This window comes from Eulemur rufifrons, chromosome 20 (genome assembly GCF_041146395.1).
Source record: "Eulemur rufifrons isolate Redbay chromosome 20, OSU_ERuf_1, whole genome shotgun sequence".
Classification (NCBI taxonomy): Eukaryota; Metazoa; Chordata; class Mammalia; order Primates; family Lemuridae; genus Eulemur; species Eulemur rufifrons.
In genome coordinates, this window is record NC_091002.1 from 6,987,315 (window position 1) to 7,048,262 (window position 60,948).

The 60,948-nt window shown below is 55.6% G+C and overlaps 1 protein-coding gene and 1 pseudogene across 3 annotated transcripts; one reads left to right on the plus strand and one right to left on the minus strand.

Annotated features, from left to right (window-relative positions):
• The first annotated feature begins 18,310 nt into the window (after positions 1 to 18,310).
• On the plus strand, positions 18,311 to 56,255 carry SH3BP2 (SH3 domain binding protein 2). Of its 3 annotated transcripts, none has more exons than XM_069496471.1 (13): positions 18,311 to 18,399; positions 44,921 to 45,060; positions 46,249 to 46,351; positions 47,979 to 48,096; positions 48,410 to 48,480; positions 49,609 to 49,697; positions 50,035 to 50,103; positions 51,704 to 52,358; positions 53,968 to 54,076; positions 54,293 to 54,348; positions 54,601 to 54,682; positions 55,341 to 55,400; positions 55,927 to 56,255. In XM_069496471.1, the coding sequence occupies exons 1-13, from the start codon at positions 18,347 to 18,349 to the stop codon at positions 56,062 to 56,064; spliced, it is 1,743 nt and encodes a 580-aa protein (XP_069352572.1). In that variant the 5' UTR covers positions 18,311 to 18,346; the 3' UTR covers positions 56,065 to 56,255. The 3 variants fall into 3 exon arrangements, with proteins under 3 accessions (XP_069352572.1, XP_069352571.1, XP_069352570.1); XM_069496470.1 differs by lacking the exon at positions 18,311 to 18,399 and adding an exon at positions 37,178 to 37,260; XM_069496469.1 differs by lacking the exon at positions 18,311 to 18,399 and adding an exon at positions 43,140 to 43,291.
• LOC138400932 (small ribosomal subunit protein uS8-like) lies at positions 33,778 to 34,211 on the minus strand (annotated as a pseudogene).
• Positions 56,256 to 60,948: the final 4,693 nt, after the last annotated feature.

Below are 60,948 nucleotides of genomic sequence, written 5' to 3' on the forward strand. Positions count from 1 at the left end.
AAAAAAATGTATGTCCCTATGCCCTTTCTTAGGAAGCTACTTGAGGGTATGCTCCATCAAAAAGAGGGAGTAAACCAAGAAAGAGGCAGTGATGGATCCAGGAAGCAGGGGACTCTATAGGAGAGAGGCATGAAGGGGTGCTGGTGAAGGGAGGTCTGGGGCTGGAGGCTGGGCCCCACGCTTGCAAAGCAGAGTCTCTTTCGAGTTGACACAATACTTGATACACTGCGATGCCTTAGAGGAGATTTGGACATTTGGCAGAATTTGGAGTTGAATTAGTAATAGAAAATTAAGCAAAATTTAAAAAACAGCATTTATGAACTCCAAAGGAAACAAAAAGTTGAGCAGGAAAAGAAAAGTTATCATGATATATTACGTGGCTCAGGTGTGAATAGGGTTTATGCAGTATCATCGTGGTGTAAACTGCAACTACTGATCTAAACCAAGTGATGATATAATGATATTGGAGGTCAGGAAGGAGTTGTGTGTTGTTTTAGGGATATGGAGGCAAAACCCGAAGAATGAGCTAAAAGTTGAAGGTGGTTGCCTCAGAGATGGAAACAAGGCATGGAGACGGCTGTGTTTAGAAAGAAGCCTTGTGACTCTTTAAATCAGGTGCATGTGTAACTGACAACAATAAAACCTAAATTGAAAATACACACTCAAACGAGTTATGTGCCCAGTTTTACCTTGTTGGTAAATTGGCAGGATGTGAACTTGTGCCTTGGGATCAGCTCTTTTTTTTTTTTTTTTTTTTTTTAATAGACAGGGTCTTACTCTGTTGCCCAGGCTGGAGTGCACAGTGGCCTGATCATAGCTCACTGCAGCCTCAAACTCCTGGGCTGAAGTGGTCTTCCTGCCTCAGCTTCCCCAGTAGGTGAGACTACAGGTGTGCACCACCACGCCTGGCAAATTTTTGTATTTTTTGTAGAGATAGATTCTCGCTATGTTGCTCAGGCTGGTCTCAAACTCTTGCCCTCAAGTGATCCTCCTGCCTCAGCCTCCCAAAGTGCTGGGATAACAGGCATGAACCATCACACACAGCCAGGATCAGCTCATTTTTGTGCAGCCCTAGAGTGTGTTCCTGTTGTCACAGTGTCCACCTAGAACCTTCCTAAGTGTGGTATTGATAAGGAAGCTAATATTTTACCAATTTAGGTCTGTGCACACTGGTAAGGGAGCACCTCTCAGCAGCCTCCTGCCCTGAGCTCTGCTAACACAAGAGTGGAGCAGCGTTTCTGCCAGGGGGGTGCCAGTCACACTGCAATGGTGGTCATACAACACCATGTCAACACGCACAGTCCTATCCTGCTAACACTTGGCCAGGGAGCATATTCGTGCAATTGGGTGATTCTCATTGACTGACCTTATAATAAGTAAATACATGAATGTGTAGTAATAAAATGTTGCTTTTACCTGCTAGCATATATTAGTGTATCACTAAGTTTTATCTTCAATAAACAAAATGCTATCTCATTGTCCTCATTCGTATTTATTTAATTACTAGTGAAGTAGAGCATTGTCTAATCTATTTTGTGCTGCTTATAACAGACTACCTGGGACTGGGTAATTGATACACAACAGAGATTTATTTCTTACAATTCTGGAGTTTGGGAAGTCCAAGGCCGAGGGGCCCCCATCAGGCAAGGGCCTCCTTGTGGCATCATCCCATGGTAGAAGGTGGAAGGACAAGACAGCACATGTGGGAGACAGAAGGGAAAGGGGCCGAACTCATCCTTTTATCAGGAACCCGCTCCCACAATAATTAACCCACTCCAGCAATCACGGCATTCACCCATTTGTGAGGGCAGAGCCCTCATGACCTACTCACCTCTTAAAGGTCCCACCTCTCAACACTGTTGCATTGGGGATTAAATATCCGACACCTGAACTTTGGGGGACACATTCAAACCATAGCTAACATGTTAAAAGTTGTCTTATTGGTCATTTATATATTTCTTTTTTTCAAACCACTATTTGTGCCCATTTTCAACTGAAGGTAGAAACTTCTAAATAATTTATAAAAATGCTTTTTATATTTAGCCCTTGTTAATGGATGCATTTTGCACATAGTCCTTCCTAGTTTGTGTTTTTTTCTGTCTCTCTCTCTCTCTCTCTCTCTTTCTTTCCTTCCTTCCTTCCTTCCTTCTTTCTTTCTTTCTTTTCTTTCGTTCTTTCTTTCTTGACAAGGTCTTATTCTGTCCCCTAGGCTAGAGTGCAGTGACATCATCATAGCTCACTGCCACCTTAAACTCCTGGGCTAAAGCGATCCTCCTGCCTCCCCGTGTAGCTGGGAGGTGCGCACCACCACACTTGGCTAATTTTTCTATTTTGCATAGAGACAAGGTTTCACTCTTGCTCAAGCTGGTATCAAACCTCTGGCTTCAAGCAATCTTTCTTCCTCAGCCTCCCAAAGTGCTAGGATTACAGGTGTGAGCCACCACGCCTAGTCTTCATTTTTGCTTATGTTTTTTTTTTTATATTCACTTTTTTTTTCTGGTCACTTTTGTGTTGCCATATCTACTGGCTCTTTCCTTTATACTGAAAAACTGGTTGTTTTTAACCTTTTTTTTTTTTTTTTTTTTTTTTGAGACAGAGTCTCACTCTGTTGCCCGGGCTAGAGTGAGTGCCGTGATGTCAGCCTAGCTCACAGCAACCTCAAACTCCTGGGCTCAAGCGATCCTCCTGCCTCAGCCTCCCGAGTAGCTGGGACTACAGGCATGCACCACCATGCCCGGCTAATTTTTTCTATATATATTTTTAGCTGTCCATATAATTTCTTTCTATGTTTAGTAGAGATGGGGTCTCGCTCTTGCTCAGGCTGGTCTCGAACTCCTGAGCTCAAACGATCCGCCCACCTCGGCCTCCCAGAGTGCTAGGATTACAGGCGTGAGCCACCTCGCCCGGCCTGTTTTTAACCTTTGATATTGTGCCTAGGAAGCCTACCTCATCCCCACAGTGTGTAACCATCTACATGTTCTTTAAATATGTTTTGGGGTTCTTTTCTTACATGTTAAGTTTTTGATCTGTCTGAAATTTATTTTCGCATAAGATGTGTTAGGGTCTCTCTTCCTTTAATGGTTAGCTAGGCTTCCCAACATTATTTAAGAATGAGTTGAAATAAGCACACAAGACTTGGCCCTCAAATTTTTGCAAAATGAAACAAAACAATTAAAAAAGGTAACAGTGTCTTTGTGCAGCTCAGTGGGAGCTAAACGCAGTTCTGTTGCCAGACTTGCTGAGTGTAGATCCCATCTCCCCCAACATGAGCCTCACCTTTTGAAGCTCTGGTTTTCTCATTTGAAAATGGGGCTCACTTCCCTCTCGTGGTGGTGGTGTTGAATTAAATTTGGCTTAAAGCTGCATCTGTACGCAGCGAACTAAAACCTAAGAACCTAAGTTAATATATAAACAAACTGCAACCTAACTTGAGTGTGTGTGTGTGTGTGTGTGTGTGTGTATTTTTTTGAAACAGGGTCTTGCTCTGTCTCCCAGGCTGAATTACAGTGGTGCCATCACAGTTCACTGTAGCCTCAAACTCCTGGCCTCAGGTGATCCTCCTGTCTCAGTCTCCAGAGTAGCTACAGTCCCGTACCGCCATGCCTGGGTAATTTAAAAAATTTTTCTCACGTCACAATAGTGAGACAGGTCTCACTATTTTGCTCAGGTTGGTCTAAAACTACCTGGCCTCAAGTGATTCTCCTGCCTTGGCCTCCAGAGTAGCTGGGATTACAAGTGTGAGCCACCAAACCTGGCTGACTCCAGGTAATTTTATGTATAAGAGCAATGGACCCAGAACTTATGCATTTTCAGAAAAATGGATTAACCTACTAGAGACAACTTAGAGTTATAGTGGCCACAGCGGGGAAGTTTTAACTTATATAAAATTGTTCACTTGTGAAGTGCATTAGAATAAAAAGGATCCTAGCTACCCGGGAGGCTGAAGTGGGAGGATCCCTTGAGCCCAGGAGTTCCAGGCTGCAGTCAGCTATGATCATGCCACTGCACTCCAGCCTCGGTGACAGAGTGAGACCCTGTCTCTAAAGGAAAAAAAAAAAAAAAAAAGGATCCATAATACCACAAAAGCAATGAGATGCATACTTTAATTGGTATACAGAGGTATTTAAAAGATTAAATTAATCAAAGATTGCCTGTTTAAAAGGTACCTTACAGAAAGCAAACGAAAAAAATCTTAAAAGTCTTTTTCACAAATATTAGTCAAAAGCTTTAGCCATATGAGCAGGAAACCTTGTTTCATTGGCCAGAAAAACAGTTTGGATCTAGATTTTTTTTAATAAATTAGTGAGTTTGTGTTATCATAGCTTGGCATGTGGCTAAAATTTTAGAATCAAAGCTGTAAGATTTGTTTGTCTATATGTTTCTGTCTGTCTGTATGATATATATGTGTGGTATTTTTCTATCTCCTTATGATAGTGCCACACTAAATTGTAAATGAGTTCTATTTAATTTGTTTTAGGCTGGCGCAGTGGCTCACACCTGTAATTCCAGCACTTTGGGAGGCCGAGGTGGGAAGGTCACTTGAGGCCAGGAGTTCTAGAGCAGCCTGGGCAACATAGTGAGACCTCTGAGTCCACAAAGGAAAAAAATAAATAAAATTTAAAAATAAAATAATTTGCTTTAAGAAAAAGAAGTGCTTATATAAACGAAATATTCTCTCAGAAAAATAAGAACTAACCTAATTGTTTTTCAAGTTCACATGACTTGGATAATCTTTGGTAAGTGAGAATATTGTTGGTTTGTTTAAAACAGGCATGTTTTAATTTAAAATATAATACAGATGCAGAACTTTTCCTATTTGGTTTATTGGTAAAATAATCTTATGTTATCTCTACATCAAAAAAGTTTTCAGCAAGAAAAATAAATTAAGATGATGGCTAGCTGTTTAATATCTTGTCTTTATAAGCAGCCAAGCATAACTGTTAAAAAGAAATGGTTAAATAGATATATGTAAGATAAAATTCCCATGCATAAGATGTCCTTCCTATGCCAGATGGTTTTAACTTGCTTACAATCAAGAATGGAAAGTAAAGGCCGGGCGTGGTGGCTCACGCCTGTAATCCTAGCACTCTGGGAGGCCGAGGTGGGCGGATCGTTTGAGCTCAGAAGTTCGAGACCAGCCTGAGCAAGAGCGAGACCCCATCTCTACTAAAAATAGAAAGAAATTATATGGACAGCTAAAAATATATATAGAAAAAAAAACTAGCTGGGCATGGTGGTGCATGCCTGTAATCCCAGCTACTCGGGAGGCTGAGACAGGAGGATCGCTTGAGCTCAGGAGTTTGAGGTTGCTGTGAGCTAGGCTGACGCCACGGCACTCACTCTAGCCTGGGCAACAGAGTGAGACTCTGTCTCAAAAAAAAAAAAAAAAAAAAAAAGAATGGAAAGTTGAGGCTGAAGGAAATCTGTACAAATGACAATTAATTCTCAGACCTAGCTAAAAAGGAATAAAAATCCAAGAAGATAGAGATAAAATTTTGCCTCCTCTACAATTTATTACAAAGAAACTACAGATATTTGGGACTGTTAGTAAACATGTCTGTGCCATATCGACAAAATATATTATGAGAAAGCACATGTTTCTAGAAATTATGGTTCATAGATTTGGCGATCTCCTGCTTGCTGATGTGACACACAAGTGCTTGGTTCCTAGTGTTCATTAGAAATTAAAATCCTTGAGGGTTAGGAATGTAAATTAATATATGTAACTAAAATTACTAGAAATAATAAGGGAAACAACTCTATATGCAAGGATACAAGGAAGGTAAGATGTACTTTTGGTAAGGTATAGGATGTTTTGTTTTGATAAGGGAAAGAATAATTTTTGTCCTAAAGTAGAATGACAGTTTGTTGCAAAATGAGAAAGATGAAAAGTATAGGACAAATAACTGAATGGATATAAGAAGGTTTTAGGTTTGTGGAAGATGAATCTTGTGAAAGGAATTTTATATGTGATCAAACTGGCTCAGAATAGAAGGGAATTATTTATGTTTTTCTAAAATTGAGCATTAGTATCAAAAGCACACTAATGCAAACTGGGCACAGCTGGTCACACCTGTAATCCTAGCACTTTGGGGTGCAGAGGCAGGAAGATTACTTGTGATCAGGAGCTCGAGACCAGCTTGAGCAAGAGCCAGACCCCATCTCCACAAAAAAAAAAAAAATAGAAAAATAGAAAAATTAGCCAGGTGTGGTGGCACATGCCTGTAGTCCCAGCTACTTGGGAGGCTGAGACAGGAGGATCTCTTGAGCTCAGGAGTTTGAGGCTGCTGTGAGCTATGATGACACCACTGCATCCTAGCCTGGACAACAGAAGATCGAGACCCTGTCTTTAAAAAAAAAATAAAAGTAAAAAAATAAAAAAAAAAACACAGTAATGCAAAGCTAGAATTTGGTCTTGTCTTTTAAAATAAAGTTTTCTTTTTTCTTGGTGTATTGAATCTCTGCTCTTAATAGGAAATTGTGAAACGTTTTTCTTTAACTTTTAGATATTGGTCTAGGAAACAAAGATTCTGGGTTTTACCGAGATAATTTCCTGTGCTTCGTGTTGTCTTTATTAGTTTTTTTAAATCACTTATGAAAACTGAACAATCCTCTCTATTAAAAGAGTTAAGGTTTTTCTACAACTATGTAACTTTCTCTATTTGCCTTTGAAGACTTTTCATCGTGACTTTGGTTAAATGAATGACTATTGTTCACAGTGACCTGTGATCCTATTTTGATCAAGTGTTTTAAACTTTTGATATTTTTTTGACTAACTTCCCAAAATCAAATTCTAAGTTTAGTCTTTTTCTTGACCTCAAATTAACTTTGGGAATTTTCAGATGGGCCCTTGGAACATCTCAGAAGGATACCTCTCCTTATAAAAAGAGATACTAAACTAATTGGACTTATTTGATATATTAAATTATATGAGAAACATTGTCAAATAATAAGTAATGCTAAACTTCCTTTGAGTTATATTTGTATGGTGCATTATTAATATATATTTCAGAAATTATATGAAATCCGTAGAAATCTAATAGTCCTGATATAATGTTATTATTTGTAATTCTAGTTTTTATCTTTAAATGTATGCAACAGAAATAACCAAATTTCCTTTTCAATCATTATTGTAAAGAGCTCTCATCAGATCTCTATCCATGGCCATTTTAAGTCTTGTCACTCACCGATGGTTAATTTTTTACTCTGGTACTTTCTTGAGCAACTATAAGCCTGAAGTGTTTTGTCTCCAAGGAGATTCATGTAAAGAACTCTGATGGGTGCATGTTTCTGATAACTTTAAAATTATGCCATTGGATGGGTAAGAGTTCCCAGATCTCTGATGAAGAAACTCACTGGTTCATAAAATTGCTAACCCAACATCAAGCAGAACAAGAATTAATTAAATATCAAGGAAATGATTTGGTAGATATTCATGTTAAGTCAGCCAGTACTGAAATTATTAAGACATGCAATTTTAATGAACTCCATAAGATTGATCCAAGTCAAATTATCTATGATGACCTATTTAAGAGACAGTGTTGGTGGGCCGGGCACAGTGGCTCACGCCTGTAATCCTAGCACAGGGAGGCTGAGGCGGGAGGATTGCTTGAGGCCAGTAGCTAAAGACCAGCCTGAGCAACAGCGAGACCCCGTCTCTACAAAAAATAGAAAAATTAGCCAGGTGTGGTGGTGCACATCTGTAGTCCCAGCTACTGGGGAGGCTGAGGCAGAAGGATCATTTGAGCCCAGAAGTTTGAGGTTGTTGTGAACTATGATGATGCTACTGCATTCTAGCCCAGGTGACTGAGCAAGACCCTGTCTCAAAAACAAAAAAAAAACAGTGTTATGTACCTGATTTGGAAAAACAAAATTGATATCTGAAAGGATGTAAATTCAATGTCAAGCATGGACTCCTAGAGACCCTGGACAGCTGCCTGGTTCTTCCTAAGTCCTTTAAGCTCCCATTGTTAAAAGCTCTGCACTCCACAACTCATCATGGAAGAGACAAAATGATCCAAATTATAAAAAATATTGGTAGGTGCCTGTTCTAAAATTACAAAAATGTTTTGTAACCAACGTTGGTTGGTTAAACCCATGGTTCTGGTATGATAATAAAAACCTCAGGTGATACATTTCTGATCCCTGCTGGGTCATTTGGATGCTTACAGGTGGGTTTCATTCAGCCGTCACTTTCCACACGTTTTCTGGTTGTACTTCTAGAAGCTTTCCGGTGCAGCACGGCCGCTGGCATAACAGTAGCTAAAATGTTGTTAGAAAATGTGTTTCCCGTATGGAGCATTACCAGGAAAACCTCCAGTGATAGAGGTCCTCATTTCACTGGGCAAATTACAAAGCAGTTAAATAAGGTGTTACAAACACAATGGCTTTATCATTGTCCCTGTTACCCTCAGTCTTCTGGGAAGGTCAAAAGGATAAACAGCATTTTAAAACTGAAATTGGCAAGGTTAACTGAATTAATTAGAGTATCTTGACCAAAGGTATTATCAACTGGTGGCAATCAGATCCACCATTATTGGGAAACATAGACTGACCCTATGAAATAGTTCCTGGAAGACCTGTGCCCCTAATAATAGAATCTCATGTATCTCTTGCTCTCCTGAACTCCAAGAGGACTAAATACTACAACACTCTAATGCCTTACGACAAAGTGTACTTTCACCAGACAAAGGAAGACTGCTATGACCCACCAGTGGAGGATAACCAAACCTTTCATGGTCTAGGACCTGGAGATTGGGTCTTCTGGAAACTCTATCAGAGAAAGACTGCCCTTGAACCCCATTGGAAGGAATCATACCAAGTTCTTCTCACCACCTACACTGTAGTAAAACAACAAGGCCTCGAAATTTGGGTCCACAACTCATAACTCAAAAGGGCCCCTCAGACTCCTAGAACTGTACGCTTGTTGGAGACCTTACGGCAAAGCTGACTGGGGAAGTTTTTCTTCAGTTGCAGATGGCATCCTAGGTCACAAGTCAAGACTTCTCTGTCATCAGGAAAACCTTATATTTTTTTCCTTTTTTCTTTATTTCCTGTTGTCCCAATCTCTTTTCTTTCCTTACAGGAAAATCCATGGGACCATAATCCATGGGTGGCTTTAGCAAAAGCATATGCGCTAGCAAGAAACCAGAGCAATTGAGTTTGTGGGCTAATGCACCCATATCAGAAAACGATTTCACTAATACCAATGCCTCTCCCGTTCCCAACAAAAGTCTCCTTGAGGCGCCAAAGGAAGAGTGGACGACTATCCTTGATATTCTAGATGTCACTGCTATTGCTTTCCTACACTCACTGGAAATAGCACCCTGATCTTCTCAATTAGTAACCTAATCATTATCAAATATAGAAAAACTTATCCAAGTGCTGCCTGCAAACGGTATGTTGTGCTTCCAGGCATCAGGTACTCAAGACCTGGGGACTGCCTATGTGGGTACAAGTAATTGTGTAATGTCACTGAATTAAATCCTGTAAGGTCTCTTTCCGCTAAATGTGGGTATGCATGCTTTCAGCACGCTGTAAAAGGAACCATGAAGAAGTAAGTTTCCCATTGGACCTATTTCAGGAACCATGAAGACATATGGTGGAAAAATTTAACTGGCCTCTGCTCAAACACCACTAGGTGTTCCTCTCTTGCAGCCCCCAGGGCCTATCTCGGGTCTGCAGGGATCTGCTTGCCCTGGTGGCCTCCTCACTGGTTCAAGTCTTGCTTACTGGCACGGCTCACTTCTGCCTCCCAAATAACTTTCTCTGAGGGTTCCCGTGATACCTCACATAATCAGAGGCCAGAGTGGTCAATAACTGAAGTTAGTACGAACCTTGATGAAGGTAATTTAGTTTCCACTGAGTAAAGTTTCCAGTGGGGTTCCTGGGGCTCACTCTTGGCGGTAGTGGGATGCTGGTTGTATAGAATGTGAAGCTAATCCATAAATTGAGGAGAGTCTTGGATTTTTTAGCCAATCAGATCTCCCAGGGCTTCAGACAGGTAGAGGCCACTCTTCCAAAAGGTGGATGAGAACGCGTTCAACAAAAACACTGGATCTGGCAGCTTTAGATCTCTGCCCGTGTTGGAGACTTGTATACGGTGCTGAACAAAACCAAATGCTGCATTTAGCTTTCCCCAGATTTACTACACAGAAAGTGTCCTTTAAAAGGTGGCTGATATTGCTGCTTCTCCAGACACTGCCATTGAATACAACAGGGAATTGCTCAGAGTGAAGGAACGCAGGGTGTGTTTGTGGGAGCAGCTAACGGCTGGCTTGTGGGCATCCTGGATGGTGGAGGGCAAGTCTGGCCACACCACGCTTTTCTAATCTTGAAGCTTCTGTTAGTGGGTCTCTGGATTACTGTGACTTGTGTTTTCAGGCTGACTGCTTCCTTAAACCAAGCCATTTTACAGCGAACTGGGGCTCTTCACTGCTATCATGCCTCTAGCAAAGACCATGACGAACAGGACTCAAATATTGTTGAACTACAGTATTTTATTGCCTGAACTTTAACTTGTTTGATTTTAATCAGTTTGGCTTGTGCAGACTCCTGTTAAGGAGTATACTTTTTTTTGGTATTCTCCTGCTGGCCATCATGATACTCTCCCTGATGTGCCGTGTCCCCTGAAGGCAGGCTTGTATGCAGCTGTGCTTTCTATGTGAAATGGCCTCTTTATGGTTACGACAATGAAACATGAAGAAAACAGAATCATCCAACTAATTTGAAATTGTGAATTATGAATTCCATACAGAGACCAAAAAAGCCCATTATGATGGTGACAAAAAATTGTGTAAATGCTCAAGGTTTTAGTCAATCTCTCAAAATTGAGAGACCAAAAGGGAGAAATGTTAAATGAAGTTAAATTTGGCCTAATGCCACCTCCATATGTAGTGAACTCTAATGTAACTTAATATGTGAACAAACTGCAACCTAACTTGACAGTGTATTCTTAAAACAAGTAATGAGTCCTGGCCAATCATAGCAGCCACGCTTCCAGCCAATTGCAGGCTGCAAAGTGCTCAGACATGTCCATATAAGGCAAATGCCTAGCTGTAGCCAATTAGCCCATTTCTGTATGTCACTTCCTTTTTCTGTCTATAAATACTGCTTGCCCAAGTTGCTGGGTGGAGCTATCTGAACCTTTACTGATTCAGGGCGCTACCTGATTCAGGAATTGTTTCTTTGTTCAAATAAATTCTGCTAAATTTATGTATTTATTTACTTATTTATTTTTAAAGATGGGGCCTGCCACCCAGGTTGGAGTGCAGTGGTGCGATCATAGCTCACTGCAGCCTCGAACTCCTGGGCTCAAGCGATTCTCATGCCTCAGCCTCCCAAGTGGTTGGAACTACAGGCGTGCATGACCACACGCAGCTAACTTTTTCTTATTTTTTGTAGAGACGGGGTCTTGCTAAGTTGCCCAGGTTGGTCTTGATCTCCTGGCCTCCTATATTGCTGGGATTACAGGCATGAGCCACTGCTAGCCTAAACTCCGCTAAATTTAATTTATCTAAAGTTTTTCTTTTAACAGTGGTTTAGGGATGAGATGGGGTAAGGGTTGTAAAAAGCACCTGGCAGCGTAGCTGGTGCAGCAGGTGCTCAGGGGAGGCTGTGTGCATGTGTGTGCGCACGTGCCACTGGGCCCCTCACCATCGCAGGCCAGGCCTGGTTTAGCTCTGCCTCCAGCAAGCCCCTCCTGCTGCCCTTTCTCACAGGCCAGTCCCAGCTTCCTTGTGGCTGGGAAAGCCTCCACCCTTAGGGTCCTCCTACCATTCATGCCACCTCTGGGCTGGGGAGCAGGCTCATCTTTTCCAGCCCCACCCACTGTTGGAGGTCGGGAGGAGAGGAGGTGCTGAACGGGGGCTGTTCTGAGTTACTATGGGGTGTGCCAGGCTCAGGCACAGGAGGGCTCCAGCTCAGCCTGGGTGCAGATGGGCACGGTGGGGCATCCTGGTATTGCGGTTCAATCACAAAAGTCCATCTGATTGGCCAGAGGGTGGCACATATGGAAGGGGTGTGCTCAGGTAGCAGGTGGGGGCCTTTGGGCTCCAGCCTGGTTTGGGGAACCCATGAATGTGGGAATTGAGGTTAAGTTCCAGTCCCGAGGATGGAAAAGTGGAAGGGGGAATGGAGTGGTCCTCTGGTGTTCTGGGCTGGGCAGGTGGCTGGAGGTCTGACAGGACCCACCCAGATTCCACGCGCCACCAGGTGGGGAGGGGAGGTCTGGGAGCCTGGTGGGGTGATGCCCTCATTCACTCCTGCCAAGGCAGCCCAGAGAGAGGCCTGGGGGGGTTGAGGTGGGAGCAGCCCTCAAGTCTCTCCTGGGGTTCCCATCCTGGGAGCCCTCTCAGACTCACCTGCTCCCCCATTCCTCCTACCTCTGGTCATAGAGGAGCCACCTTGCACCCTCATGTCTCACGGGTCCTGTCTCAGTGTCCAGTGCTGGCTGGGGAAGGACTGGCTGCCCCTCCTGACCCTGGGCTGGGGTGATAGGTGGGGCCCCCTAGGGTGACGTGGGAACCTCACCACTGTTGAAGGCCACAGCTTCCCCTTCCCAAGCCCCATGCGGGTTTCCCCTTCCAGACCCCCGCACTTTCCTGGAGGTCACGTGGCTGGGAGGGGGTAGAGGCTGCCAGGAGAGGGGGTGTTTTGGAGGGTGGAGTCTGGCAAAGTCTCCTTGTGTACAAACACCCACCTCCCACACCACCAGGGCCGGAAGTGGGACCCAGAATAGAACGGGTGGCTTTCAAGTTCCAAATTGGGCTCCGGGGGCTGAGAGCAGACTCGTTTGGATGTAAAAATAGAAAAACAAGTATGTGCGTGGGCTGTGGGTCCTCCACCCACGGGGCTGGTGTAACAAAGTAGACCTTCTAGTGGGGCCTGCCTGACACTGTTTATTTATGTAGAAAATTGACCTAAACAAACCTCTCAGAGGGCAAAGCCAGCAGCTGACCTGAGCTGGGGGTGTGACCAGGGGAAGTGGCCTGGGGGTGCTGGCTGGCCCTCCAGCTGGCATGTGCTCTGGCTGTTTCTCCTCCTCTGTCCTCCAGGGCTATGGCCCCTACCAGGAGTGCCCTCCCAGGTTGCTGGGGCCCACCCTGGTCCTACTGTCCCCAAAGAGCCTTCTCCCACTTCATCTACTTATACTGCTCTCAGGGTGGCAGAGAGCCAGCCTGCCCTAGGCACAAGAGGCAGTGGGCAAGCTGGACACAGGCCCTTGCCCTCCGGGCCTCACAACGGGAAGTCCTGCCAGAAGTTCATAGGCTAGGGGCCATCGCTCATGACAGGGCCCTGCCCTCAAGGAGCCCCAGCCTGAGCGGGGGTGGCAAGGAAGCCCGGTGAGTTCTGTGCAGTGGGTGAGGCCTGAGACAAGGGTGGGCGTCTGGGCATGATTGTGGGGCCCACAGAGGCCTCCTGGGGGAGTGATACTGAGCTGGCTCTCCCGGGGGTATGCAGGAGAGCTGGGCAGGCAGAGGGGTGCCAGCCCACAGGAACTCTGGCCTGGAGTCTGGTGGAGTCCTGAGTTGGGCCCCTCACAACCCCCACCCCAGGCTGGCATACGGGCATCCTGCGATCCACCTACCACTGCTCACCCTCTGCCCCCAGCTCCCGCTCTGCTGCTCTCCCCCTCATTCCAGCAAAGGAGAAAACACCCACCTCCCACCCAGGGCAAGGCCTGTGTGAGAGCCACTGAGGCCAGGCCTGGGATGCAGGGATGGCCTGGAGCCTGGAGGCAGCTCCTGCCCAGCCTGCTCTCCTTGCCAGAGGGTGTGCTGTTAGCCCAGTCTCTCCAGCCTGGGGCCTGCATGAGACACCTGGAGCTGGAGCCGGCCCCTGAGCCACATCCTCCCCCATAGTCCCCCTCAGCCTCACTCCCCTTCCCCCTACTGCTGCACTGTGCGGCCAGGGGACTGCCCAGGACAGCTTCTAACGGCCTCTCCCTGGGGACAGGAGGTGGGGAGGTAGGGTGGAAACCTGTCCTCTACTGTTCCCAAGAAAGCAGGCTAGCAGCCTTGGCCTTGGCCCTAGCAGGAACAAGCCTGCCAGGGTGAGGCAGCCTGGTGAGGAGACGCTTGCTGCGACCATGGGATTGCTCCTGGGGATGGGGCAGGGGAGAGGGCAGAGCCGATGCTTCCACAGGGACTCAGTTGGGCAGCTCTGGGTCCCTGCCCTTTCCTTGGGACTGTACATGGAGGCCTTTGTCTATTCACTCATCAACCACTTACTGAGCACCTGCTCTGTTCCAGGAGGTGCCGAGGCCCTGGGGATGCAGCGGAGACCCAGGCAGCATGGCTCTAGCCCTGCGAGATGACGTTCTGAAGGGGCCTGACCACACAAACACAAATAGGGGCTCAGAGGAGGACAGCCGGGAGGGAATGTGAGGAGAGTGGGCATCTTTGAGGAGAGAGGTGAGGGAAGAAGTTTCTTTTTTTTCCTTTTAGAGACGGGGTCTCACTGTGTTGCCCAGGCTGTAATGCAGTGGCACAATCATAGCTCACTGCAGTCTCAAACTCCTGGGCTCAAGTGATCCTCCTGCCTCAGCCTCTGGAGTAGCTGGGACTACAGCTACTTCCCTGCCCAGCCCGGGGAAAGAAGTTTCTAATCAAGCGACAGTGAAGCAGGGCCCAGACCGAGGGGAGTGGGGGCCGTGCAGCCAGGGTGGGGACTCCAGTAGGAGGAAGCACAGTGGAAAGGCCCTGGGGTGGGAATGTGCCTGGGGTGTTAAAAGGGTGACAGGGAGGCCAGTGTGGCTGGCACAGACTGGGAACCAGGAGAGAGCAGCTCAGAGAGAGAACTGCAGGGTGGTGCAGGCTGTGCCCACATAAGGCCGGTAGGCATTTGCTCTGGGGGAGGCAGGAGCTACAGGTGGTTCCCCGTGGAGAAGTGACATGACCTGACTGCCATTGTGAGTAGATCCCTCTGGTGTGACAATGGACACCATCAGGTGAGGGCAGGCGAGGGAGACCAGGGGAGAGAAGATGAGGTGAGGGGCTGAGAAGGCGGGATTCCAGAGGCACTTTACAGAAAGAGCTGTGGGACTTCCAGAGGGACAGGGTATGGGTGAGAGTACAGGCATCCGATGGCCCAGGGCTGCTGGCTGGAGCTCTAGGAGGTGGGAACTGCCTGGCCTCAGCAGGGAAGGCTGGGGAATGAGGCGCTGGGATGTCAAGAGATGCCCAGGGAGAGATGGGGAGGGGCCTCTGGTGGTCAGCGCACAAAGCCCGAGGCTGGGAGGCCAATGACCCCAGGCTTGGCAGCAGCCCTCGCCCTCCCCAGCCTGATTGCCAGCCTCGCCCTCAGCAGGGTCCTCCCTGCCCCACTGCAGTTGCCCCTGCACAGACTGGGTCCTGGTGCAGCTGCCCAAACGGCAGCACAGCTGGCGGCGTGCTAGGGACTGGCCCCTGCCCTTTGGCCATCATCCCGCCGGTGTGGTTTGGGCATCACTGTGGGCCCTTACTGTGGACCTGCTCTGCAGAGGCCCACCCTGTCTCCCGGGCCAGTCGGGGGTCCTTGCCTCACCTCCACTCACCTGCAGTCCTGGGCCTGCCCTGCACACCCTCCCCCGTGGGGGAGATCCTCTTCCTCACCCACACCACCCTGGGGTGCCCCACACCCTGGGGTGCCTTAGCCTCGAGCTGCTCCTTGCTCAGCTGGGCTGTCAGGAGCTGCTCTGAGGCTCCAACCCCCACAGAGCTCGGGGTCAGACTGCTGAGGGAGAAGGGTAGTAATATGGGTTGGTGGATTCTCCCCAAGGTGGGGCCTGTGCCCTGTTCCCCCTGTTGGCTGAGGCGCCTTGCACATGCGGAGGATTTGCGTTTCTGAGGTTTCTGCGTGATCATTCTCTGGGCACCAGGTCCGCCCACACTATCTGGAGGGACCCTGCTCTGCTCTTACCTCTGAGCTTCTGAAGCCAGACCTGCCCCCCACACCCTGCAGTCGTGCTCCGGCGGGTGGCACCAATGTCTGGCTTTGCTCCCCTCCCCTCTAGGTCTCTGTCCCTCTCCCCAGCCACCCCTCTGGGAACCAGGACACTTACTGTGACCCGATGGTGTCTGCTCATGTGTGCATCTACCCCTCCCGTTAGCCACAAGATGGGGAGTCCCTGCATCATCTTGGGGTTCCCAGGGCCTGGTGAGGGGCTGGGCATTTATTTAGCTGAACTGGACATCAGGGACTTCAGGGTGTCCAGCCCGAGGCTGTGAGTGTTTGGTCAGGAGGCCCCACCAAGCCCAGCACCTAGCCTCCAAGTGGAACCCCGTGTGGAAGTAGGGAGGAAACCCTGTGGGTGGGCCAAGAGTGGCAACATTGGGCAGAAGGGGGGCTGAGCCTGGCTACTTCCACAGCAGCTTCCACCGGCTGGGAGGGGAAGGACTTCCCAGCAAGGCAGCTCAGGACCCAGCCCCCAGCACACAGGAGGAGCCCTGCAGGTCCTACCTCTTCTTCCCCTCTTTGAAGGTGAAATGGCCCAGGGTAGGAGGTAGGCAGAAGTGTCACAGGTGACCCCTAGGTGGGGTGAGCAGAGCTGAGACCTGGGCAGCCAGGCCCAGGAGACCTACGGATGGGGACGTGAGCAGGCACCCCAGAGGGTGAGCACACCAATCAGCCGGCACCTGCCTCCTCCATCTCTGAGGTCCAAGTTCAGCCCTGAGAGCTGGACTGTGGGTGGGTGGGGCCACAACCCCAGGGCCAGGGTGACAGGTGGTCCTGGACCAGGGGCTCTGTGCATTTTTATCCTTCCCCAAGCTTCTCCTGCCATCTCCCTAGCATATGGGGAAACTGAGGCCCTGTTGGCTGAAGACTCTCCCATTTCCTCACCTACCTCTGTCATCACCCCAGGTCTGTCCCTTCCTCTTCAGTGGTCTGCCTTGGTCCTAGTCTCTTCCTGGTAGGCACAGGCCTCTCCCTTATGCCTGGGCTCAGGGCCTGGCCATCTAGTTTTCTGGCCCCTCCCCCACCTCCTATTAGCCTCTTTGACCCCTATTAGCAGGGAGGTATGCTATTGCAGCCAGGGATCCCCTTTCTGGGGTCTGGGACTCACTCCTGGGCAGCTCTGGGGTGGTGGACAGTGACATGGTCCATGTTTGGTCCAACTGCAACTCTGGGCACCCCCTTGGCCTAGCTGTCTCTAAAGGCCCTCAGGAGTCTCGCCTGTATGACTCAAACCCAGTCCTTCGCCTGTTGCCAGGGTCAGCCCTGGACCTTCTGCCCCAGCCTCTGCCTAGTTTGGAGCAGCCAGTCCAGCCTCTGTCATTGCTGCCCTGCTGGACCCAGCACAGCACAGACGGGCAGACCTTGGCCTCCCATCTGGACAGGGCCCAGCCACCCCCGGCCACCCCCGGTTCCCTTGGGTCCTTAGCAAGATTCCATCCTTCCTCTGCTCACAGTTTCCTGGGACCTGGGGTCCAGTGCCCACTCCCCAGGGGGATGAGTTCCCCTCCCATGCCTGAGCAGTTGACCCCCTTCGCTGGAAGCTCCACTCACTCCCAAGCTCTGCAGGCTTGGGTCTGTCTCCCTAGAACATCCTCAGCTCACATCGCCTACCTGGCCCTGAGGGCCCTCCTGGGGGAAGCCTTTTCCTCCTAGGAAGCCCCTTCTCCTACCTGCCCCTTAAACAGAGTAGTCTGGGTCTAAGCTGGATCTGTGGCCCCACCTCCAAGCAGGCAGCTGTAGGAAGAGGCTGGTGGTCCTGGACAGGGAGCAGCAGAGGAGGCAAGGTAAAAACTACCCTGTTTTCTGGGCCTTACAGCTTTGGAGCTCGACCCCCTGGGCCATGGGGGTCCAGACCTGGTCCAAGGCCTGGAAGTGGCTGAGAAGTGCCCTGGACGTTGTGTGGAAACAGGACGAGGTTCCAGCGGCTCCAGCAAGCCCTCCTCTGCCAGCAGGGATGACCCCACGCCTCTGCCTTGCCCTTCGCCTGAGTCAGACCCACTGGGCAGGGTGGGGTCGGCGAGGGACGCACCTGCTTAGCCAGGATCGGGATCACAAGGTTGGGGGGCTGGCGCCCCCTTTCCACCGGAACCTCGGGGCGAGGGTCGTGGGGCGGGACACAGACACGCTGCTCAGTTCTCTCACCGGAATTTTCTGAGCACCTACTGTGCGCGGGCACGGACGCTGTGTTCAAGCCCGCAGCCAATGCCCACCTGTGCCCCTAGGCGCCGGGGTGATACACGAGCACCCCCATCCCGAGGTCCTTTGGTTCCGAAGGGGCGAACAGGGAAGGCGGGGCTGGGCGTTCGGGGCGGGGCAAGGAGGCGGGACCGGGCGTTCGGGGCGGGGCCAGGAGGCGGGGCCGGGCGGGGCGGACAGGGCGGGACCGCACGGGGCTGGGCGCTTGCCGCCGATGCGAGCCGCGCCTGGACCCGGGCGGCGGGGGAGTGGAGCGGAGCTCGGCGGGTAAGTCCTGGGGGGGTGTGGACGGGCGGCGGGTGGGCGCGCGGGTCCCCGGGCCTTGGTGTCGCAGCCGCGCGCGGGGCCTGGCGGCGCCAGCCTGGGCTCGTCCGGCTCTGCCCGAGGAAGCCCGGGTTGGGAGCGGGGGTGGGGGGTGGGGTGACGTTGGGTCCCGGAGGCCTAGGGCTGGGGGTGGTGTGACGCGCCTGTCCCGCGTTCCTCCCGCCCCTGTGGCAACGCCCCTGGACCCCAGTACACGACCCACGCAGCCGGACCTCCACAGGCTTGGGCAAGCATTTGCTCCCACCTCATCCCTGGAATCCAAACTTTCCTTGCCTGTTGGCCTGATTCACACTGAAGTGTGAGTGACTGATAGCCGTGGCTCGGGAGCCCGCGACTCATATGGGAAGCGGTGAGTCTCAGAGCAGATGGCAGAGGGGATGGTTGGGGGCAGCCCTTTAACACGTGGGCCTGGCTCCTGGCAGCCCAGCCCATTCCTGCAGCTCTTGCCGCGGCTCCTTCGGGGGATGTTGAGAGGGCCTGAGCCCTGTCGTGGTGTGCGTGTCCCTCTCTGTGCCTCAGTTTGCTCATCGTCGACACTGGTGACAGCAGTGCCTTCTGGTCAGGTGGCCATGCTAAGTGCCTTCCAGAGGTGGCTTTGGCCTGGGGGGAGTGCTCCGTGTGGACCCCTGGTGTTGCCGCATGGACAACATGCCTGTGGTCTTGTAGGCACTGTACAGAGCAGACCTCAGCATGAAGGGGCTCAGGAAATGTCACCTACTGTGACACTGATGATGAAGTATGTAGAATTTTTTTTCACAACAGTCTGAAAGCAGGGCCAAGGGTCCTCGTCCTGGACTGGGAGCAGGACTCTGGGTTCAGGTCAGCCCAGCACCAACTCTGGGACCTGGGTGAGCCCATGTGAGCCTCTGCCCTCATGGCTCTGGCCCTGCAGGACCAGGGGAGGGGCTGGGCCCCACCCCCTCCTACCTCTCCCTAGTATGTCCTGTACCCAGACACCCTCGGAGGGGGCCCCCTGGGAGCCCAGCCTCGGATCCCCACAGCCAGTGTTCCGCCCCTAGCAGGACAGGGAGAGACGGGTGCCAGGGGTGAGGGCTCCAAGGAGTGAGGACTCCCCTTCCCTGCCCTCCACCTGGCTCCCCGTTACCTGGCTCTGTGCCCCGTGTTGGGGCACAACCTGGCAGAGGGGGCAGGCAGAAGGACAGGTAGGCAGCCCAGTCCCGGAACTGACAGGGCCATCTGGCAAAAGGGGTGCCGACAGGGGGCTTGGCCTTTTTGGGGAGGCCACCAGGTCTGCAGGGTTGTGGAGGAGCCCACCAAGGAGGCTGGCCTGGGAGAGACAGAGGGAAGGAGGCTGGGCTCCAGGTCCGCCCTGGCCCTTCCTGTTCACATGGACAGAGGAAGCGGGGTGCTGAGTCAGGCCCCCAGCCCCGGCCACATGGAGGAACGCACACTTGCAGGCCTACAGATGGGAAGCCTGAAGGGGGCCGGAGAGGCGCAATGGCCAGCCTTGGTTGAGAGGAGGAAGGGCTCGAAGTCAGGCTAGGGTATGGGGTTTGAATTCAGATGCCACCACTTAACAGCTGTGTCATTGTGGTTGGGAGGCTTCATGTTGCTGAGCCTCCATTTCCTCATCTGTAAAGTGAGGGGCGTGAGCCCCTTTCTAGCTCATGGGTGGCTGGAGTGCCCAAGGGGCTGGTGGGGACACATGGTTGGTATTCAGTGACTGTAAGTTGCTGGGAATCCTTTCCCTGGCCCTCAGGGATGCTGTGTGTCCTGGAGGGACAGCAGGGACAAACTGTCCCACCTCTGCTTGAGTTGGGGTGGGGGCAGGGCCAGGCCTGGAGAGGCCTGGGGCAAATGGCAGCCTTCCAGGTTGCTGCTCACCTTTGATCCAGAGGTGACTGACCCATAGTCCTTGGTCTCCTGGGCTGAGAAGTGGACAGTGTTGGGGAGCCACCTGGGTCCTCAGGGCTCCATGTGGGGCACCAAGGGTTGTGACTGTGGTGGCCCTGCCCTCCTTTCACTGGCTGGCTGTCAGATGGCCTTGGCAAGCCTGGGGCACATGCATATGTGTTTCTTTAATAACCCCAGGTGGCTTGGCCAGCACTGGGCAGCCTGGGAAGGTGAGGACAAAGGCAGGCTGGCCAAGGGAGGTGGGCTGCACGTGGGCCAGTGGATGCAGGGCTTGCACTTAGGGGGAGTGCCCTCTGAGCCATGGCTTGTGACTGCGAAGGTAGGGACAGACTGAGCCAAATGCTGGCAGTAGGACCAGTTTGACCAGAGTGGCCTGTGTGGTGTGCTCCAGGTGTGGTGAGAGCATGGGCAGGATGTGGTGTGGAGAGGCCTGGGAGGCAGGAGGAGGGGGATTCAGACCCTGGAATCCCTCCAGGGTAGGTGGCCCCTCCCCAGGAGGCCTTTGGATCCCTCCAGTGACCGTGTCCCTCCCAGCTGGGGACAGTCCCACGTATGGGCTGCCTAAGTCCCAGAGGTGGTGGTGGGAGAATTTCCACCTCACTGCCTGGCCCCCTCCCTGAGCACTGGAGCCACCCTCACTATGCCTTGGCCTGTGTGGGGAAGGGCCAGACAGGATGGTGCCAAGAGTAACACACTGCCTCCCAGCCATGGGCCAGGAGATCCGGGCCAGGTGAATCCACTTCCTGACCCTCAGTTCCCTATCCTGTAAAACAGGGGTGATAGAAGCCCCTGGCTGTGGGCCACACTGCTGGATTTGGGCTCGGTGCCCCGCGCCTGACTACACCTGAACTCCAGGGTGCGGGGAGCAAAGAGGTCCTTTTCTCTTTGTTCTGATCAGGTCTCTACGTTGACTACGCCAGTTTGCAGGGAGTTAGCTACGCTCCCTGCAAAGAGGTTTTTTCTTCCGATCAGGTCTCTCAGGCAGGGGTCATCGCAAAGGATGAAAAATATAGTAGGAAACAGAAATAAAAATATAAAGTAATGGCAATAATAATACACAGAGCCAAAGATATAGTTTATAAAGTGAGTTTATGAAAATAGATAAAGGAGGGTATCCGGATGGAAATATTTTACCCGCATAAAATATCTCCCCATCTCCCCGACTGAAACTCCACACAGGTATTATATAGGGTACATACAGGCTCCCCGTTGCCAAGGGCAACGAGATTTGCATACTAACAGGCAGTTTGCTTTAGGGTCAAAGTCTCCTAAAAGGCTACTACAGATCCTTTAACTAACTCTATCTAGGGGAACAATGGGTTATAAAATCGTCTTGGGGTAAACTTCTAAGTTTTATGATAAGGCTATTACCTTAGCAACAAACAGAGACATCTTGGCTCTGATGATTGTGTTCTTGGAGACAGAGATGATCCCAGAAGTCAACATGGGCTGTGCCTTGTGTTAATTACTTTAACCGCATGGTTCCTGTCTGGGCCCGGCTTGGGCAATAGCATATCTATCTGATTAGCTCTCATCTCCGGGGGTCCACCTGTCAGCAGCACCAGCAACCTTTGGTCCTAAGGGAGGCCTGCCTTGTCTTTCAAAACAGGTGAGAACCAAAGGCCCAGTTTACAGCTGTTTCCTTGAGATGCAGCTTCTACTGACCAGCAAGACGCCCTCCTGAGACGAGGCAGCTTTTGAACTAACACATTTATCTTTTCCTTAAGGCAAAGCCTTATTTGACTTCTGAAATCAAATCTTGTCTCCAGAAATACAGGGGGCATTTCTATAACTCAGTATTCTTAGGCTCAACACCAGGGGTGATATGAGTGAAGTGTAAGCCCAGGCTCAAGGGCAGGTTGAACTGTGGGTCAGATGGGAATTCAGGGTGAGGGGCCTCATGGTGCTCAAGGTGGCATTGGCTCCCAGGCGGGGACAAAAGTGCCTGGTTGCCCTGCCCCACCTCCTTCCTTCTTCCCAGGCACTGTAACTTCCGAGGCTGCCAGAGTGGGTAGCCCTGCTCCAAGTCACAGGCCACGCTGCAACTGCTGGCCCCCGGATCCTGAGGTGACCGACCTTTAGCCCACAGGGGTTGGCCACAGCGAGTTCCAGTCATATCTGACCCATCTTTGCCAACTGGCCTCCGGGAAGAGTGTGCTCTGGGGCAGTGGCCTGGGGGAGGCCAGAGGAGTCCTGAGGGGTTTGGCAGGGCATCCACATGTTATCCACACCCCCTCCCCTGCAGCCACTCTGATTCCGAGAAGTGGCCTCTGCTTCCCTGTGAATCAGATGTTTACTGCGCACCCGCTGAGCCTGGGGGGCGGGCGCGGCCCACTGCCTGCGTGCCTGCTCCAGGCGGCTGGGTGGGGTGTGGGGTGCCTGCATGCTCAAGCCTGCAGAGGGAGGCCACGTCTCCGTCGCAGGATATGCCAGGCTGGCGGGCAGTAGCCCCAAGATGGTGGTGTGCAGGCCACGACAGACGGGGCCGAGGCAGTCGGAGCAGGCGTCCCGGGGGCTTCTCAGAGCAGGCACCGTGTGAAGCAGCACAGGGCTTCTCCCAGGGACCAGAGGGGAGCTGAGGTCTGGGGCTCCAGGCAGCAGGTGTCTCAGGGCTTCAGCTCCCTCCTTGTGAAATGAGGCCTAACTCATGGGACCGTCAGGAAAATGAAATGAGGTACTGCCGAGAAACCCTCAGTGTAAGCATCGAGGGCCCCATCGAGGCCGCATCTCCAGACCTGAGCTGGGGCCTGCCTGGCCTTGAGCCCGCATGGCAGGCAGCCCCACTTTGGGGAGTTCGTTCAGTCTTGGCACAGAGGTGTTGTAGTCTAGTGATGCTGTTCTGTGGCATTAGAAGGCCATGTGTCCCCACAACCTTGGACTGTCCCTATGGCCTTGCCACTGTCCTGAGCCAGGTGAAGGAGTCTGCCAGGTCCCCAGCCCTCACTGCTGGCCGCCCTTAGCCAAGGTGGGAAGAGGTCAGGGGCCAGTCTGGGGGCCTGGAATGCTGGGGTGTCCTTGGCTTTGTCCCACAGCCTTGGGAGTTCAAGGCAGTGCCCCTGCCTTTGAGGCAGTGATAGGTCCTTTTCAGAAAGCTGCTGCCCCAGCCCTCTGTCCCTCCCATACATGCTGGGTGCCTGGTGCCAGGCCCTGGGCCAGGCATGGGCCACAAGAGCTGACAGGCTGCAGGCTGGAGGGCAGGACCTGCTGACAGATGCTCATAGGTAGCAGCTAAGCCTACCTGGCCCACCTTGCCACTCTCCCTTGGGAGCAATTTTTATTGAAAACATAGGTGTCAGTCCTGCTTGATGCTCAGGATGCCCTCCCTGGCCACCGCCACCCCCGAGCTTGGTGCTCTTCGAACCCCCAGCTTGGTCCATGGTTACCCTGCATGTTGACCTGTCTGCCCGCCATCCACAGGAGGGGTGAAGGGAGTGTGAACTCTCCCAGTCCCTCACTCCTGTGCCGGGAAGTGAAGAGGTGGCGGGTGGGCTCTGCCAGGGTCTTCGAAGTTGGCTCGTTGCTCTCCCCACCTGTGTTTGATATTGCACGGAGCTCTGGAGACAGGTGTGCCTGGCATCCTGGAAGCTGCTGCCCGGTAGGCAGAGTTTCCAGTCAGATAATGGCAGGCTGGTGTGCAGTGGCCTTGCACGAAACTCTTCAGGTTTCCGTCATAACACCCCACTCCCACCTCTGGGCTCCGTCTGGACAGCCATCGTGGCGTACCACCTGGCTACTCCTGGGCCTGGACCCAGTGGCCCCAGCAGTGGTACAGATAGGGAGACTGAGGCCTGGTGAGAAAAAATAAGTGCCCAAGCGCTGAGCTGTGTGCCCTCACCTGAAACGGAAGGATTTGCTTTCTCTGTGGCCAATCCTTTCTAAAGATATGTGTTGGGCCAAGATTGGGGTCAGTGTGGCCTACCCTGAACTGCCTGCTGTAGAGGGATCCTGGGCTGGGGGTCCCAAAGAGCCAGCACCCGAGCCAGATCCCAGCAAAAGGTCGGATTTGCGACCATCAGGAGGGTGGTAGGGAAAGACCCACAATGTCTGGCCTGGGAGCCCTGAGTGGACAGGTGTGGGGAATACAGCCCAGGTCTGGGACCAGGCTCAGAGCTCGGGGACGCACACCAGGAACTCGGCACTCATCATGTCTCTTAAAAAACATCCCTTCCTGACCCCAGCCGCTTCCTCTCCAACTCGAGGCCAGAAAGGGAAGCTGCTTTCCCAAGGGGTGAGCAGCTGGCGCAGACCCCTCAGTCCCCTGATGGGCCTGGCCTTGGCAGGCAGGTCAGCGGTCAGCTGGGTGGGTTTGACACGGCACAGCAGAGGAAGGAGTGGCTGTGTCCCCTTGGCATGGGACAGGAAGTGACTTCCTGTTGCCATCCCCTTCTTTGACCTGAAATCTCCAGGAGCACAGGGGTGGCTGCCTGGTGCTGAGTGGGCTCAGATGGCTCTACCAGGCCAGACTGTGTGACCTGGGCATCTTTCACTATCTCTGGGCAGGACGGGGACAGGAAGTCCAGCCTCATGGGGTCTGTGAGGGGGATGGGGTGCCCACCTAGCTGCTGCTAGTGACTCAACAGGAGCTGGATGCAACACGGCCCTGGAGCCTCCAGAGTTGGCCTCCAACAAGAATTACCACCACCTGCCACCACCCGCCCACCGTGTCTCAGGACTTTGTTTCTGCTGCACCCCTAACTGGCCACCCTTCCCACAAATCCTCCCCACCACACCTATTCCTGGTCTCTCCACTTCCCCAGTGGGAAGGGTGTGCTGCTCCAGGAGTCCTCACCCTGACACTTTGCTGCCTGGCATGAGCCAGAGCGGGGATCCCCCCCAGTGCCAGCTCCCTGCCCCACAGGAGGAGCTGCTCCAGGGTGGGGCCATGCGGGCAGGAATCTCTGGAATAACTGCCCTTCGGGGCCCTCCCTAGGACTGGGCCCAGTTTGGTTCTAGACCCCTGGCTACAGCTGCCTGAGGAGGCTGCCCCTGGTCATCGTGTCAGGGAGAGGGGCCTGGTCATGGCTCCAACCACTGTGCCCCTGATGTCCACTGGCTCTAAAGGTGGGGGGAGAGGCAGAGCCCGTCTCTGAGCCCCCAAGCCAGCCTGAGTTCCTGGCTTCAGGAAGGTTTGCCACTTGGGTCAGGGACTCTCTGAGATCAGTCTTCCCATTTTTTTAAGGATGTGACCAGGGTATGAAGTACTGTGGTCGGTGATGGCTGCACATGCTCTGGGGGCAGGAAGTTGCTGGGAAGGAACAGGATTGAGAAAGGACCCCCCACCCCAGCCTCTGTGGAGGATCTAGCAGGCTCTGCCCCAAGCCAAGTTTCCTGCCAGCTGGCTCCAAAGGGTCCTGAGAACCTAGTCCCCCGTCCACCCTACTGCCCAAGCCCTCTCTGCTGGGATTTCTGGCTGAAAAGCAGCATGGCCAGTGCAATCTCACTGGGGAGGGAGAGGGCCCCTGACTCACTCCTGGGCTGTGTCCCTGTGGCACTCACTGAGCTGTGCCACCTCCCCCAGCCAGTGCAGCCTGCCTGGGCCTGAGCTGCCTGGGCAGCCGTGGACATGCCCCAGCCAGGAGGAAGCCTTAGGGGCTTGGTTCCAGGCTCTGCTGACCACCAGAAGCTACCTTGCTTCTGGGAGTCTCACTTTGGCCCAGCATTAGATGGGAGCATTTGCCCATGACCCCATGGGGCAGATGACAGGGCCAGGCAGGCACTTCACCTGGGCAATCTGGTGAAGCTTCTGAGGCTCCTGTGCCAGAGGTGGGTACAGGGAGGCTGGGCAGATGGGGGAGCACAGGCTTTGGGGCTCCCATGTGTCTGAGGCTGTGGTGGCCGGCAGCCCCCAGTGGAGCTGACTTCCCTTCTGGGAAGGGCCCAGCCTGGAGTGCCATCCCCAGGGAGCAGAGGGGAACAGACTTCCACCAGAGGCCCTCCTTCCCCTGCCTCTGCCTGAGTACCCCTGAGGGCACTGTCAGCCTGCCTGACCGTGGGGTATCAGGAGGTGTCTTGGGGTGACCTGGGGTAGGGCAGAAGGAGTCCGTGTATAGGGAATAGCACGAGGAGGTCATGCGATGGCGTGAGAGGAGTCCAGTGTGGTAGAGTATCAGGCGAAGGCCTCGAACCCTGAGGCTGAGCAGAATCCTCTGTGAGAGCCACTTCTCTGCCAGGCTGCTACAGGCTGGCTCAGAGCGAGGAGGGGCTGGGCACAGAGGCTTGGCCTTGGGAAGGGGTGGGGTGGGTGGAGAGTGGGGGAGGAGACCCCCACCCTCTACCCCTCCCATTCCTGGCTGCCAGGGACTGGGGCCAGACTCTCTGCAAGCAGGCAGGGGAGGCTGGGGCTGGGACCCGTCCTGCCAACCCGGGCCTACCGCCAGACCCTTGTCCTCACTGGGGCTCTGAACAGTGGAGCACTGTGAGGGCCTGGGAATGCTCAGCCAGCCAGGCTGCCTCTGGGCCTGTGCCGAGGGGCCAGGAGAGGAGCCAGCGGCCCCGTCATCTTGTCCACCAGCCCAGCCTGGAGGCTCCAGGGTTCCCAGGCTGAGGAGGAACAGGCTGCTCTCGGTTCCCCCACCTCGGGGTCTGGCCTGTCTTCCTTCCTTCTTTTTGCTCCTTTGTCAGCACCTCTTCCGGCACCTCACCCAGCTCCCTCCCTTCGGGGCCTGTTCAGGCCTCTCCCTGCCTCTGTCTAGCCAGAGACCTGGCCTGGGAGTGGCTGCAGCTGGATCCCCTAGCTCTGACACACGGCAGAGGGTTGGGGGCCCACCTCTGCCAGCCTATGGGTGACCCCAGCCAAGACATGATACCTCTTGAGGCCAACCTAAAATTTACTAAGGAATGAAAAGTGACAAAAAGCAGAAGGCAATGGAATAAAATGATAAACTTAGAGAGTAGGCCCGGCACGGTGGCTCACGCCTGTAATCCTAGTACTATGGGAGGCTGAGGCCGGAGGATCGCTCGAGGTCAGGAGTTCAAGACCAAAGTGAGCAAGAGCGAGACCCCATCTCTGCCTAAAAATAGAAAGCAATTAGCTGGACAGCTAAAAATATATAGAAAAAAATTAGCCCGGCATGGTGGCACATGCCTGTAATCCCAGCTACTTGGGAGGCTGAGGCAGGAGGATTGCTTAAGCCCAGGAGTTGGAGGTTGCTGTGAGCTAGGCTGACACTACGGCACTCTAGTCTGGGCAACAGAGCGAGACTCTGTCTCCAAAAAAAAAAAAAAAAACAACTCAGAGAGTAAAAACTAATCAATAGCATCAAAGAAAAAAACCACGTTTGAAAATAGTTTGAGAATATTAGCATTAGGTACAAAGGGATAAAAACGAATGCATGGACAGAAGAAAGACCCAACCCTGAAATGCTGAAGTGAGTGGACAGAGGGAAGGGACCTTGTTCTGCTACCTTGGTGGGTTCCAGCCTATGGCAGGGTGGGCAGGGGCCAGAATTCCCACTGACATATGGTGAACTGGGCTTCCTGGGCAAGCCAGGAGTGCACAGAGGAGCGGAGCTGGGATGCCTGGTGATGCTGGGCCCTGGTATCCTTTGCCCTAGCCCAGGAGCCTCTCCAGTGGAATACCCAGACTCAGCCTGATACAGGTATGAGGAGCTTTATGGTTTTGTGTGGTCCAATGGAGGCCATCATGGTACAAAAATACGAATGCGATGAGTAAAATGAACAGATGGTGAAGGTGCAGGCCACTGACTGCCACAGGGCCAGGGCCGGTGGCTCTGGTGGCCTGTCCTGGGACACCCCAGCTGGTGGCTGCCAGTGTGGAGGGATTGTACAGCTGCCCTGGCCTGGCACTGGCAGAGAGCAAGTGCCCACGCAGTGTGCCCATCGTGGCTGACCCCTGACCTCTGCCCTTGGCTCTGGTGAGGAGCAGTGGGGCTGGGTCTCTCTGACTGACTTTCCCATCCACACCCTGCCCCAGCACGAGTTTCATGGCCTCGGTGTCCCCACTGTATTCCCTTGCTGTCACCTCACCCTGGTACGGGGATCTGGGCTAGGCAAGGTGCTCTCTGTCTCTAGGGGCCCCAGGACTCAGTGCTGGGCCAAGTGCTTATGGCAGAGTCCTCATGAACTGTCTGGTTTGGTCCTCAGAGTACGATTACCAATAAGGGATGAGGAGCAAGGCTCAGGAGTGAATGACATGTGCCCAGTCTCCAGTGCTGGGGCACAGAGCTGGGACTGGAGCTCAGGTGTGAATGGTGCCTGGACCTGGGAGCTTAGCTCAGGGAAGGTCGGAGACACCATCTGCCTCAGCTGGGCACATGGCCTTGGCAGGCGGTTCTGATATGGATCCACCTCTGTCCCTCATGTCTGAGGTGTGTGGCTTCTCTTGCCCCGATGCAGGGCCTGTGTCCAAGTGTTCTCTGCCTGAGGCGCTCTCTGTGTAAGGCCCTGCTTGGCTAATGTGTGCAGAAGATTGCTCCCAGGATGCTGGCCGACATGTCAACATGTCTGGGTGGAACAATGTCATGAGGGTGTGAGTCAGAGGTGGTTGCCTCCCCAGCAGATTGGGAGCCCCAGATGGAGGGTGACAGTGGCTTGGGTCCCAGGGTGCAGAGTTTAGTATTTGCCTGCCGATGGCAGAGCCCTAACTGCCTCCTTCTCCTTCTGGGGGTGGAGTGACACTGTTCAGGAGGTCTGGCTGGCCACCCCCCACCATGACTCTAGCTGAGCCCAGCCCAGCGGTGGGCTACCTCCCACCATTCTCTGACCCTTCCTGTTCTCAGTTTTCTCAGCTGCCCAGTGGCGTTCAAACACAGCCCTGCAGGGAGTCCCTCTGTGTCCCGGGCACTGCCTGCTCCTTTGCTTGTTCAAAGCTCTGCGGAGGTGGGTACCCTCCCCTACGCAGCCTCAGCAAATAGCTCCTGGGACTGGCCCGGTCACTGATGGGCAAACCGAGGACTGGGATTCTGCTTCTCTGCCAGGGCTTTTTCGGTGGCAAGCACCGGTCCCCCTTTCCCCCAAGGGAACTGGTCACAGTGAGTGGGATGCAGAGTGGGGGTGTGTGGCCTGGAAGGGTTTCCTGACCAGCCTCCCCTTGGGCTCTGTTGAGATCAGTTTGAAACAGAAGCAAGCCCTAAATCCTCGAGCATGGGCTGGACCCATGCCCTGCCAGGCATTTCCACCCTGCTGAGGTTGGGCCCTGTGGTGGCTTCCTCCCTACACCCTCACATGGTATGTCCCACCCTGTGCCCCCAGCCTCCTGCCCAGAGCCCTGTCCATCCCCTCCACAGAGGCTGGGGCCCACCCACACTGTCCTGTGTGTTGGCGGGTTTCTGCCCAGGTGGAATCCAGTGTCCTTTCGAGAGTGGGCCCCTTCTGTTTACCCCCTCAGAGCCAAGCTTGGCAGGAAATGCATGGTAGGGGCTCTGCAGGGGCCAATAAGGCTTTTGGGGTCTCCTAGGCTGTGTGGTGTGGGCAAGGCGGCCCCAGGCTCTGGGTAACAGTGGCCATGCTCGTTGGGTGGCTGTGGGTTGCAGCCTACTCAGCTTCGATGTCCTCATCAGGAGATCAAAGTGTCACAGCGGGTGATACAGTGGGCAGTGGGTGATTGAGTGGGCTAGGAGGCTAACGCATTTGGTACATGGTGGGCCTTGGTGGGCTCCCTGCCTCTCCCCTGGCCGGGTGGCCTGGCCCTCCTATTATAAGAGGTGACTGTAGGCAGGAAAGCACCCCACCCTTTATGACCCCTGTTTCTTGGCCTCAGCAAGTGGGGAGTCTGTCCCCCAGGACGTGCATGTGACACAGGTGTCCCAGGAGGGTCTGGTTGGTAGCAGCCCTCTGTTCCTGAGGGGGCTGGCCTGGGGCTGGTGGCAGGGACTAGGTCCTGTCTGGGTGAGAGGTGTCCAGCATCAGATGCCAGTGTGCTCCTAGAACTGCCTCCTGGAGCCTTCTCAGGCCCAGTGGGGTGGACGCTCAGCAAATGTGTGCTGAGGGAGCAGGCCTAGCTTGACCCCAGCAGCGAGCATGGTGGCCACTGGGAAGGGGAGGGGTAGAACAGGCTGGACTTGGGGAAGTTCTGCCTCCTGTGGGTTCCTCATCTGGCCAGGAGTCAGCTTGACTCTGACCTCAGAGGAGACTGCCTGTCTGCTTCCAGGGATCCCGACACAGGTGCCTAGCAGACTGCCCACCCGGCCGTGTCCCTTTGACCCCTGGAGGTTAACAGCAAGGTGGGGCCGGGTGTGTGTGGGGGGGTGCTCTCCCAGCCCCTGATCTGCTCTGCCCTTGCTTTGTAGACAAGGACACTGAGGCTGGAGAGGCTGCCTGGGGGGCCCAGGCCCTGCTCTGTGGGTGCACAGCCCCTGCAAGGGCATCCCTCTCATGGCTGAGGCCCCCTGGGATGAAGAAGTGGGGGTCCTTGGGGCTGGATAAATGGTTTAGTTCAGCAAATGGAGAGTAGGGGGAATCCAGCTAGTTGGAGTGTGGATGAGATCTGCCCATGCTGCAGGAAGCGCCTGGTGCCTGCGTCACGTGGGCACTAGTGCTGGGGACACACGGGATGAACACTGGGATCTCTGCTCCCAGAGCTGACGTCAGGAAAGGGGCAGGTAGCTGACAGATAGAGATGCCACAGGTGTGGGTGTGCAACAGGTGGGCCAGGGCTGTGCCTGCGGGTGGTGGGTCCAGCCCAGAGGCAGTGTGTGTGGTCTGGGTGAGGGGCCAAGGGGGCAGGAGTGGGGGTGAGGGCCAGCGGGGAGGCTGGAGCATGCTCAGAGCCAGCCCCGAAGGCGCTGTGGGAGAGCATCACTGGACTTTGCACAGGACTTTCCAGGTCACTCTCCTTTGGCATTTCCTCCCTTCCTGACATGACAATGGCGTGGCCAGCGGAACCCAGTGACCAGAAGCCCCACCCACCATGCCAGGGGGTCCTGTCGGCCCCACTCCTCAGATGAGGAAACTGAGGCTCAGAGTGGAACACAGGCTAGGAAGAGGGGATTAAGCCCAGCCTGTTCCCCCCATGCCTGTGCTCTAACTACTGCACCATTCTGCCTGCCAAGTACCCACGGTGAGATGGCCCTCTCGAGAGGGAGCCGCTGGTCAGGCTGGCCTGAGCGCCTCTCTTAGGACCGCGCAGGGCCTGGGGCCTTGGGTGCCCAGGCTGGCTGCAGTGGGGGCAGTGACCCCCTTCAGGCCAGGCTGGGCGGGCTACAGCCTTGTGAGGAGCCAGGAACTATAGACCGGGGCCACACCTCAGCACTCTGGAAATTTTTTCTCCGGCAATTAAAAGGTGGAAATTCGTCAGTGTTTACAGTGAACTGAAGTGTGAATCCTGAACGCCTCTGCTGGCTTGTGGTTTCAGGCAGGAGAGTAGCTCCAGGCGAGCTCCCCCTGCAACTCAGCTGCGTCACTGTCCCCAGCCCCACCCACCTCACCTAGGAACCCCTGCCCTGGCCTCCTCCCTCCAGCCAACGTGCTGCGCCTTCCTGGCCTGGCCAGAGCTCTGCACCAGGTGCGGGGACCATGGGCAGCGCTGATCCTCATGCCCAGCAGGCACTTGGCCATGGGGAGATGCTGCAGCCCAGCTCAGGAACACTTGCTGGGTACAGAAGCGACAGGCTTGGGAGTGGAAGGCCCCAGTGGGGCATCCAGGGATGTGTGGGCGTTGTGAGTCCCCTCTGGAGCGCAAGGGCTGTCCCAGAGCAGAAAACCCACCCTGGCCCACAGTATGGTCTTGCCCTTGGAAACCCAGGCAGTCATGCGTATGGGGCCTCTTTCTGCACTTTCCTTAATTGTCTTTGTCCCTTGGACACAGGAGTGACCTAACTGCCTCCTACCTCCACCCTAGGCAGTCCCTCTAGTATTTCACGTGTTCTGGGGACACTAGCTGACCCCAGTGCACCGGCTTCTCTTCATTTTGCAGTGAGTAACCTTGCTTGTGTACCCAGCGCTGGCTAGTACCTTGTCCGACCAGGCAGAGGTCCTGGGGCATGGATGGGCCTTGGCTGCAGCCTTGCTGACATCAGTTCTTTGAAAAACTCTTTGCTGAGGGTCAGATTAGCTCTAAATTACAAATTCTTCACTCTGAGCTCTGAGGGATTTGCTGGTTACGGCCATGTCGGGGGGCTGGCCCTATGTGTGGACATGACACTGACCATTTCCTGGGTCCTGCTGTGGGTGAGACACCCACCTGGGCCTGTGGGTTATGCCATTGACTTGGAGATTTCCAAGAATGGGACAAGGTTCTAGATGATTCCATCCTCTAGGGAAGCTGGGCACAGTGCCTCACACCTATAATCCTAGTACTTTGAGAGGCTGAGGTGAGAGGATTGCTTGAGGCTAGGAGTTTGAGACCAGCCTGAGCAGCATAATAAGACCCCATATCTATAAAAAATTAAAAAATTATCTAGACATGGGCATGTGCCTGTAGTTCCAGCTACTCGGGAGGCTGAGGCAGGAGGATCGCTTGAGCCCAGGAGTTTGAGGTTGCTGTTAGCTAGGCTGACGCCACGGCACTCTAGCCCAGGCAACAGAGTGAGACTGTCTCAAGGGAAAAAAAAAAAGGCTGGGATATGGGGCCAGCAAGCCCAGTGGGCGTGGTCAGGTGTGGCATGCTAGCCTGGCGGACCCTGTGCTTGAGAGGGTTGGGTGGTGGTGAGCCAGGCCTGCAGGAGGCTGTGGACACACGGGGAAGCCAGCTCAGGGATGCCGTGTCCAGCTGGATGTGGCCTTGCAGAGCTTGCCACTCGCCAACGGGGCATGCCCAGGACTTGGGGTCAGACTAAGTGGAAGGCTGCAGTTCATCCTGGGAAAGCACTTGGGTCAGTCCTGTGTGGCTCTTTCCCTGGGGCTGCCCTAACAAACTTCCATTGAGTGGGGGGCTAAAACCAACAGAAATTTACTTTCTCACAGTTCTGGAGACCGAAAGTCCAAAGAGAAGGTGTCCACAGGGCCACACTCCTTGTCTCTTCCAGCTTCTGGTGGTGGCTGGCACTCCTTGGCGCCCTTGGCTTGTGGCCACATCACTCCAGTCTCTTTTCCATCTTCACATGGCCTTTCCAGTGTGTGTCTTCTCCTTTCTGTCTCTTATAAGGACATTTGTCATTGGATTTAGGGCCCACCTGGCTAATCCTGAATGAGCTCCTTAACTTAATTATATCCTTAGACCCTTTCTTCAAATAAGGTCACATTCATGGGCTCTGGGGATTAGGATGTAGACACAATTAGGCCATTATACCATGTGATGCTGGGAGGGTCCTACCTTCCAGGCCACCCACTCCCTGTGCCCCAACTAAACAGTGCCCAGTACTGAGCTCGTGGGAATCCTCGAAGCCTACATCATTGTACAGTGAGTTGCATAAGGCTGGCTGGGGTCGAGGGGTCCTGGTCAGGTAGAGTCTGGGGGTGTGTCCCAGGGCTGGATGTGGGGTGGACCAGGCCCTATGGGAAGGGCTGGTGCAAAGCATCTTATTTTATTTTATTTTTTCCATGGAGGCATTTTACTTATAAGTATGTATTACATCCCTAGAAAAAGAATCCCAGAATTTTCCCTCCTGTGTGTTTTTTTCTTGCTTCTTCATGGTCCATGATGCCAGCTGAAGTTGTCAGTACAATGAAACCAAACTGGCGAGATGGGAGCAGATTATTCTGCCATTTTTCTAGATCTTTGAGTTGCACATCAACTCTGGGGCTGATCACTTCACACTGTGTAACCTGCCTGTGAGGTTCACAACAATCTTCCCAGCTCCGTGATCATCAATTATTTCAAATTCGCCAATGTAACCTACAAAACAAAACATGCTTCATCATCACAGTTAGAAACCGGATGATGACTTTGGAGCACGGCCTTATAAGAACCTGGGGTTGCCTCTCTTTTCAGCATTGTTGGTGCTCTTAAGAGCATCAGCCAGGACATTTGTGCACACCATTATGGCAGCATGGAAAGATGGTGGAAAGACAAAGCATCTTATTTAACAGCTTGAGATCTTCCCCAGTGGGGGTGCCTGTCCACCCATCCCTGGGCTCAGCGCCCTCCCTGAGCCCAGCAGATGCTCCTTGGCACATTTGGTGCCTGAGCTGCTCCTGAAGGTGGCAAGCAGGCACCAGGCTGGGTGCAGGGGCCCATGGTGCCGGGGAAGCAGGTTGCTGTCCTCATGCCACTGATCCCTGGCTGTTGGCCCAGAGAGTGCCCTCATCTCTGAACCTCAGTCTCCTCATTGCTCCAGTGCAGATGATGGCAGGACCAGCCTCTTGAGCTGTGAGTACTGAGATGAGGCAGGCGTGAGGCCTGAGTGCCAGGGCAGGGGGGCTGGTTGCAGATAGCCTTGCTCCTGAGCAGAACCCTGCGAAAGCTCTCCTTCTCTCTTCTTTTTCAGGCTGACCCTTGGCCCCCTGCCTGGCCCCACTGGCTGGCTCCCACCCACCCTCATACGGGCCCTGTGTCTGGCATGGTGGGAGGTCCCCAAGCCTAGAAATTTGAGGCATCAGCCTGGGGCAGGGGAGGATGGAGTGGGAGACCAGGGCTGCCCAAGGCAGGTGATCCTAGCCACGTGTATCTACCTGTGCGGGTGCAGGTGTGGGTCATCTCCATGGTTACCAGCACAGAGTAAAGGTCATGGAGTCACCATTACTGAGTGAGGAGGCCTGAACATCCTGTTTTTAGGAATGTGAATGGCAGTGTTACTTGAGGTGGGGGTGAACTGCTGCCTTAGGAGATGCAAGGTCACTTGGAGAAACCAAGGCCCAGAGAGGAGGGGCCTTCTGGGAAGCTGGGGTTGGGGTGACACCACATGTCTTCCCCCACGGGGCCCCCTTGTGCAACCTATTTCTCTCCTCTGGGCTGGAGCCTCTCTCAGTGCTGGACCTGGGGTTGGGCCCAGGCCCAGGCCCAGGAGCCGGGGGGGGGGGGGGGCGGGGGGGCCACCTGGCCCTCTGCTCACTCCTACCTCTGCTGCGCTTATGACCCTTGACCTGTGGTGGGGCAAGGGCAAGGTGCAGGTCTGGCTCTGGCTTCCACTTCAGGTCTCATTTGTCTGTCTAGTAAGGGGTGACATGTCCCAGTTGTTATCCCGGTGGGTTCTTGTCCCTGAATCTGCACCCCTAACCTCCCCAGGCCTTGGCCATCTATTTGTCTGTGGATTCAATATGAGCCCCTGTCCTGCCTGTGACTCCCTCACCCTACCCCCATTCTAGCAAACTCTTCCTCCTCCGTCAAACCTGGGCCCGTCCTCTGGGAGACCTTCCCGATCTAGCACCCTCTGGGCCCCACGGCTCCTTGCTGCCTACATTCCATCTGAGACCTGTCCCCCAGCTTGTCGTGGCTGGTCTGTGGCCCAGGGGTTCCTCACTTGCTATTTATCTCAACCCTGCTGCAAAAACGAGAAGAGGCTCACTCTAACCCTCTCCATTGTGTCATCTGTCTGTCTGTCAGACTGTTGTGTCCACCTTTCTGCTGAAGGCATGGTCTGCCCTTGCATGGCACAGGCTGGGGGAGGCCAGGGTAGCTGTGCCCACCTTAAGGAGGGCCCAGACACAAAATCCCAAGCTCCTCATCGTCTAGGAGATAGCGGGTGGTCTGCAGCCTGAACAGGCCCCTAGGTGGCATGGCCCCTTGGCAGCAGGTCTGTGGTTGTGGACACAGCTGGGGAGACAGAAGCTCCCTCAGCCTGGGAGCCACCCTTTTCAGGGGCCCCGAGACATAGGCCTAGGGGACGGCTGGGTGCCTGCATGGCCAGTCATGGGGGCTTGGTGTCCAGGGCCTGCTGGGCCAGAGCCACAGACAAAGGTGGGAGCGTGGGGCCGTGCCCTGGGAAACCTGGTGGGCAAGATGAGGCCACTGCAGCTCCCAGGGGCCCTGTGGTCTGTGGTTTCTGTCACCCTCAAATCCTGCCACGAGGGTGACGCCAGGCCCCAGAAAGCTCCTTTCTCCAGCTGCCTCCTCTCGAGGGTCTTGTCCCTGGGAGAGTTCTGACCTTGAGGCTCAAGCTCAGGGGAGGAGTGCGGGGGGCTCAGCACACCACGGCTTGTGTTGGAGTCCCTATTCCCCAGTCCAGCTGTGGGCCCGTGCAGGAAGGGAAACTGGGCTTGGTGGGGACAGAGCAGGCCCAGGAGGAGTGGAATTCTGAGTGGGACCCAAGACAGCGGCCGGGGAGTGACAGGAGCCCTCTCGGGCCATAATGTGCTTTAGCAAGCTAGATGTTAGCAGAGCTGGTATAGGGGTGGACGGGGGAACACAAAAAGGCCTTGTGGGGAGGGTGATTGAGAAGTGCCTGGGCCAGGCTCAGGCCTGGTCCCTCAGTCCCTTGGTGTCATAGGGCACAGAGGTGGCCACCTTAAAACCCACAGAGGTACAGCCCTCTGTGTGGCCTCAGAGGGCGGAGCCGGGCAGCAGTGTCTGCTTGGTGGAAGGAGCATGCTGGTGAGGGAGTGAGCTCCCCATGTGGTGCGTACACTCTGGTTTCATGCTGGGCCCAACGCCGGAGGGTGTGAGGGGCTTCTTGGTTTGCTAGGAAGCAGCAAGTATGCAGAGGGGGTAGGGGGTTGGCGGGGCAGCCGAGAGCTTCCTCCCAGGGGACACAGCTGGTCTTGCCCTTCAGCCCAGAGAGCCGGGGCGGTCTGACCACAGTGGTGGGTGGGGCTAAAACCCAGCTGACTGAATATCCCTGATAGGGGCGGCCCTGGGCCCCAGGCGGCTTTTAGGACCTCCCAGAGTGGAAGGGCTGCTCAGGGAGCCGGCAACAGGAAGGAGAGAGGAAGCTCTGGTGGCCACAGGCCCCAGATGGAGCAGGAGTGAGCCGTGGGCACACGGAGGCAGGCAGCGCATGGGCAGCCCGGGGCAGCAAGCCTCTCCTGTCTGGGAGATATAGGCTGAGGCCCTGGCCTACAGTCCCTGAGCTGCATGGCTTCCCTGGGCCCCAAGACACCTGCCCCCAGCTGGTCGCCAGGGAGGAGGAGAACCATTTGTTGGGTCAGTGCCATCAGGTCAGTGGGGTGGCCCTGGGATTGGGAGTCAGGAGGTGGCACTGTCCTAGCACCTGTAGGACCACTGGGGGTGGGGACACACAGGAGCCACAGCCTTATCAAGGCTGGCAGTGGGGGCCCATAGGACCTGGCCCTGGGCCTTCAAGAAACGACAGGCTCTGAGGAGAGTGGGCCCTCTCTGGCCTGAGAGACCTCAGAGCTGGACAAGCACGGAGGGAGCCCAGCGAGGGACCTGCCGGAACCCCCTGTCCCCATCATGTGCGGCTCAGCCTGCAGCAGGCAGGGAGGCAGGGGGCCAGCCTGCTGGGGTGCGGGCCCAGGTTGGGTGAGCCCTTCCCATTCCACAGCCTGCCTGGGGTGGCCTTGGTATTTGGGTCCTGTGTACAGACACTTTGTGCATGGTGTGTTTACATGTGCTGTGTGGACAGAGAGCCGCGTGAGGTCCCCACTGCTCACCTGGTGAGTGCTGTGCTCTGGGACCGGGCACAGCACAGAGGGCCCACAGGGGCCTCAGAGACCTGCTGGGTGGGGGTTCGCCTCACGAAGCCCTGCCCCTGGTCAGCAATGGGTTCTTTGGCGTGGCTCATCGCTGGGCCTTTATAGGAGAATTTTGACTTTGATTCTTGTAGAGAGAATGATTCTGGGAAGAGGAACAAGAGGAGGGGAAATTGAAAGGGAAGAACAGATGAGCTATTGTGAGGCGGAGCAGCCCAGGGGCCCCTGTGGAAGCCGCCCTGCCTGTTCATGGCACCACCATCACCAGTCGCCCACTGTGTGCCAGGCTGGGGAAGTGGCTGTGCTGGGGCGGGTAGTGGTGAGTACACCACCATTTATTGTCTGTGTGCCTGGGGGCGAGTTACTCAGTCTCTTTGACACTTGGTGTCTTTATCAGTGATGTGAGGATGATTTTGGTCTGAACTTCGGGGTGTTGGGTGTGGGGTGATCAGTGAGAAGCACAGAGCCTGGCCCACAAGATGAGTACCTAGTGCACTTGGCACAAGTCCCGAGCCTCTTCTGGCCTCAGTGTCCTAGTCTGTAAAGTAGGAGTAAAGCACCAAGCTCATGTGGGCCCTGTGAGATTTAGTGAGCTGTCAGGTAGAACTTGGCACTGGGCCCACGCAGGGCTGGGTGGTGATGAGTATTCTGACCTGTGCCCATCTGCCTGCCCAGGGCACTGGGACCACCCATGACAGGTCTTGCATTTATAGGAATATGAGTGTGAACAAGTATGTGTGTGTATGTGTGTGAGTATATATGTGATTGTGTGAATGAGTGTGAATGCATGAATGTGTGTATGAGAACATGAGTGTGTGAACAAATACATGTCTGTGTATGTATGTAAACATGTATGCACAAGTATACATGTGAGTGGGTGCATGTGAGAATGAGTGCATGTATATGTATGAATGTGTGTGCGCATGTGAGTGAGAATGTGCGCGTATTTGAGTGGGTGAATGAGTGTGCTGGGGGGAACTGATGTCTTTTCCCTGATGAGACCCCCCCAGCCCTACCTTGCTCTGCAGCTCCCACAGACAGAGCTGGCCTGGTCACCAGTAACCGTAAGTTCCTGACACTGTAGTCACATGAGGTGCTGGCTCCCTCACCTCAGCCATGTCTGCAGGTGGCGGGGGAGAGCCTGCAGGAGCCCAGCCCTCCAGGGCCCCCACCCCCCTCTCATACACAGTCTCACACCTGTGTGCATACATGCACTCATGAGCACACACACTAGTGTGTGCACATATAACCTCCCACATGAGAGCCATGCAGCTCTTGTGCTTGTCCTGTGCAAGTGCACTGTCAGTACGTTAACTGGGTATGTGGAGCCGCAGTGCATGCCGGCCTGCACAGGCCATGACTGCGTACCCCTCGGGGCTCACAGGGCCCCAGGGTGGTGGGAGCCACAGAGCCTGCACTTAGTGGAGCTCAGTGGGGCGGTCTGTCTCTGTGGGATAGTGGTTTTCACTTGCCTGCCCTACCCCCACTCCAGCAGCCTCAGGCCTTGGGGTGACCTGAGCCCATTTTGAGACAAGGTGGGGAGATGAGCACAGAAACAGAGCCCTGGAGAGCGTGTCCCAGTTGCCCATTGTCCCTAACCTGCACACACATGCACACCCACACAATATGCAGGCTCATATGCATGTCCACACCTGTGCACACACATAAGGCTCACACACCTTCTGGAAGGGCTCACAGAGCCCGGCAGCCACCACCAGCTCTGCCCCAACATTGACCTGCGTCTCCAGAGTCTTGCCCAGACGGCAGCTGCCCGGGCAGTGCCGGGGTGTCAGGGGCCTCTGAGGAGTGGACGCTGGAGGAAGTGGGGCTCAGCTGAGGAAGGGCCCCGAGTGGGATTTGGTTTTTTAAAAATTATTTATTTATTTTTTTTTTTGAGACAAAGTCTTGCTCTGTTGCCCAGACTAAAGTGCTGTGGCATCAGCCTAGCTCACAGCAACCTCCAACTCCTGGGCTCAAGTGATCCTCCTGCCAGCCTCCCGAGTAGCTGGGACTACAGGCGCACACCACCACACCCGACTAATTTTTTGTTTCTATTTTTAGTTGTCTGCCTGGCTAATTTTTCCTATTTTTAGTAGAGACAGGGTCTTGCACGTGCTCAGGCTGGTCTCAAACTCCTGATCTCTGGCAATCCTCCTGCCTCAGCCTCCTACAGTGCCCCGAGTGGGATTTGAACCTAAGTGTTAGGCACTCTCCCTCACAGCCACACGGTGACAGGTTCCCACAGGGGTGCCTGCCTCTACAGAATAGGGGACTGAGATCTCCCAGCGAGCTGACACGAAGGGCTGTGGAGCCCCCTGGGGTGAACAAATAGAATTTGACCATCGGGTACCTGGTGCTGTGGTTGAGGCAGTACTGTGGGCACCGAGGGGGATAGCCAAGGAGTAAATGTGGAGGCCAGGCCAGCCAGGTGTGTGGGTCCCCCTCAGGGATGCCCCTCGGCTTTCCCAGGCACAGGTGGGGCTGCAGTCTGAAAGCTGGGCTGAAATTCCCCAAGAGCTGCATGGTCACCACGGCCACTGTGGCCTGTCATCACCCTCACCCTCTGCTGCCACTTCCCCTTTCTGCTCAGACTGGCCTGGCGCTGGGCTTCTGGACAGGTGCCACCCACTGGTGCAAGGCAGGGCCAGGTTGGGTGGAGGAGGTTGGGGCAGCAGGGATGCACTTCCCCTTGGACAGCCCATCCTCTGGAGATGGGCTGGGAGTGTCAGTGTCTGTGCCTGAAGTGAGGACATTCCCAGGGGAAGTGAAGGTGGAGCACAACCTGGCTGGCCTTGTCACCACCTGCCCTCCCCACCCAAGGTCAGTCAGTGGCCTCCTAGGAGCCTTCATTCTACCCACAGTGGGATTGCAGGCAGGTGGGAATGAGCCCCGCTCATAGGCCTCCCCCTGCCTGGCCACTGAGCTGAAACAGGTAGGGCTGTAACCTGCCCCAACTCCTCCTGCTGAACCTTGCCCAGGTATGGAGCCCGGAAGAAGGAACACTTGAAGCAACTCTTACATTCATCTTTGGATTGTTGCTAGCATATAGAAATACAATTGATTTTTGTGTGTTGATCTTGTATCCTGCCACCTTGCTGAACATGTTTATTCTAATACCTTTTTAGTGGACTCCGTGGAATTTTCTATATATAAAATCATCTAATCGGTGGATAGTTTTACTTCTTTCTTTCCAATCTGGATAAATTTTATTTGTTTTTGTTGCCTAATTACTCCAGCCAGAATCTCTAGTACAATGTTGAATAGAAGTGGGGAGGGCAAACATCTTTATCTTGTTTCTGTTCTTGGGGGAAAAGCTTTCAGTCTTTTACCAGTAGGTATGATGTTAACTGTGAACTGTGGGCTTTTCATAGATGTCCTTTATCAGGTTGAGGAAGTTTCCTTTTATTCCTGTGAGTGGTTTTCTAATCATGAAGGATTGTTGAATTTTGTCAAGTGCTTTTTCTTCATCTATTGAGATGATCATGTTGTTTTGTCCTTTATTCTGTTGATATGGTGGGGTTTTTTATGGGGGGACCAGGGTCTCGCTCTGTTACCTGGACTAAAGTGCAGTGGTGTCGTAGCTCACTGCAACCTCAAATTCCTGCTCAAGCCATCCTCCTGCCTTGGTCTCCTGAGTACCTGGGACTACAGGCGTGTACCACCATGCCTGGCTAATTTTTCTATTTTTTATAGAGACAAGGTCTTGCTCTTCCTTCCGCTGGTCTCGAACTCCTGGCCTCAAGCAATCCTCCCACCTGAGCCTCCCAAAGTTCTGGGATTACAGATATGATGGTTCATGATATGGTGTTTTACATTAATTGAGTTTTGAATATTAAACCAACTTCGCATTCCTGGATAAATCCCACTTGATCTTGGTGTAGAATCCTTTTTATATGTTGCTGGATTCAGATTCAGTTTGTTAGTATTTTGTTGAGGATGTTTATGTCTATATCCATAAGGGATATTGGTATTTCTTTTCTTGTGATGTCTTTGTCTGGTTTTGGTATTGGGATAATGCTGGCCTTACAGAATGAGTTCCCTCCTCTTTTATTTTCTGGAAGAGTTTGTGAAGGACTGGTGTTCTTTCAAACCAACTTTTGAAGGCTGAGTTAGTTCAGTCGCAGCTGTAGACAGTGGACACAGCATGGACTTCGGCCTGGAGGTGGTTGTGTCATGGATTTGGGTAATGGAGCCATGAGGTCTGGCTGGCACAGGTGCACAGAAGGGCGAGGGCAGGAGGAGAGGGTGTGAGAAGGGTCCACAGGGGCTATATCAGGAAGGGTCAGGTGGGCATGAGGTGGCCCCAGAGGCTCAGCACAGAGCAGTGATGGGAATGGTGTGCATGTTGGGGGTGTCCTGGAGGAAAGACCCTGGAGGCAGGGGAGACCTGAGGAGGAGAGATGGTGGGGCTGCCAAGAAGCACTGTGGAGGAGGACAGGCAGGGTGGCTGGAAGGAGGAGGGCTGGGTATGGTGCAGTGGAGGAAGGGGCAAGTGTGCTGGGGACAAAGGCACAAAGGTGGGATGGAGGCTGCGGTGAGATTTGAAGGGTGGATGTCGGAAGAGTCTCAGAGAGCTGGCCTGAGGTGGAGGAGGACTTGAAGCACAGAGCTGGGTACCCAGTATGGACAGCTGAGTGTACGAGTTAGTGCAACCACCTCAGGGCCCATGGGCGTTCCTGCTGCCTTCTGCCCCAGGTGGCTCATCTCAGTAGTAGCGGGTATGCAGGTGGGAGATGGAGGAGGCAGGTGCCTGGGAGGCCAGCAAGGGCCTTCACCAGCCTTTGGCCAGCCTGGGGGACTCTTCTGGGAGAGGTGCCTGTACATGGGCAAGCAGGTGGGAGTTTCGAGGACCAGACCCCCTGCTCCTTGGAGAATCCCGGGTTGGAGGCGCACTGAGTCACACAGGCAAAGGGGAGTGGGGGTGGGTGGGTAAGAAGAGGTGGGGGCATTGGGCCAGCCAGAACTCTGTCAACCCCATACAGCCCTCAGAGGCAGGGTGCCATTTTATAGAGGCACATACTGAGACCTGATGGAAAAACAACTTTTCCACGGGAGCTCCCTGCAGGGTGGCTGGTGGGATTGGGGCCTGGACTCAGGTGTTGGGGGATGACGCCTGGACCCTCCTCTGCATGGAAGGCTTCTTGATTCCGGGCTGCACTGATATTCGGCAGCTTCCGTCCCCAGCGGCCCCCACCACCCTCGGTGTAGCAGGTGGGGACACTGAGGCCCGGAAGGGGCGGAGGGGGCGCCTGGCTCAGGCTGACCCGCGGCGCGGGGCGGGAAGACGGGCCCGGGAGTCCTCACCTGCCCGTCCCCGCCTACGAGGGGCGGAGCCGGCGGCCACCCGGCCTGGGGCGCGGGCGCGGGGCGAGGGCGCGGCGGGCATGGCGGGCTCCGGGCCCCGACCGCGCTGCTGGGGCCGATGGGAGGTGGGCGCGGGGGACGAGGCGGCGGCCGGAGGAACCGGCCCGGGGCTGTGTCGGTGCGCGCAGGGGAGGCGGCCGCGGGCCGCCCTCGGGAAGCCGGCGTGGACCCCGTGAGTACCGCCCGGACCCCCGGCCCCGGTCCCGGGCTCAGACCTGGGCCGTAAACCACTGGACCGCGACCCCGGACCCGGACCGGGAACCCCGGGCGATGCTCGCGCGCTTCCTGCGGGAACAAAGGCGGGCGGGTCTTGGGGCTCATGGCCGGGCGCGGGGCTCGTCCTTCTACCAGCACCTCTCCGTGTCTGGGCGTGGGCACCCGGCACCCTCTCCTCCCCACTGCGGGGCTCTGTCGGGGGCTGGGCCGGGTGGGCAGGCGTGTGTCCGTGCCTTTGTTCCAAGCCCTATTGTTGGGCACCCTGTACCAGGAGGCCGTCCCAGGAGGGTTGGATTTATGTGCAGATGGGCCGCTGTGGAGTCACCCAGGTAGAGTGGGCAGAAGGCAGCCTGGGTCTTCCGAGGCAGTAATCTCTCTCTTGGACATTTCATGGAAGCTGCTGGTTTGCTAAGAGCAGGGAGTAGTTTTCCTTACATGTGTTTTGGGGTTGGAGCTGTAGTGGGACAAGTCCCAGCCGGACTGGTCCTCTGGGTCTGGTCCTAGCTGCTCCATGCCTACTGTCATCCAACTCCCCTAGGGCCCCAGCAGGACCTGTCCAGGGTGGGGCAGGTACAGACAAAACAGTACAGGGTGTGTGTATGGGGGGGGGGGGCAGGCGGCGGTACCGTTTAGCGGGACCACAGGTGGCAGACAGTGTAACTGGGCACTTGGAACGCCTCACAGAAGAGGGAATTCTTAATGTGGGTCTCGAAGGATGAGTAGGGATTCTCTGCCTGGGGAGAGGTGGAGGTCGTTCCAGGGATCGGTGGAAGTGCGAAATAGCCTGGCCAATTTCAAGACGGACAGCTGGAGCATGAGTAGGGGGCAGGGCCTGATGCCAGGGCTTGGGATGTTGCGTCCCGTGGGCTTGGGTCAACCCCAAGGCAGTCACCAGTGATCATGGGCTATAGTTCCCGCAGGGGCTCAAGCAGGATAGGTGAGTGATGCTCCAGGCAGATGGGGTGGACACCAGCCCATCCACCAAATGGTGGTCCCAGCCTCTGCTGAGGAGGGTGTGCTTTGTGCCGGGCTGGGTCCACTCTGTCCTCCAGCAACTAAGGCCTAGGGATCGTCCAGAAAGCTGAGCCACGTGAGCCCAGGTTGTTTGACCAGGAAACTGGAGGCTCTTGGCTATCTACTTTCCTGCTTCCTGTCTAGGGCAGGCTCCATTATAGGCTCACCTAACACTGGAGCTTGGGGTGGTTATGGCCTAAGGCCTGCCTTACTGGGCTGGGTTCCTGGGTTCATTCATCCCTGCACCTCAGCCCCGACCGGGCCTTGTGCTCAGTAGGTGTGGGCTGAATGAACCAGGGAGGATAAAGGACATGCTTAGCCCTCAGGTTCCATGAAGGCCAGGTGTGTGGCTTCATGGACCAGGGGCTGACCGAATAGACCAGGTGGCCCTGTCTTCCCGGGGGCCCACTTGGAAGCCTGAGGCCTTCAGAAAAGGGGTTTTCTCGTCCTTCATTGCCTTACCCTCCATGCTGTCTCTTGGATCTTGGCAGTGTTCCTGCAAGTGCCCCAGCTAAGCTGTCTCCTGTCCCCCAGCCCTGGCTGAGCCATGTCCCTTTCTCTTTTATCACAGCTTCATGGCGGCTGAGGAGATGCACTGGCCTGTCCCCATGAAGGCCATTGGTGCCCAGAATCTGCTAACCATGCCTGGGGGTGTGGCCAAAGCTGGATACCTGCACAAGAAGGGTGGTACCCAGCTGCAGCTGCTCAAATGTGAGTCCCCTGGGTGGCGGGGGGGGGGGGGCACAGTGGGAGGACATGGGGCGGAGCTGAGCCCTGATTGCTCCTTGGGCAAATAAGCAGTCTATCTGAGCCTCTCCTTCCTCACACAGTGGGCCTCTGGACTTTCCTTTCCCTGTCTGGCAGCTGGCCCCTCATGGGGACTTGAGATCGGCCTCCCCAGCCCCCAGGACTGGCAGAGTCCAGGTGGTGCAGCTGGCAAAGAGACAGGAAAGGCGTTTAGTGCAAGGTGCTGGCCAGCTGGCCACAGGGTCTTCAGCCTGCAGCCAGGACCAGGGTACCTTGGGTGGCTTGCTAGGTCTGGCCCTTGGTGCTGCTGTCGCCTCATCTGTGGGTGTTCAGAGAGTTCCTTGGACATTCGGCCCAAGTTGAGACCTGGCTGAGTGCTGGACCTCTGGGGTTGTATGAGACCTGGGCTCTGGCCCCTAGGACAGCAGTCTGGGGAGCTCTCAGGCCTGGGAGATGCCCAAGTGTGGAGACACTGATGGCCAAAGAGCATTAGGGCCTGGGCAGTGGGTGCTGCATGCCTTTGCCCTGGCAGTGCTCTCTGCCAGGGACTCCCTGGGCCTCCTGGTTGAGGTGTTCAGTTTCTGTATGGGCACTGGGTAGGCTGGTCTCTTTGTGCTGGGAGCCTCCATGGAAGGCTACAACTGACCTGCCCACAAGACCTGGAGGGGCCGCTTGGGGCTGGGCAGGAGAGTGTGGGGCTCTCAGTGTAACTCCCCACCTAGTGGGGGCTCTATATCAGTGGCTCTCATTGGCAAGCTCTCTGGGCTCCTTAGCCTCTCTCTCTAGCTCTGGGGTCCAGGGAGTCCCCAGCTTCCCATGGCACCCAGCAAGACAGCTGTGGCCTTCCTGGGCTCTGGCTCTGGCTCTGGCTCTGTCCTTCCTCCACACAGCCCCCCAAACTTGTGGGTGGCCAGGTCTGCCCTGAAGTGGTGCTCTGGGGTTGGCCAGCATGCTCGTGAACTTGTCTGTATTTGCCCCCAGAGTAGATTCCTGGGGAGGGGCAGCCAGCCCAGCCCCTGTTCTTCCGTTCAGCAGGGCTCAGAGGCAGGAGGCCTGGCTCCAAGTTGCCCAGGGCCTCTGGGGAGGGTCCTTAGAATGGGATCTGCCCACTGGCCCCTGGCAGCTTAGCCCTGTCTTGCCACGCTCCCGCAGGGCCCCTGCGCTTTGTCATCATCCACAAGCGATGCATCTACTACTTCAAGAGCAGCACATCAGCCTCCCCACAGGGCGCCTTCTCATTGAGTGGCTATAACCGGTGAGTGCCCATCCGGCCTGCTGACCTGACCCCACGGCCAGCCGGCTGTCCTGTCAGCCCCGCCGACAGCTCTGGCTGGGCCCACCCCTCAGTCTCACCCAAGGATGGTCCAGGCTTTTCAAAATGGCCTTTGTCCCCCACCCCAGGCTGTGCGCGGCCTCTGCCACGCCAATGGCCCAACCTCCATGATACCTCTCCCTCTTCTCACATTCTGCTCCAGGCTTTTGCTGAGGACCTGGGGGTGAGGCTGGGGGCTTCCTGTGGCTTCATGGACAAGTCCTGAGGGCCTGCTCTCCGGAGTCTCCACTCAGCCATGGCCCAGTGACTTCTGTGTCCCTCCTCCCTGCCCTGCCCTGCCCCTTCACCCACTGTAGCCTCTTTCCAGGGAACCAAGAGCCCAGCCAACCTAGGCCCTGTCCTAAACTTGGCCCTGCCCCTGGCTCCAGGGACCTCCAGGCTGGGGGCCAGTTGCCTGCTTTACATGTGCCATGGGCTGCCCTCCATCCAGTGAGGGGCCTCAAATCTGCCCTTGAGGCCTTCTGGACTAATGGCAGGTGGCAGTGGCCCGAGCCCTCTAGATGGGATGGGGCATGCTGGTGCACGTGGGCCTATGAGCCCCTTGGGGCCCACGGAGCAGGGTTTAGGTGCTGGCTCTTGGCTATGGTTCTAGGGGTTGTACCACTTGGACCCTGCACGCTGCAGCATTAGTCTGCATCTCTTACACCCCTTACGGGCCCAGCCCCTCCTGCCCGTGAGGAACCAAGGGTCACATGGTATTGGCAGTGGGACCAGGACCCTCACATATACTTTGGGACCTGGCTTGCACTCTGGCCACAGCCTTATAGGGCAGCCTTGCCAAAACTCCCAACTGGCCCAGAGCACTGGCCAAGGCAGGTAGGAATCCTGAGGGCCTTGTGGGTGGCAGGCAGGCTCTGGTCAATCAAAGCTCTTGGGTCCCTTGGGGAGGGTTATTCCATTTCCCCAGACACTGCGCTCCAGCCTCCAGCGTGTGCCAGCCATGACGTGAGCACTGGGCCCAGTGGTAGATGCAGCTGTGCCCTGGGTAATTGTCCAGCCCATCAGGGCCAGCTGGGCCTGGGATGGGCACACCTGCCTAGGTGCCGGGCAGGCAGCGATCCCTCCACAGTAAACTTTCTGGTCTCTGTGCAAACCCCACATCCTGGCCAGATGAGCAGGCCACAGAGCAGTCACAAGTCATTCCCTGAAATGCACGCAGGGCTGCTGCTGCATAGTGAGGGCCCAGACCCCCGGAGGGTCCCTCCATAGGCAGGCCAGGGGCCACGTGAGGCCGGAGGTGGGAGGGTAGTGTCCATGTAAAGCGGCACTGGTGGGCATTGAGGGTGATGTCCTCATCTCCCATGCCTTGCTGCTCCCAGGAGGCCCTCCCAGCGCCCAGCACCCCTCTGTCAGCTCCCTGCCTGCACCCACTCTCCCATCTGCCTGGGCATGAGACCCTCCACCTAGGACATGTAAGCAGGGACCATCCAGATGTGCCATGTTCCTTGGGGCATGGTGCTGTATACCCAGACCCGTCCAGGCAGGGGACCAGGTGAGGCTATCCCTACGGCTGTGGACCAGGTGCTGACCGCTGGTGCTGTGCCTTCAGGGTGATGCGGGCAGCTGAGGAGACGACATCCAGCAATGTTTTTCCCTTCAAGATCGTCCACATCAGCAAGAAGCACCGCACGTGGTTCTTCTCAGCCTCCTCTGAGGATGAGCGCAAGGTGAGGGGGGGCGGGGAGACGTGGCTGGGTGTGGGCAGCTGGATGGGTGCCGGCCCGCAGCCCCCATCCCCATGCCCAGGGCCTGGAACCAGTGCCACACAGAATGTGCTGACCTGGGGGGCCCCCCAAGTGGTTCAGGTGCAGCCACAGCCCCAGGAGGGCCAGGCTGTGCTGAGTCATACCACCTGAGCTGACCCAGTCAGCGTTCCCAGCCTTGGTGGTCACTGCAGAGTAGCCGGGACATCGAGGGGGGAGGTATGAGAGGTGCCACCCTGGTGGCACCATGTCCACGGCTGCCCCGGCTGTCCCACAGAGCTGGATGGCCTTGCTGCGCAGGGAGATTGGCCACTTCCACGAGAAGAAGGAGCTGTCCCTGGACACCAGGTGGGTCCTGGGGTATGGCGGATGGGGCAGGGGGGTCCCTAGAGCTCCTGGGCTTGACACAGGTATCCTCCTCCCAGACCCTGGGGCTTGGCCCAGATCCCCCTCCTTGGAGTTTTCTGGAGGTGCCAGGCGTGCTCTGTGTGTGTGAGGTTTGCATGCGTACCATCCTTCTGTTCCCATCTGTCCTCTCCAGCTCCGCCTTGCCGTCTGTTTCTGTCACAGGGATTGGTAGTTCCTGTTGGGGGGTCATGTCACGTGTCTTTACCTCTCCCACCCAGGAAGCCCAGCATTTGCAGCAGCTCAGAGTTTCTGGCTTCCCCTGCCCCTGATGTCCACCGGGCTCACTCTGGGGTGAGGCCGAAATCTCCCAGGAAGCCGGCTCAGTCAATCCGTGTCTCGGCAACCTCATCCGTGAGGTAGCCCAGCAAGCAGCAGGGCTCTCTGAGCTGGAACTGTCCATCTCAGAGGCCATTTGGACAGGAACAAACTATCCTGTTCTTTCATAGATGAGGAGCCCAAGGCCCAGAGAGGGCTGGGCGCACCCAAGGCTGCTCTGCAGGGCCCTCCCTGAGCCCCAGAGCTCCTGGCCCTCAGTTCTAGCCGGGCTCCCATAGGCCGGCCCAGTTGACTAAGCCCCTTCAGGCAGGAGCAGGTGAAGATGTGGGCCCAGCCCTGAGGCCTCTGGCCAGTCCAGGGCCACACTTGTGGCCAGAACCACAGCCAGGAGGGAAGGAAGCACCCAGTGGAGGCACCACAGCCTCCAGTCCCTGCGTCTGTGCTTGTAACAGTGTGTGTGTGTGTGTGTGTGTGTGTGTCCGTGTGTTGTTCTATGTATGTCTGTGTTCATGTGTGTGCTTGTCATTGTCTCTGTGTTTTATCTGTGTATCTGTATGTCTGTGTGTCTGTATGACTGCGTGTGTCTTTGTGTTTCTATGTTTATGTGTCTGTGTCCATGTCTGTGTGTCCACATCTGTGTGTGTCACCGTGTGTGCCTGTGTGTCTCTGTGTGCACGTGCACATCTGTGTGTCAGAGTAGACGTGTGTGCACGTGCATCAGTGTGTCAGTGCCAAGGGACCTCCCAGGCTTGGTGCTCACTGCCTGCCCGCTGCCCACTCCCTGCATTGCAGTGACTCCAGCTCCGACACAGACAGCTTCTATGGTGCAGTGGAGCGGCCTGTGGACATCAGCCTCTCTCCATACCCCACGGACAACGAAGGTGAGGCCTTTCTCCACTGCTCCTCCGCCTCTCCACATCAGGCTGCCGATAGTGACAGGCCCAGTGCTCCTTGTGGGCTCCTGCAGAGGAGAGGGAGGCATGTTTAGCTGTGCCGTTGCTCTGTCCCTTTGGTAGAGTGATGGTGGCTTCTCCAGCCTCTGGCCTCTGGCAGCTTGGTTTTGGGTTCACATCCTGCCCACCTCGTCTTTGGCTCTTGCCTCCCGGACCCTCAACCCTGTGATCGGAGCATTGTTCCACGGCACAGCCCTGCTGTCCCACCCTGCGTGCAGCTGGGCCTGGGCTACCTTGAGTCTCACCCTCTGTCCCTCCCATGCAGACTATGAGCACGATGATGAGGATGACTCGTACATGGAGCCTGACTCCCCTGAGCCCATGAAGCCCGAGGGTAGGTGGGCGGGGACGCGGGAGCTCTTGGTATGTGGAGAGCCCCTCCCAGGTTTGGGTTGCCTACCCAATCACTGTCTGGGTGGCCTCAGTTTCCCTGCTGTGGCCTGGGTATTACGCGGATCAGAGCAGAAGAGGCAGGCGCTGGCCGGCTCTGCTCAACTGCTCCCCCACCCCCAGGGTGGAGGGGGAGGGGTGGAGATAGTGGCAGGTGGAGCCAGGGTGGCCCTGGGGCTGAGAGTGGGGAAGTAGGGGTATTGAGAAGTGGGTGGGTCCAGGGCCAGTCCTTGTCCCTTGGCCACCACCTCTCCATGGAGACAGCTGCAGCCCAAGCTGCCATCAAGGCCCTAGTGTCCGCCCCAACTCCTGCAACATGGCAGTCACACAGGGTGACAGGGGAGTGCAGGGCTAGGCGAGGAGTGTATGTCGCTGTCCCCCTCTGTCTCCTCCCTGCCCCTGTCTCTCCAGTCTTCTCATGTTGTCCGTTTTACTGTGTCTTGGATGATCCACAGTCAGGCTTCCCTTCATCCTCCGCCCGGCCTCCCGGTCCTCGGCCTCTTGTCCCCACTGACCTGGCCTCTGCCCACCTTGGCCCCCACCCCATGTCCTGCTCTCCACTACCTGTCCCCTCCTAGTTGCAGGCCCCGTGTCCAGCCCTCTGCTGCTGCTCTTTCCATCTGGGGCCCCAGCACCAACAGGCCTTCAGCCCACCAGGACATGTGGGCCATTTGCCTCAGTTTCCCTCTCATGCAGAGCCCCGTCTTGCCAGTGATTGCCACATCTGCCCCTGCCCGTGGCCTGCACAGGTTCCCACCTCACACCTGAGCTTGGCCCACCTGGCCCTGGTGAGCTTGACTCTCCCTCTGGACCCCTGCAGTCCGGCCTTCCCATCCCCTCCCCTCCCCTAAACGTCTCTCATCCATGGCCCCAGTGGCCTCCCCACTCCCAGATCCTGAGCACAGCACCCAAGCTGCCCCTGGTCTGGTGGCCATCCGCTCCTCACCCACCCCACTCCAGGCATCCTGTGCCCCCGCCTCCTCCACCCCTGTGCTGGCCCCTTGAGGGATGCCCACCCCAGGACCAGGGCCGTCCCAGAGCTCAGGCCTCCCCTCCCTCACTCCCTGGCTAACAGCTGGGGTCATCTACCGGCTGCCAACTGACTCACACGTCCAGCCGGGACTTCTAAACCCTGGACTCACAGCCCTGACAGTCCACGTGGCGTCCCCTGGGCGTCTCACAGCATTTTAAACTTGTTATGAACAAACACAGATGTTCATCTTCCTCCCGACTGGCCCATCTCCTCCCCTTCCCTCGGGAGTTCCTCCCTTCCCCTTGTGCGGCCAGGCCTGGGCGTCCTTGACTCTGCCGTCTCTTCCACTTCCACCTCTGGTAACCCTGTGGCTCCTCGTGTGACGTCTAGGCTTCAGGAAGCTTCTGTGGACTGCTGTGTGGAGGATGGAGGGGAGGGCCAGGTGGTGGTAGGCAGTCTGGGACCCAGGGGGCTGCGAGGGGTTGCACACCTGGTGGGCCGGCTGCTGACAGGGGTGGACTGGGTCCAGTCTCCATCGAGTGGTTCCAACACGGGTCTCTTTGCTCTGCAGACGCCCTGACCCATCCGCCGGCCTACCCACCTCCCCCAGTGCCTGTGCCGAGGAAGCCAGCCTTCTCCGACATGCCCCGAGCCCACTCCTTCATCTCCAAGGGCTCCAGCCCCCTGCTGCCACCTGTGCCCCCCAAGCATGGCCTCCCAGATTCCAGCCTGGTCCCTGAGGACTCCAAGAGGGACCCGATGGGCCTGAGGCGGGCAGAGCCTGCCCTCAGGGTGCCCGCTACCTCCCGAAGGATGAGCGACCCCCCACTGGGCAGTGTGCCTGCTGCTCCCGGCCTTCGGAAGCCCCCTTTCTTCCGAGAGAGTGCTAGCCCCAGCCAGGAGCCCTGGACCCCTGGCCATGGGGCTAGCTCTGCTTCCAGTTCTGCCACCATGGCTGCTGCCACCTCCAGGAACTGTGACAAACTCAAGTCCTTTCACCTGTCCCCCCGGGGGCCACCCATGTCTGAGCCCCCACCTGTGCCGGCCAACAAGCCCAAGTTCTTGAAGCCAGCTGAAGAGGACCCCCCAAGGGAGGCAGCAAGGCCTGGACTCTTTCTGCCCCCCGTGGCCCCCAGGCTTCCTGCACTGAAGCTGCCCATGCCTGAGGCCACAGCTCGGCCCTCAGTGCTACCCAGGCCAGAGAAGCCGCCGCTCCCCCACCTCCAGTGAGTCTGTGCTGCAGCCAGCACCCCTGCCTCCCAGCCACCGGGAGCCTTCGCTGACCTGGCCTGGCCTCCAGCTGGCACCCTGTCCCCCCTTGTCCCTGGCACTCTGAGCCCATGATGGGGTGGCAGGTATAGGGGTAGGCAGGTTTCCTGATCACCCCAGCCTGCCTAGGTGGAATGGCCACCCCCATATCTGGTCAATAGAGCCAGTCAGCAGGCCCCTTCCAGGGGTGCAGGTAGCGTCCAACCCTGCCCTTGAGAAATGTCCAGCCTGTGGGCAGTGGGCCTGGAGCCAGTGGTCACCTCGGGGGCAGTGGTCAGTGTGGCCTTAGGGATGCAGGCCTCCCAGAGCTACTGCTGTGCAATGTGAGGGTGCTCTGGGGTCAGGTGAGGGGCCTGCAGGGCTGACTGCCTGCCCTGGGAGCTCAGGCTGTGAGCTGCCCTGAGCCAGCTTGCCTCTGCAAGCCCTCCTGACCAAGGACCCAGTGCAGGTTCTTCCCAGTACTGCCTGGGACTCTGGGATGACTCCTGGCTCTGGAGCCACCCAAGCTGCCTTTGTGCCTTTCCTGACTGGGGATGCAGAGCATGTCCGGGACTAGGCCCTGAGGCTGCTTGAGATGCTTTCTGCTTTATTGCTGGGAAGTGCCAGGAAAGCAGTGTGTGTCCCTTACTCCCACAGTTGCCCATACCAGTGGCCTGTGGTCAAAGGGTCTGTGACAGGAGGTGGGCTTCGTGCCTCTCTTGGCAGGTGAAGGCCCTGGGAGCCCCAGGGGCAGGTTTCTCATGCTTATGCTGACCTGGCGCTCCCTAAACGCCCTTGACCATGGCACCCTTCTCCCCAGGGCTCTGTTAACATCTCTGAGCCCCCTGCTGCCTATGGGGAAGTGCCTGGGAGAACCCCTTGCTATGCTCGTAGTTCTAGTTCACAAGGGGCCACAAAGGTACAGATACTCAGTAGTTGGTTGTTTTCCCGTGACCTGGATCTGTGAGCTGCAGAGTCGCGTGTGCAGGGGCTGTGGTCCAGGGCTCAGCCTTACCCACAGGCCAGCCGCCCATCCCAGTGTGGGCTTGTGCCACATGTGGCCTCCTTTAGTCCTCCCTGAAGCACTGGAAGTTTGGCTGGGCAGGATCTCCTGGCCACGTGTGTGAGGTGTGCAGGGCTCTCTTGCAGGTGTCCCTTGGGTCAGATCGCGTTGTCCATCCTATTCACTTCATCCACTCACCTGTGGCTCTGAGAGGGCTGTAATTTGGCCAAGATGGCAAGGCCAGTCAGCAGCAGAGCCTGGGCTGAGACCCCGTTTCCCAAGAGCACACAGAGCACTTGTCTAGCACGTGATGACCCCTGAGTGTGGACCCTCCTCACCAGCATCCATGGCAGCCCTAACCCCTGACTTGGACTTCAGGCCTTGGGCCAGTCTGGCTAGCCTAGGGCAGTCAGTACAGGCCTCTTGGAGCCTGTTGTCCCCGGCCTCTATAGTCACTGGGGCTGCAGCGGGCAGACCCCATGGATTATGATCCTGAGCTTGGCACGGTCATGTGGAGGGCAGCAGAGGGTGGCCCGTCCCTGTCTGACAGTGGTGTGGTCTCGTCTTCCTCTCTCCCCACCCAGGCGATCACCCCCAGATGGGCAGAGTTTCAGGAGCTTTTCCTTCGAAAAACCCCGGCAACCCTCGCAGGCCGATGTGGGCCAGGAGGACTCAGATGAGGACTATGAGAAGGCAAGCTCAGATCCCACCCAGCCAGCGGGTGTGCGGTGGTAGGGGGGCTGTAGGCCAGGGTGGCCCATCCTGAGCAAAGAGCCCAGAACCCTGGAGCCACGGGCCATGGAACACCGTGCACAGCCCTGGATCCTAGTGCAGGGGGCAGCTGTCAGGGAGTGGCGGTGTGGGTGGGTCACTCAGACCTTGACACTGACCACTGTCAGCCTCTTACAGGTGCCGCTGCCCAGCTCAGTCTTTGTCAACACCACAGAATCCTGCGAAGTGGAAAGGTCAGCACAGAGCCCTTGAATTGCTGGGTCCCCTGCTGTACCCTGTCTTCCTGCTTCTCTGTCCCCTTACTCGCTGCGGTGTTGGGTAGTTGCTGGCACAAGTACATGGCCCTGAGTGCAGGGGAAACCGTCAGCTCTGTCCTGCTCCCACGTCACCCTGGGGTGACTGTGGGAGTGAGCTATGGGAGTGGGGCTGGAGGGTCCCTGTGAGAGCCGCCTGAGGAGGACTCACTGTCAGCTGTCTTATTTTAGGCTATTCAAAGCTACAAGCCCGCAGGGAGAGCCCCAGGACGGACTCTACTGCATCCGGAACTCCTCCACCAAGTCGGGGAAGGTAGGCACCCGGGAAGATGTGCTGGTGACCGCTCCGTCGCGGTGGGCCCTCGGGCTCTCCCCACACCCAAGTGACAGTGGGCCCAGGGCTTTAGTTCATGGATCACTGCCACATGCAGTTTCTTGCTTGGCATCTCAGCTGAGTTCTGTCCTGCCTGGTAGCACCCCCATCTGTTCTCTGAATACCACCTGCAAGCTGGGGGCAATTATGGCCAGCTCCCAGCAGGGGTGCGAGAGTGGGGGAGGGAAGGGCTGGGGCCCCGGACTCTGGGGTGGGATGCAGGGGGGAGCATGTGGGCAGTGGCAATGACAGGAGGTCTGCATGGGTCCCTGTGAGCATGAATTGTGTGACCTCACTGAGCTGCACTTTCCCCATGTGGAGCAGAGATGGTTACAGGTGGACCAGGCACCTGCTGCTGTTACTCAAGGCTCATCAGAGGCTCTCTGAGGGCAGAAGGATCCCTAGGGGTGAGGGGCTGCCCATCTAGTCCCTGCTGTTCCCATGCAGGTGGCCTGGAGACCCTCCTACCTTACCCTTGGGGGCCACAGGACATAGCCTCGATGCTGCTGCCCATCTCCCTTGGTCTCTCCTGAGGTCGCTCTCCCCCGTGGCCTGTCCTCTCAGCTGAGCCATCAGCTTCCCGCTTCACTCCCTGTAGGTTCTGGTCGTGTGGGATGAAACCTCCAACAAAGTGAGGAACTACCGCATCTTTGAGAAGGTGAGAGGTCTGGGCCTGGTCTTGGGGCTCAGGGTAGGACAAGGACCCTGGGCCTGGGGCTTGACAAGGGACAGGGCAGAATTGCCTTGATAAGGTTCGGTAGCAGGTGGGCTACAGTCCCACCCTCCCCTGCCCCTCCCTCACCCTGGCTTGCCCCCTGCCCCCTCCTGCCTCAACCTCCCTTTTCTCCTCCTCTCCTTGCCTAGCCTTGTTCTCAGCTGACCCTAGAGGAGATGAGGGTCAGCCTTAGACTCTGGGTTTATTCATAGACCTTGCCTGCAGTACCCTGGGTGCAGGCCGTGTGCTGGGCACTTGGAGATGGAGGGGATGTGGGGGGGAACGTGGAGAGCACAGGCACGATGTGGAGGCAGACGCAGGGCGACACCTGGCAGCCAGAGGCAGGCCTGCCTGTGTCATTGTTACTGCTGACTGCCCATTTTACAGTCAGGGCATGGGGCAGGGAGAAAGAGGCTTGGCACAGAGGACTGGCCTGGCCCCACTGACCCACACCCTCCTGCCCCTGCAGGACTCCAAGTTCTACCTGGAGGGCGAGGTCCTGTTTGTGAGCGTGGGCAGCATGGTGGAGCACTACCACACCCACGTGCTGCCCAGCCACCAGAGCCTGCTGCTGCGGCACCCCTATGGCTACGCCGGGCCCAGGTGACGCCTGCCCCGTATGGCTGTCAGGCAGAGGCAGTCACGGGGGCCATGACCTCAGGCCACACAGATGGAGACCGGCCTGCGTGGGAGGATGAGCTGGAGCAGGGGCCAGGCTTGCCCCAGGGCCTCTGCAACAGACACCTTGTGGAATCTGCCGGGCCTCATGTAGCAGGCTGGGTCCCCACAGCTGGACCGGGTCCCCACAGCTGGACCATGCCCCACGTTCCAGGGGGCTGGTGGGCTCTCTGGCCTCACCGGGCCTTGCCCTGTCCCACCCCCAGGAACCTAGGACCCAGCCTGGGCTTTGAGGACAGGAGTCTGGTCCCCCTGGCACACCCACCCTGACGTGGGCTGAGGCAGTTGGGTGGGGCCGGGGCTGGCCCTAAGACCCCACAGGAATGCTAAGACGCAGGCTCCAGTAGGGGCTGCTGCTTCCCAATAAAGCAGAGATGATCTCTGCCTTGGTGTCCAGGGCTTGACTGGGAAGGAGAGGGGAACTGGCTTTACTGAGCGCCCACACCGACATTCAGATGGTGACTGCAGCAGCTTACAGGAACCCTAAGAGGTGGTTGTCCTGTCTGCCAGGGCACAGGTGGCTGATTGACTGGCCCAGGGTGCTCAGTGAGTCACAGGTTAGGATCCAAGCTTGGGCAGTCTGGGCTCCGAGCCCAGGCTCCCAAGCTCCAGTTCTACTGCCACAGGTCAGGCGGGGCAATGGGGCTACAGAGCTGAAGTCTCTGGGACTACAATTGGTTTGTTCACAGCATTAACAAACGATTATTGAGCACTTCCTGTGTGTCTGGTCTGGTGCCAGGGCTGTGCATGTGCCGTGAGCAGGCCCCTGGCCTGGCCAAGCTCACAGCCCAGTGTCGGAACAACTGAGTGTGCAAGGGACAGGAGCTGGACCTAGTTGGGGGTTCCAGGAAGACTTCTTGGAGGAGGTGACAGCTGTGGTGGGGGCAGAAAGAGTGGGTCCCGAGCAGGCCAAGGGTGGGTAGGAACGGTGGTACCCAGATGCCCAAGTCCTCCAGGCGATACCTGGCTCAGGCCCTGCCCTGATTGGACTCCTCACTTTCTGGCATGTAATTCCTTCTGGTCACTCTCCCTGGCACAGCCATCCAGGCTGGATTTTTCATGAAAACAGACTCAGCTGGGGGTCAGGTGGCAGGAACACCAGGATTATTGTGATTTTTCACGGCATTTTATGTTGGGGAAACCCAAACTGAGGACAGCACTTGTGCCCATCAGCTAGTGACTGACTGCCCTTGGGAGAGGGCCTTCTGTTTGGACCCTCTTCCCCAGGGTGTATTCTGGGGGCCTGTGGTTTATGGGAGGAAGGTGGGTGAAAAGGTGAATCAATGGATGTGGGTGGCCATGGCCCCATGGGGCTGCAGGGTGCCGTGGGACTATAGGCCTTGCGGATGACAACAGCTTCCAGGAACCATCTGCTTCCAGGAACCAGGTGTCCAAGACCATCACTGCAGGGGAGTTTCCTCTTCAGCCTGCCCAGGGAGAGGGGTCAGTGCACCACGGTTGAGTTTGGGACTCAGGGAGCTTCTGGGGTTCTGAACTATCTCTGGAAAACCAGCCATTTCTCCTCCCCGTAGCTGGAATTCTTTGACCAGTCTGACCTGAAGTTGCTTGGGGACCCTTGGGGCTGCATACTGTTCCCCACTGTGGCTGTGGTTTCCTTTTCTGTAAAATTGTAAAATGAGGGGTTGGATCAGAGAAGTGGTTTCTAGCCAGTACCTGGGCATCTGCTGAGCTGGTGATACAGGACACTATTGGTTTTATCTAAACTGCACAGTGATCTGGAACCAGCTCAGTGGCTAAAGCATTTTTTAAGGCCCCTCAGTGTGAAGGTTTGGGGGTCCTGAGGCCCAGAGCCAGGTGTAAGGTCCTCCTGGCCAACTGGACAGCCGAGGTCTGTGGTTGCCCAAAGGCCCAGCCCAGGGTCTGGCCTACCCTCCCTTCCCCCACCTAGAGCCGGGGCCTGCAGGCACAGCTGCCACCTCTTTGTGAACCACTCTAGGGCCACGGCCTCAGTTGTAAGAATATGTGTTTTCGGGGTGGGGTCCCAGGCCATGGTCCTGTAGCATCAAAGAGGGGCTCCCACTGCCTCCTGAGACCTGCTGTGAATGTTCCATTCTACATAGAGGGCTTGGGGTTGCAGTTATCATTACTGAGCACTTCCTGCATTCGAGGTGCTAAACTGGATACTTGACATAATTTGCTTGGAGAAACAGCTGCTTAGTCCCATTTTACGTGTGAGAGAGCTGAGGCTTGGAGGCCTGGGTTCAAGTCCCAGTTCTATCACTCACTGGCATGTCCTTCACTGCTCTGATCCCCAGACCCTGGCCCCTGCCTATTTTCCCACCAGCCCTCACAGTCTCAGGCATTTTGGGAGTCCTCCCACTGCCAGGGGGCTGCAGCTCTGGGGGAACAGAACTACCCTGCCTCACTCTGTGTTGAGGGCAGGTGGACTGGAGGCCTGTCCCTACCCTGGGGACAGTCCTGCTTCCTCATTTACAGGTAGGGAAGCTGAGCCTCAGAGAGGGTTCCCTGACCCGCCCACCAGAGGCAGGTTTGGTTCTGGGGCTTGGGAAAAGGACCCCAGACACTTTGGGAAGTTCTCCAAGCCAAGGATGAAACACGGTCTTCCCTTTGCTACAGTTGATCTGAAAAAGTGTGGTGAGCCCCTATGCCTTCTGTTAATAGAGATTTTTATCATGAAAAGATGTCTTTTTTTTTTTTTTTTTTTAAGACTGTCTCGCTGTCGCCCGGGCTAGAGTGCAGTGTAGTGGTGTTATCACTGCAACCTCAAACTCCTGGCTCAAGCACTCCCCCCGCCCTCAGCCCCCCCAAAGTGCTAGGATGACAGGCGTGAGCCACCATACTTGGCAAAAGAGGTCCCATCCCCCAACCCCGGAACTAGAAGAAACCTCACAGAGGTCCAAGCAGCTCCCAGTTCCCACCTGGGACTCTGGGCGCCATTGTGTGGCCCGCCCCCTGCTGGCCAAGCCAGGATGCACTCCAGGGAGGTGCTTCCTGCCTCCCAGGCTGGGGCTCAGACTCAGTGCCCACTGGGGCAGGCCTCTGGCCTTCCCCATTTTACAGACAGAAAGAGGCTTTTGAGAGTGACTCAGGCCCTGGAGAGGGATGTCCTAGAGCAGCAGTCCCCAGCCTTTTTGGCACCAGGGACCTGTTTCATGGAAGACAATTTTTCCATGGGGGTGGGGTGTGGGGTAGGGGTTGTTTCAGGATGATTCAAGTGCATTACATTTATTGTGCAGTCAAACTTCTCTGCTAATGATAATCTATTTGCAGCTGCTCCCCCGCGCTGGCATCACCACCTCAGCATCACTGCCTCAGCTCCACCTTAGTCATCAGGCATTACATTCTCATAAGGAACGGACAGCCTAGATCCCTCGCATGCGCAGTTTACAGTAGGGTTTGTGCTCCTCTGCTGATCTGAAAGGAGGCAGAGCTTATGCGGTGATGCCAGCGATGGGGAGCAGCTGTAAATCGGCTGTAAATACAGATGAGGCTTCCCTTGCTCACCTCCTGCTGTGTGGCCTGGTTCCTAGCAGGCCAAGGATGGATCCCGGTCCGTGGCCCACAGGTTGGGGACCGCAGACCTAGAGGACACCACGGTCACATAGGGAATATGAGGCAGAGTTGGAACTTGAACCAAATCCATGTGTCTCTAGAGGAGGGAAGTGAGGGGAGGGCCACAGCCTCTCTGTCTGGCTCTAATATAGCACATCGGACCCTCACACATATCCTGCCCTGTTTCTGCCTTAAGTCCTGTTCTCCCACCTGGAAAAGACTGCCTGATGAGGGAGCAGTCCACAGAGGGCTCCTGTCCTTGGGGGAGAGGGCACAGTGACCTGCAGGTGTTTGACAAAGTGTGTGATCCCCTTCAAGCTATCTTCTGGCCACTCACTGGAGGGAGATTCCGTGGACAAAGAGCAGACCCCCAACCCATCTACCCTTCTTCAGACCCACTCGAGGTTGTCTGACAGTTGCCCTTGTGTCACTGTCAGGCTTCATCCCTGGCCGTGCCCTGAGCTGTTCAGAGCTGAGGCACCTCCTTTTCCCCTTCATTTCTTGAGGAATAAAACACATGCAGAAAAGTGAATAAAATATAAATGTACAACCTAACATTGTTATGAACATCTGTGCAACCTCCATCAAGAAATAGCCTTGCCAGCATGCACACGCCCTCCCCATCACGGCACCACTCCCTCCTCCTCTGCCCTGGCTTTGGTGAGTCTCCTGTTTTTCTAAAAAGCCTTCACTGCCCAATTATGCATCCATCACAGCTTTTTTCTGGTTTTGTATTTTATATCAATGGAATCATACAGATGTAAGCTTTGGCATCCAGCTTCTTTTTGTTGGTGAGATTTATTCATGTTGCTGTTCATAGCTTAGTTTGTTCAAGTTCATTGCTGAAAACTGTTCCATTGTATGGCTATGTCATAGTTCCCAGATGCATTTTACTGTAGATGGACATTTGATTTGTTTCCAGTTTGGGGCAGTTACAGACCATGCTGCTGGCAGCATTCCTATCCATGTCTCTGATGCATGTATGAAGGAGTTTTTCTAGGATATGGACCCAGGAGCCTGGCATGAGGATCTTTCACTATTTTCCAAAAATATTGTTCTAGTTTACATGCCCACCAGCAGTAAAACAGAATTCCTTTGTCTCCACATCCTTGTCAACACTTGGTATTGTCAAACTTTTCATTTTTTTGCCAATCTGGTGGGTGCATATAGCCTTAATTTGCATTTTGCTAATGAGATTGTGCATTTTCACATTTATTAACCATTTTGATTTTGTCTCCTGTGAGTGTCTATTCAAGTCTTTTGCCCATTTTTTAAACGT

What these genes read in the sequence shown, in the direction of transcription:
- SH3BP2 (XM_069496469.1), top strand. Translation starts at nt 43,140, where the DNA reads ATGGCGGGCTCCGGGCCCCGACCGCGCTGCTGGGGCCGATGGGAGGTG. An exon ending in CAGATGAGGACTATGAGAAG is followed by an intron (nt 54,077 to 54,292) that starts GCAAGCTCAGAT and finishes AGCCTCTTACAG; the next exon opens with GTGCCGCTGCCCAGCTCAGT. An exon ending in ACTACCGCATCTTTGAGAAG is followed by an intron (nt 55,401 to 55,926) that starts GTGAGAGGTCTG and finishes CTGCCCCTGCAG; the next exon opens with GACTCCAAGTTCTACCTGGA.